The following is a 60,948-nucleotide window of genomic DNA, read 5'->3' on the forward strand; positions in this document are numbered from 1 at the left end:
GCATGTCCTTCATGCTTTTCATGCCTCATGACACCTAAGCACACTTAGTGGAGAATCTTAGAATTGATCTTGGATTAGTGGGCTGAACCATAACTAAAATTCACTAATCATAATTAGTGAAATTTTGGCTCCAAAGTTTGGCTCCTCAAATTCAATTTCAAATTCAAGTGAAATTTGAATTTCCCTCCAATTTTGTGTGACACTTAGGCTATAAATAGAGGTCATGTGTGTGCATTTTTTTCAACTTTGATCATTTGAATATTAACTTCAGATTTCAGATCTCTTTTAGAGCACAAAATTTCGTGCTCTTCTCTCCCTCTCCCTTCATTCATCTCCTTCTTCCTCCAAGCTCTTATCCATGGCCTCCTATGGTGGTGAGCTTCTTCTAGACTCATCTTCTCCTTGAAGTGGCGTCTCCTCTCTCTCTTCCTTCTCCATTCCACTGCCATTCATCTTCCAAGGAGCAAAGGAATCCATTGATGAAGAAGATCCTAGGCCTACAAGCTCCAATGGAGCTTACATCAATTTGGATTCACATTTGTTGATCAAAGGCTCCCACACCAATCTGCTTGAGGGTTTAGCCCCAACAGGAATACCCAAATAGCAGAAGGGGGTTTCCAGTTGCCTACAATTCAGGGTTTGGGCAGCCTGACTTACCCAATGGACCCTACCTCCTATAATCCCAAATTGGCTTTTTGCATAATTAATCTTCAGACCTGAGGCCAATTCAAATCCTCTGAGCATAGCCTTCAAAACAAGAACATTCTCCCAAGCAGCCTCTCCCACAAATATTGTGTCATCTGCATACTGCAAAATATTAGTGGGTTCCTTTTTCTTTCCAACCATGTAACTTCTATATAAATTCTTCTGAACTGCTTCCCTCATCAATCCTGTGATGCCTTCTCCAACTATATTGAAGAGTAAGGGAGCTAAAGGGTCTCCTTGCCTCAAGCCTCTAGTAGGAGCAAATTCCTTTGTAGGACTGCCATTCACAAGAATTGAAATTGTTGCTGAATTGAGACAGGCAGAAATCCATTGTCTCCATTTGGGACAAAAGCTCATTCTTTGCAGCATATAATCCAGAAAAGCCCATGAGATTGAGTCATAGGCCTTTTCAAAATCCACCTTGAAGACCATAGCTGGCATTTTGCTTCTACAAGCTTCCTCAATCACCTCATTGAGAATTAGTATGCCATGAAGGATGTGTCTGTCTTTGATGAAGGCTGTCTGTCTCTCATCAATAAGGCCATATATCACATGTCTCAATCTATTTTGAATAGTTATGAAACCAGTAATTTGAGAACAAGATGCTAAACTGGTTTAGGCTACAAGAAGCAAGTTTTAACCACTATGCAACATTTGCTTTTAACCAATGTAGTGTATGAAATAACATGTTTTCTCTTTTTTGCTTGATCATTATTAATTCTGATGGCAATATCAATAGATACAAAGCCACAACTGATATAGAAGTGGCCCCTGCAGCAAAATCTAGGTAGTGTATGAAATAACATTAATAATTCTCTTTTTTGAGTTCTGCCCTTAATTCTTTTTTTATTCTTCTGTATTTTATACTTTTTTTTTCTATAGTTCATTTCATCATCATTGTAACTATAGCTGCCCATTATAAAATAGCTTAGAAAATCTAGGTCTGCTGCTTCTGAACCTTTTATTTATCCTTGAAGTAGTTTAATTATTTTTTTTATTTGTGTTCAACTAGTGAAGAGTGAAGACTGAAGTTGTTCTGTCAAACTCATTGATTTTCCTTTCATTTCGACGGAAGCCTAAGCAATACACTGCCACTGAATTGCCAGTAAGAAAAATTGGTCATGAAACACACACACACACACACACACACACATACACACTTATGATAGAAAGACACAGACACACACTGATGACACACACACACACACACACACACACACACACATACACTCATCATACAAACACACACACACACACACAAGTTTGATAATAAATTTGTTCAATTATACATGCAGAAATTTGTTCAGTTGTGACTTGTTATTTGTGACAAGGTAGTTGGCCTCTTCATAAGGTACTTATCTAAGTTTAACTTAAATTCTACTGCAGTGGTGATGACCTACTAATATTAGTGAAAACAAATTTGCCTACTATACCTTAGTTAATTTGTTCACAGTTGTAAAAAATGAATTGGTTTTAACTTGAGTTATTTGTATTTTAAGTTTTCAAATATGCTTGCATGATTGTATTTGTATGAGGATTATATTCTTTTTTATATAAATTTTGGCAAGCCAAAGATCCTAAATTGGCTGCAGAATTGGTCTTTCACCCACATACTGCAGATGCTGCAAAATTTCTGCCTTTTTTTTGCTCAGCAAAAATAAATATATATTAATGTGAAATAGTACCAGAGGTACTAGAGATACAACTATTGATAGTAAGTATTCAGCTGGATCCTGTGAATACACAGACCCAAGCTATTACCCCTATAGCTGTTACATGGTTATAAACCACCCCTCCCCACCTAGCTAGTAAAAGCTTCCTTTAGGTTTGAGGACCATTGATTGAGATGTACAGCAAAATCCTTCTCCATAGTTTTAAACCACGACCAGAGTACAAAAACTGCATCATCCATTAATCTACTCCCATTAAACGTGTGGTTTTGGAAGACTATTTTATTTCTGTGGTTCCAAATTGACCAGGTCAAAGCCACCCACCAGCATTTCCATCTTGTATGGTTCCTTACTCCAGCTGCTCCAAGTGTGTGCTGCAGGAAATGGTCTCTTGGATTAATTGGCAGTGTTGTTGTTAAATTAGCCCAAGATATAGACTCCCACCACAGGGGTAAGGTACAGGTGCAGTTAAAAAATAAGTGCTCTGCCTCCTCATCTTTAAGTCCACGGAATGGACATAACCTGTCATTTACCACCACCTGGCGCCTTATAAGATTCATTTTTGTTGGTAACCTGTCTTTGATCAATCTCCAAGCAAAGATAGCTGATTTGGCTGGGATTTTTAATTTCCATAGGTCCACAAAATCAGAATTCTGGATTGACCCCCTTAGCTCTCTCCATATAAGGTCATACCCGCTTTATGATGAGTAATGTCCACTGTGGTCATGCTTCCATATCCATTTATCTTCCCTATGAGGCTGAACTTGTTGCTGAGCTAAATCCCCAATAAAAGTATCTGCCAACAGTAACTCTGATTCAAAAAGATCCCTTCTCCAAATGAGATTCCATTCCCATCCAGTGCTGTTGTTGGTTCCCATGCACGAAATGGTTGTCTGTTTTTGAGAGGATATGTTGTATAACCTTGGGTATTTCTCCCTTAAAGGCATGGCAGTATCTAACCGCGGGTCCTCCCAAAATCTGAACTTGTCTCCGCCTCTAACTATCCAACCAGTTTCTTTTCTTATTGCAGAATTCTGCTGCTGGTGCAGAATTGAAATAAGGTCCTTCCACCATTGAAATGTTGTGCCCTCCTCCAAAGCCCTCCAACCACCATACTTGGAATCTAGCAATTTTGCCCAAGGCTCCTCGTGCTTGTGAAAAATACCCCATCTCCATTTTCCCAACAGGGATGCGTTAAATGTCCTAAGATCTTTGATTCGAAGATCACATAGAGACAAACACACGCACACACAAACACAAACACAAACACACACACACACACACATAAAGATACACACACACATAGTCACACACACACGTAAAGAGACAGACAAACACACAAACACACTGAGCCACAGACAGACACAGAGACCCACACACAAAGACAAATACACTGAGTCATAGACACACACATACACAAACACACTCACACACATAGACAGACACACACACACACACACACATAGACAGGCACACACACACATAAAGAGACAAACAGACACACACACAGATAAAGAGACAAACACAAACACACACACACACACACAGTCACACACACATAAAGAGACAGACAAACACATAAACACACTGACCCACAGACACACACACAAAGACACACACACTGAGTCACAGACACACACATACACAAACACACTCACACACATAGATAGACACACACACACAAATAAAGGGAGAAACACACACACACACACACAGATAAAGAGACAAACACAAAACACACACACACACACACACACACAATTGTTGATGTCCTTGTATGTTCTTGTACGTCATGAATGTTCTTGTATGTCATGAATGTTGTTATACGTGCTGAATGTAATTTGCTATATAAATAAATGTTGTTCATGCTGAGTGAACCGTAGATTCCCGTTTGAGACTGAATGCAATGATTCTTGCGGATAGTTTGCATTAGTCATTGTATTTAGTCTTGAATTGCCCATTTGGACAGTTTGGGGAGATTGGTATTTTTATGTTAGACTCATTCGGTCAGGTTATTATTATTTTGATTAATTTGATGAAATTTTGGTTGAATGCATGTCAAGTTGTTCTCTGAGTGCATACTTGATTATCGTGAAATTCGTTTCACCGATGTCATGTCGTGTACTTGGAGACCAATGCAAAATGCTGCCGAAATTTACTCAAATTGTTCAAAATAATGCTAACCATGACGTTTGAGGCTAACATAAAAGACAGTCTTCCTAAATGGGATAGGGCCACACCTATAAATAAAAAAGTGAGATTTGCATGCATGGATTTGCTTAGATGGATCGAAGTTGGATCAATCAAAGTTGCATGAGCCCAGAATATGAGGATGGCGTCGAGCAGTTTTTGCAATTTGCTTTAGAAAGATGTCGACCGAATGAAGAAGGAAAATATTATTGTCCTTGCATCAACTATTTGAATGGAAGACAACAACTACTTGATGACATACGGGACCATCTATTGTGTGATGGGATGAAGAAGAATTACACGACACGGATATGGCATGGTGAAGTGACTGACATGCAGAGTGGGTCCCAATCTGAACCGTTAGATGTAGAAATGGGAGATCGCTTGGAGGACATGATTCTTGACCTTGGACAAGAGTGTTTTCAAGAAGCACACACCCCTGTGCATGAAGGATTGCAAAGTGATTCAAAGAAGCCTTTGTATACGGGGTGCAAGAATTCCTTAACCCTGTTGTCTGCGGTGTTAAGTCTGGTTAATGTGAAGGCCAGATATGGGTGGAGTGACAAAAGTTTCACCTCACTGCTTGAGGTAGTGCACAATCTACTTCCAGAGGACAACACGCTGCCTAAAAGTTACTATAAGGCGAAGAAAATACTATGTCCCATGGGTATGGAGTATCAGAAGATTCATGCTTGCCCCAATGATTGCATACTCTACAGGCATGAATTCCAAGAAATGTCCAAATGTCATGTGTGTGGGACTTCACGGTACAAAGTGAAGGATGACGAGGAAAGCAATTATGATGAAAAGTCACAGAAGGGCCCGCCAGCAAAGGTTTTGTGGTATCTGCCTATCATTCCAAGGTTTAAGCGTCTTTTTGCTAACGAGGACGACGCAAAAGACCTTACATGGCATGCAAATGGAAGGATTTCTGATGGAATGGTCCGTCATTCGGCTGATTGCTTCCAGTGGAAGAAGATTGATGGTTTGTATCCGGATTTCGAGAATGAGCCAAGAAATCTTAGACTTGGACTAGCCAGTGATGGAATGAATCCATATGGCACCTTAAGCACTCAACACAGTTCATGGCCAGTTCTGCTAGTAATTTACAATTTGCCTCCTTGGTTGTGCATGAAGCGAAAATACATGATGTTGTCTATGATGATATCGGGCCCAAGACAGCCAGGAAATGACATTGATGCTTATCTAAGTCCGTTGGTTGAAGATCTGAGAAAGTTGTGGGACGAGGGGGTTGTAGTGTTTGATGCATTTCGCAAGGAGACCTTTGAAATGCGTGCAATGCTTTTTTGTACCATTAATGACTTTCCAACATATGGGAATCTCAACGGTTACAATGTTAAGGGTCATCATGCATGCCTCATCTGTGAAGAAAATACAAGTTACATACAACTTAAACATGGGAGAAAAATAGTCTACAATAGGCATCGCCGCTTTCTAACACCCAATCATCCTTACAGACGACTGAGAAAAGCTTTTAATGGAAGTCAAGAGCATGATATTGCGCCGATACCGTTGACTGGTGAGCAGGTATATCAGCGGGTTCAACACTTGAATACTGTATTTGGGAAGACCCAAAAGAAGGATAAAAGTCAGAGTTGCATATGGAAGAAGAGGTCCATTTTCTTTGATCTTCCGTACTGGTGTGATCTTGACGTTAGACATTGTAGTGATGTTATGCATGTGGAGAAAAATGTTTGTGACAGTGTGATTAGGACGCTCCTTAACATTCAAGGCAAGACGAAGGATGGCTTGAATACCCGTAAAGATCTAGCTGATATGGGTATACGATCACAGTTGCATCCAAGGTCTGATGGGAAAAAAATTTACTTGCCCCCAGCCTGCCATACTTTGTCCAAGAAGGAGAAGATAAGTTTTTGTCAGTGTCTTCGTCGGGTGAAGGTTCCACAAGGATACTCTTCAAATATTAAGAGCCTTGTGCAGTTGAAGGAGCTTAAGCTTGTAGGGTTAAAGTCTCACGATTTTCACGTGCTCATGCAACAATTGTTAGCCGTGGCTATATGAGACATCTTGCCAAACAAAGTCAGGTTAACGATAACTCGCCTGTGCTTTTTCTTCCATGCTATATGTAGCAAAGTCATTGATCTAGTCATGTTTGATGAGTTGGAAAATGAGGCCGCAATTATACTGTGCCAGTTGGAGATGTATTTTCCCCCTGCTTTCTATGACATCATGATTCACTTGATTGTGCATCTGGTCAGAGAAATCAAATGTTGTGGTCCTGTTTATCTACGGTGGATGTACCCGGTTGAGTGATACATGAAGATCTTAAAAGGGTATACAAAGAATCTATATCGTCCAGAAGCATCTATTGTTGAGAGGTACATTGCAAAAGAAGCCATTGAATTTTGTTTAGAATACTTAGAGAAGGCTAAACCTGTTGGGCTTCCTGAGTCTCAGCATGATGACAGAGTGGGTGGTAAGGGTTCAAGAGGACTGCATGTGATCACTCCAAGTGTAGAAGATTTGTTACAAGCTCACTTGTATGTCTTGAACAACAGTAATGAAGTTTTTCCATACATAGTTAAGCATGAAGCTTTAGTCAAACAGAATAATCTGAAAATGTCAAAGAATTGGGTGTTGAAAAAGCATAACAAGACTTTCTGTGATTGGTTTAAAGATACAATCTTTGCAGATGAGAATGCTTCAGAAACATTAAGAAAGCTAGCAGATGGGCCTAAAAGAAATGTTATAACCTGGCAAGGATACAACATAAACAGGTATTCATTTTACACAAAAGCACAAGATGACAAAAGTACAATGCAGAACAGGGGGGTCACCCTAAGGGCTGAATCTCAACACTTTGCAAGTGTCAATGACGCCAATCCCTGTGTAGCTTCCATCCCTTAATTTGGGTTCATTGATGAAATTTGGGAGCTTAATTATGTGAAATTTACAGTATGTGTTTTCAAATGTAAATGGGTTGACAGCAACACCGGTGTGCACACCGATGATATAGGATTTACGCTGGTAGATCTAAAGAAACTTGGTTACCACAATGACCCTTTCATCATGGCAGAACAAGCTAGAAAAGTATTTTACGTGCAAGACCCTTGTGATGAAAGGTGGTGCGTGGTTCTGAAGGGCAAAACAGTTGGTGTTAATGTAGAAGATGATGATTCATACATGGACACCTATGTTAGTCCTTTGACCGCTCAAATCACTCGTAACGTTGTTGGAGAAGAAGAAGCTGACGATGTTCATGCTAATCGAAATGATCATGATGAAGGAGAATTGATTAACATCATCTAATGTAATTTTCTGCAGAGACAGAGGTCACCAAAGCAAGTAAGTGACAACTACATTTTTCTCTGATTGAGGCATCGGTTTTTTGTTTTAGATGGTATCCTTAGGACTTCATCCAGCTGATGTTTGTCGCTAGTTTCATCATCCACCACCCTTTTCTTCTCTGTCTTCTCACGTTTATTATTGTTAAACCCATATTTATGCTTTCTTCCCTTCATGTCTTGTTTTATCACAACTTTAGCTGAATCTCCTATCTTCAGCATAGTTGAATCTCCTGTCTTATTCTCCAATGACACACTTTGATGGCATGTATCTCTTTTCTTCGTATGTTCTAGTGCTTCAACTTCAGAATGCATAAAGCAATCTGAATTTTCCAGTGATCACCAAAGGCTTCTGCATCAGCATTGACACTCTCCACCCTCTTTGGTTTATGCTTCTGTGTTTTCTTCTGTGCTTCCTCATTATAAATCTCAGCTTTATTCGAGGTTGCACTAGAACGATCAGCACCAATCTGTGCTTCTTCCTCGTCTACTAGCTCAATATCTTTCCTTTCAACTTTTGTTTTGTAAATTAGAGTGTAGTTTACAAAAGCAAAGGTGAAACGAAAGATATTGAGATGGTAGAGGAGGAACAGGCACGGATTGGTGCTGATTCTTCTAGTGAGACCTCCAATAAATCTGAGAATTATAAGGAGGAAGCACGGAAGAAAACACAGAAGCATAAACCAAAGAGGGTGAAGAGTGTCAACGCTGATGCAGAAGCCTTTGGTGATCATTGGAAAATTCTGATTGCTCTATGCATTCTGAAGTTGAAGCACTAGAACATACGAAGAAAAGAGATACAAGCCATCAAAGTGTGTCATTGGAGAATAAGACAGGAGATTCAACTATGCTGAAGATAGGAGATTCAGCTAAAGTTGTGATAAAACAAGACATGAAGGGAAGAAGGCATAAATATGGGTTTAACAACAACAAACGTGAGAAGGCACAGAAGAAAAGGGTGGTGGATGATGAAACTGGCGACAAACATCAGCTGGATGAAGTCCTATGAAGATCCTCCTCATTCTCAAAGAGGGGAACGAGCAACAATTTGAAGGTTGTACATTCAGGAACTAAAGAATTCAAAATAACTAGTAATAAGAGGGATTTGTTTTGGGGATTTTCCGAGCAGGAAGAGCGGCTACGCAAGAAGCTTGCACTTGAGGAGGGAAGGATATTTGCAGCTAATGAACAACTTTCTTAACTATTTGTCCTTAAGTTTTTACTATTTCTTTTTGCTAATATGTAAATATAAATGGTATAAGGGTATCGCGAAAAACATGGTCTATATTTACTTCTAAGATTGTTAGGGGTAAAAAAGACCATGTCCATAAGCCATAGCCTTATATTATTTATATTTACATATTAGCAAAAAAAACAGTAAATCTGAAGGACAAATAGTTAAGAAAATAGTTCATTAGCTGCAAATATCCTTCCATCCTCAAGTGCAAGCTTTTTGGTAGCCGCTCTTGGTGCTCAGAAAATCCCAAAAACAAATCCCTCTTATTACTAGCTATTTTGAATTCTTTAGTTCCTGAATGTACAACCTTCAAATTGTTGCTCGTTCCCCTCTTTCTTTTTTGCAAAAAAGAAAATCAATATCAAAGAAAACATGGATGAAGTCATAAGGATGCCATGTACATGTGTATTTCTGAAGATATAGTATTTATATTCCATCAAGCATACATTGACTGTTGATTACATGTAATAGACTTTTTATAACATGGTTGCCCCAAGTCACAATTAAAAAGCACAACTACCAATCTTTCGGAGTCCTTTGGTTAATTTGTCTTGTCTCCTTATGTGGTGGGGTTTTGTTTAATAATATTATACTTTTGCCTTCCAAAAAAAACTTATGACTGATCCTCTTTTCATTAATCTTATTTTGTATGTTATTGTATAAAAGATCATGGGTTCTCCACCTGCTTCCACTCCTCCTCCTCCTCCTCCTCCTACTTCGGACGCATCGGCTTCGCCGTCTGCCGTGAAGCGGACACGCAAAGCCTCACATCTACGATCGTTGTCCACTAGACCACCTGGTGCTAAGAGACCAGTGGTGCATGTTGATCCTGCTACCGGGAAGGCCGACGGTCCCCACAAGAAGAAATTAAGAACATATTTGGGGATTGTGGCACGTGATAAGGTGGACATCACCTACGAGAACTGGAAAGAGGTCCCTACTGCTAAGAAGGACCTGATTTGGGAGGATATTTAGGTATTTCTCTTTTCTTATTTGATTTTGTTTAATTAATAGCCAAAAAAATACATTATTGTAACAAATAAACTTTGTTTGATGTTGTCAGGCGGAATTTGATATCCCAGAGGCTTCTGACAGTAGGACGAAAAGGAAGTTACTACAGACCATGGACGAGAGATGGAGGCAGTTTAAATCAGACCTCACGAGGAAATGGGCCCTTGCAGCCGATCAGGACAGTGTCGAGGACACTGTCTGTGACAAATACGGCATCAGCAAGGAAAAGTGGGCCCAGTTTTGCCAGACTCGTAGAGACCCTTCTTGGGAGGTATGTTCCTTGCCATTTAAGTTGTTTTTCATATTAAACATGATGTTGTTATACTTAATTCTACCCATTTCAAACATTATTGTTTAATTTTTTCAAGATGTGCGCATGAAGGCACATGCCATCCAAAAGCAGAATACTGCCCCCCATGTTTTGTCTCGTAGGGGTTATGATTATTTGGAGCAGAAGCTACTGGCTGAGAAGACGAAGAGGAAGCTGCAGGAAGCTGCACAGTCAGGAAGCGTTGATGGCGTCATCAACCCTCCATCCCCGGTCAGATGCCACGTGAAGTGGAAGATGGCCCGCACGAAGAAGACAGGGGAGATAACGACTGAGGCCGCAAAGGAAATCGCCGAGAAGATTGTAAGTCATTTTCAACTAACCATTACAATTATGTTTGAATATTTTGAGAATGCCATGTACCACTGTGTGTTTTCTGTGCAGGATTCGTTTGAGGAGCAGGCCACACAGGGATCGTTCGTCCCCCATGGACGTCCGGATGTTCTGGCAGCTGCTATTGGACATCCAGAGCACCCTGGACGTGTCCGTGCAGCTGGAGCCGGTGTCACCATCAAGCAATACTTTGGATCGGCTCCACGGACGTCCCACAGCGCTTCCTCCATGCCTCCTTACGAATTACAGCAGCTGACCCAGCAGATTAGGGACCAGCTAGAGGAGTCCATCACAGAGAAAGTGACGAGGCAGGTCATGGCATCCTTCAGCCAGCTTCAGTCGCATATGCAATCTCAGGGACTTGCAGTGCCTCCTTAGCCTCTGGTTGGACCTGGCCCTCCGGTCCTCGAGTGAGCACAAAGGGGAGTTGTGTTGATCCCTCAGGAAATGATCCTGAGACGGGTGACTCTGACAGGTGCGGCTTGTACATAGAAGCAGATCCTGCCCACCTGGTTGCCATCGGAAGAGTTTATGAGGGATCCACTGTTGTTCATAACACTCCTTTGTTGCCTGGCCACGTAAAGGTGAGTGTGGAGGAGGTTACAGATACAGATGCTCCAGTTCCTGTACCCACTGATGAGGTTTCCTTAGTGGGGCAGGCACTTCACACCTTCCTTGCTTGGCCGACACATCTGGTCAAGTCTTTATCACAGCAGGTACTTATTGTCCTTACTATATGTTTCTTCTTTTTAAATTAATTCATTAAGCGTGCCTCAAATTAGGCTATTTAACTTTGTTTCATGAACAAGTAGTTGTGTCTCCACCCAAACCACCTCCGAAGCCCGATCCGGAGGTCGATGATCTGCTTTATCTGATGACATTGACCATCCCAGAGCTTTTCTTGAGGCCTTATCAGGTTAGATGGGATGCCACCGTGTTCGGGGTCATTAATCCAGATTTCCCCCTGTACATAAAGCACGAAGACCTCTCTGAAATCGCACACGGTGGTCAATGTCTCAGCATATCAGTGTTACAGTTGTGGATTCTGTAAGTCTTTATATAAAAGGCTTTTAATTACCTAAGTTATGGCTTTCAATTCATAAATATTTAACTTTGACTTAACATAAACAGGCATCTCACTGAAACATGTATGCGAGTGGGGAATTCTGATATCTATGGATTCCTCGAGTCACAGTCCATTCAGAGGTCTGGGCAATCGCAGTTTGAATCTGAAAGTTACATAAAGAGTTGGATGCAGAGTTCACAACGCGATGTCTATCTTGGAGCCTACCTAAATGGGTAAGTCACAAAATAACTAAATTTAATTAATGTTTACTAATGTACTAACCCATTTTAGGTTCCACTGCAGCGAACACTGGCAGATGGTGGTCATCCTGCCCAAGGAACACCTAGTTGTCTGGTTTTGTTCATTGCATAACAGGCCAGACAACTACCTTAAGGGGATTATTAATAGGTTAGTGTTCTTTTCAATACATTTGCATTGTAATACCTCAACGTACAACACCAGTTTTTAATTGTTACTCATATGGAACAGTGCTATTAAGGGTCTTGATGATGCTCCATAGCCTAAATCAAAGGCTTCTGCTAGGTGGATTGTCGTCAAGGTACGTCATTTACATAAAACTTCCACTTATATATATATTTCTTTATGTGTCTGTACACTAGTTGTTTAATTAATATCCAAATTTCATTATGTATTTAGTGTAATAGACAAAAAGGAAGTACTGAGTGCGGCTACTATGTGATGCACTGGATGTCCACCATCATTTTAGGAACTTTTACAAATAATTGGGAAGCGGTAAGTTTATTTCAAACAAAATTGATTATTTATAATTTGTATCACATTATTAACTTATTATGATTTATTTCATCATGCATTATTTTAACGATCCTAGACCATTGGAGCCAGAGAGATTTAAAGCATTGCGGATCCAGTGGGCACAGTTTTATCTCCGAGTTAGAGATCAGGCCTAGGATTTAGGGACATTATCTTTAGCTTTAGTTTTTACTTTGGTTTAACATTTTTTACATTTTCTATGTAACATGAACATTGAATTCATTTGATGATTGTTCTTTATAATAAATCAATTATTTGATGTTTATTATCATTAAAACTGCTTGAAAGCAGAATAAAATGTTTATTTGCTGTGAATTGGGCCTCCTGAAATTGCATTTGACAGGTACAATTTTGGGTTTACTGTAAAAACATAAAGTATATATAAAAAAATTACTTGAAAACAACATCGGTTATTAACAAAAACCGATGTTAATATCATAACCAACATCGGTTATTTACAAAAACTGATGTCGATATGAACCTTAACATCGGTTGTAATAGAAAATCGATGTTAACGTTTGTATATTAACATCGGTTATTTGTGTATAACAGATGTCAGCGTTTGTATTTTAACATCGGTTATCTGTAGATAACCAATGTCAACTCTTGTACATTAACATCGGTTAATTATAAATAACCGATGTGAACATTGGAATATTAACATCGGTTATGTACACATAACCGATGTTATACACAAAGAACTACACCAAATAAGTGTTTGTATCATCAACGTTGACATCGATTTTCTAGCAAAACCGATGTTAAGGGCATATATTAACATCGGTTTTTCTAAAAAACCGATGTTAAACTAACATATTAACATCGGTTTTACTGGAAAACCGATGTCAACGTTCATCATGCGTACACTTTTTTTGTTGTTGTTCATTGTGTTTAACATCGGGTATTTAGAGAACCGATGTTGTCATATACATGTTAACATCTGTTCTCCAAAACCGATGTTAACATTCATACATTCAACATCGGCACTTTCAACATCGGTTTTAGAACCGATGTAGAGTGTTCTAAATAACCGATGTTGAAAGTGTATTTTCTAATAGTGATACAATACAATTCTCATTATTTGTATTTAATTTTCTTTGCCATTATGTGAACCGAGGATTGATTATTTTTTATGTTGATCTTCCAACTTCATTAACATTGGATGTCGAGAGGAAGAGGCTCGACATTGGTTTAATACTATTATGGTTTAATTAGGAAATTTATGTTGCCTATCAACAAATATTAGCATTTTGTACAAAGACCAAACTTTTATATTTCATAGTAACCAATTACTGACAAATATTTATTTCAATATAATTTTTTTTCACATGAAGAGAGAACCTAAAAATATTTTTCGGGCTTCAAACTGCAAATGATTCCAAGTTACCCAAATAATAATAATAATAATAATAATAATAATAACAATACACATATTACCAATTATCATATTCATAGGTATACACGCTCCTATGCAGCAAACCTTTCAAAATAATGTCAAACACTTAATTTAGGATAATGATGTAAATAAATTTATAATTTTAAATTAGTTTGTTTTCTTATTTTTGTAGATGTATTTTGTGCCTATGTAATTTTGTCTCTTTCTCTAATGATATGGTTCTTCTATACCCATTTTTTAAGTTGCAAATTTTTATTCATTTAATCCATGTTTTCCTCATATACTATCAAACATGCTGATTAAGTTAGATAAAGTTATTTTAATTTAACTACATGTCTTTAAATTTTAAAAATTGACTAAACAACGTACCTGCAAGACCATTGACAACCACTTCATTTGCTACGAAAGAGATAAACCAAAAAATATTTTCTCGGCTTCAAACCGCAAATGATTCCAAGTTACCCAAAAAATAAAAATAAAATAATGATGATAATAATAATAATAATAATAATAATAATAATAATAATAATAATAATAATAATAATAATAATAATAATAATAATAAAATAATAATAATAATAATTATTATTATTATTATTATTATAATAAAAATAACAAAACACACATTACCAATTATCATATTCATAGGTATAAACACACCTATGCAGCAAACCTTTCAAAATAATTATAATTTCAAACCCTTTTAGATTAAGCTAGAGAAAGAAGTTTTCAACCTCAAAAATCAAATGCATAGATCAAAATAAATTTAAAAAAGTGACTAAATCACGTACCTCTTGGCAAGACCATTGACAACCACTTCATTCACTACGAAAGACAGAACCCAAAAAATATTTTCTTTTAGAAACACAACTCATCATTATGATTAATTCACAATGTCAAACACTTAATTTAGGATAATGTTGTAGATAAATTTATAATTTTAAATTAGTCTGTTTACTTCTTTTTGTAGATGTATTTTGTGTTTATGTAATTTTGTCTCTTTCTGTAATGATAAGGTCCTTTTAACCCATTTTTTAAGTTGTAATTTTTTTTAATTTAATACACGCTTTCCTCATATACTATCAAACATATTGATTAAGTTAGATAAAGTAATTTTAATTTAACTACATGTCTTTTAAATTTAAATCTTAAATATATAATCATATTAAATATTTAGAGAAAGAATTTTACCGTATATAATAATTTTATCGTTTGTAAATATAATTCACTAAATATTTTAATCCTAAGAGGAGCTTAACAGGAATACACTGTACTACCTAAATATATTCACGGTGGTACGTGGCTCGACAAATATTTATGAAAGAATAATGATACGTGTCGCGTGATATTATTCTTGATGAAGGAAAATATTTTTCTTTTCAGGAGATGTTTTTTTAACCAATTCCTACATGTCAGTGTTATGCAAATTCACAAACCTAACAAGGTAAATATAATGATGCATACTACATGTTATAATAGCTGCCTTCATCCCTATATTTCTTTTTTTTCCATCATTCAATAAAAACATTCTGAATTTGCTAAATAAAAAAATCGTGGGTATGCATAGCTTGCGAGGTTTAAGCGCAATATTATTATAAATATTTAGTTTTTTTTTTTGCTATAATACAATATTCATTTTATTCCTATCATGCAATCAAAATACCAATGTTTGTTGAATAAAAAACCAAACCACATGTGTGTATGCATGGGTTATATACTAGTTTCTTAAGAAAGCAATATATAGACAAAGACTTGGATATGACTCTAAACTTTAAACCTCCTTATTTGCAGGGATATTCTGAAAACTGTCATATATCGATTCCATGATGTATTGTATGTACGTGTAACTAACTCTCTAACTGGAGATAACTATTAACTAACTTTTTTTAATTTGAATATTGTACAAGATGTGACAGCGACCTATACATAAAACAAAGTTGCGCCAAAGTCTAACATCCATCATCCACACCAAACGAGTTACACCAAGAAGCTGCCATCAAACTTCTGAGTGAGTGATGTTAGCAATACAGAAGCGTACCAAAAGCAGTACCTGTAGCCCAAGAAGGCAGGCCCAAGAGGATCAGCACACAGCCTAATCACATGAAGGATTTTGTTTAATCATCACATGAAGGATTTTGTTTAATCATACAGTAGTGCTCTGCCATAGGAATTCAAATAATAGTTATAACAATATTTAGGGTTGTTAGAAACAATTATCCTTCTTCCCCCTTTCTCTCCTTTGTTTTTGGATGCAACAAAATTATGAATATATTTTGTTGGGAACACACATGATCGTGATTCCGTTGCATTTTTTTAAGTTGAAAAAAATACTCAATGAAATCATGATTCTGCATGCAAAGTACTCAACGAAATTTTCGTTGAGTATTTTGTACATATTTTATATAAAACTGAAAATATGTTTCCGTTGAAGTATGAGAGTTTCATACAAAATCTACCGTTGTAGTACAGAGGGTGCATACAATAGCAATGGCGTTGGGAAGGGCATTTTCATAAGAAGAAAAAAATCAGCCACTTGGTAGGGGCCATTAGCAATAGTGTTTGGGCCAATAGCAACTCCATATGTATAGTCCATATTGTAACACAAAGTCTAAGTTTAAAAAAGGGGTGTTTCTAGGTGCACCCAACATTGCTGGTGCACCCAACAATTTTTAAATATTCCCATTTTTCCCCTATGGTTATTTTCTTTAAAAGGAAAGTTGTGGTCCTCCTCGCTTACGTTTTCCACTTTGTTTTTTCGCGTTTTTTTCCTGTGGTCCCTAGTAGCTTACCGTTTAAGTGTCGTTTTTCCGGTGTGGTCTCGTTGCTGTGTTAAAGTGTGGTTTTTTTAAGCTGTTAGAGGGTTAGTGTTGTTGCGTACTTGGAACGTGCTATTTTCATTTCGACTCGACCGATGTATGGGGTGTTTCGTATATTTTTTTTTGTGGCCGATGAAGTGTTCTTCCTTTAGCTTGTTATGGAAGAAGATTTTCGTGAGAATTTTGAACATACGAAAGAAGTAGGATTCATATGGAAGAACTTCTTCCATAATGCAAAATGTATACTTACAGAAGAACTCATTTCGTATGTATAATTTTGGCATTACGGAAGAAGTTCTTCCGTAGGAATCCTACGGAGGAACTTCTTCCGTGGAGTCCATACGGAAGAACTTCTTTCGAAGTTGTTGATGAATAACTACGGAAGAACTTCTTCCGTTCTTCCATATGAAGTATTTTTTTTAAAAGATTAAATGTTAATATTTTAAATTAAGATAACAAAATGTTTAATTAGTTGGTATTTTTTGTATCATGTATATATTTGACAATTTATTTAGGTAGGTAGTTACGATGTCGAAATTTGGTAGTAAAATGTTGAATTAATTGATAAAAATTAGGTCGTAAAATGTTTAATCAATGGATTGTTAAAATGTTGAATGAGTGGATAGTTTGGATGAAGTTATGGATGATGCACAATTTTTTTAAAGTTTTCATTAAGATGGACGAAGATCAATGGATGTATGATAGTTCAATGTACGGAGAATTTGATATGGATTTTGATGATGAACAACAATGTGGCATGAATGAAGGCCATGTTGATTGTTCAGACGCTTTTAATACTTCTCAGGTAACGATTGTTTAGACGTTTTTTCGTTAAGAAGGCCATGTGTGTTTTGTTTAAAAATTAATATGTCAGGGTTGTGGTGTAGGTCTTTGGTACCCGAGACGATGTTTTGGTGTGGGTTAGATCGGTTGCCCATGAAAAGGGGTTTGTTGCAATTATTATTAGGTCTGACACATATACTGGTCGTAGAGGAAGAAGTTCGTTTATGTTAATTGGCTGTGAAAGGAGCGGTCAGTACAAGTGTAGGAATAAAGAATTTGTTAGAAGAGACACTGGGACTAGGAAATGTGGTTGTCCCTTCAGGCTGCATGGGAAACCAGTGCTTGGAGGTGAAGGTTGGATGGTGAAGCTGATTTGTGGGATGAACAACCATGAATTGGCCAAGACCTTAGTTGGGCATCTATACGCCGGACGGTTAACAAAGGATGAGAAGAATATTATTGAAGATATGACAAAGTCGATGGTGAAACCAAGAAACATACTCCTAACATTGAAGGAACACAATGCCAACAGTTGCACCATGATCAAGCAAATTTACAATGCAAGAAGTGTATATCGTTCTTCAATAAGAGGAGTTGATACCGAAATGCAACATCTGATGAAGCTTCTCGAACGCGATCAATATATCCATTGGCATAGATTGAAGGATGAAGTTGTGGTGCAGGATCTATTTTGGTGTCACCCAGATGCAGTGAAATTATGCAATGCATGTCATTTGGTGTTTTTGATAGACAGTAACTACAAAACAAATAGGTACAGACTCCCACTGCTTGACATTGTTGGTGTGACACCAACGGGGATGACCTTCTCTGCTGCTTTTGCGTATCTGGAGGGTGAGCGTGTGAATAATACTGTATGGGCTTTGGAACAGTTCCGAGGTCTATTTTTACGAAAAGATTTCCTCCCTGGAGTTATTATCACTGACAGAGACCTAGCACTGATGAAAGCAGTGAATATTGTCTTTCCCGAGTGTACCAACTTGTTGTGCAGGTTTCACATTTACAAGAATGTAAAGGCCAAGTGCAAATCTTTAATAGGGCAAAAAAATGCCTGGGATTATATGATGGACAGTTGGGGTACTCTAGCAGATTGTCCTTCGGAACAGCAGTTCCCTGAGTGCCTTCAGAAGTTTCAAATGGCTTGTTCACCATGGTCGATGTTTGTCGACTATGTCTGTGAAACGTGGATTATCCCACACAAGGAAAAATTTGTTACAACATGGACGAACAAGGTGATGCACCTAGGCCACACAACAACAAACATGTATTAAAATGTTCATTGGTTGTAGTATGGGTTAGTAGTAAATGCATGTAATTTTTTTAACCGTTTGTTGTGTGTTTCAAATGTAGGGTTGAATCTGCACATTGGTCTCTGAAACGAATATTACAGAGTAGCCTTGGAGACCTGTGTAGTGTTTGGGATGCCATGAACAATATGATGACGCTGCAACACACTCAAATTAAAGCATCCTTCGAAACAAGCACACATTTTGTTGGACATGTATATAAAAAAACCTTATTCAAGAGGCTTCTTGGAATGGTTTCAAGGTGCGCTTTAAATGAGATTGCTGCTGAGTTGGATTGCGTACAATATTGTAGCAATGATCCTTCTTCTTGCGGTTGTTCTATGAGATCGATGCACGGTCTTCCTTATGCATGTGAGTTGTCTAGCTATGTTGTTTCCAGCATCCCTCTGGAATCGGTTCATATGTTTTGGAGGAAACTTCATTTTTCCGACCAAGGGTTATGTGCGGCAGAAGTCAGCATCAACGATGAGATAGAGACCATACGTAAAAGATTTAAGGACGTTGATGTTGGCGGCAAAGTTACTCTGAAGAGTAAACTTCGAGAAATTGCATACCTTGAGGAAAACTCTATGTTTCCTCCTCCATCCAAGGTGAAGACTAAAGGTGCACCAAAGAAAGGTCTGAAAAGAAGCGAAAGATCCACAAAGCGTGATCCATCCTATTCGGAGTACGTTGATGCATTTCATTCTTCTCAAAGCAACAACACCTCAGTGAAACCTAGTACATCGTGTTATGAACCGCCGAAACCAACAAGGATCATCCCCATGTTGGATCTGTTTGCACCTTTTATTCAGGGTTTCATTCAGGATGTTGTGGATGTCAAAGCGGACGATAATTGTGGATATCGCTCCATTCCTGCTTTGTTAAGTATGGGAGAAGAATCTTGGCCGATGGTCCGCAACGAATTGATCAAAGAACTTAGGAAATGGTTGCATGACTTTATCAAACTCTTCGGTGGCACAGAAAGATTCGAACATGTAAGGATGTCGCTACATGTTGATGGGTTCTCCCAGGTATGTTTTGTATGCTAATTTTTTTTAAAGAAAAACAAAGTTTTAAATTATTTAGATGTGTATGTTTATTTGATTCAGGTTGGTGTGGACAAGTGGATGGATATAACGGACATGGGATATGTCATTACATCTAGGTATAACATAATCGTTGTATTGTTATCCCGACAACAAAGTATGACATTTTTTCCTCTGAGAAGTCAACCACCACCAAATTCTTTTGTGCACCGCATGATATGTGTCGGTCACGTCTTTGGAAATCATTTTGTTCAGGTACATTGAAGATATTTATTGTAATTTTTATAATTATGCAATGGCTTGGGTCATTCATTTGAGTTGATAATGTTTGTTCATGTACAAAATAGGTTTATCTAAAATAGCCTTGTCCTTTACCGCCTGTAGCGTTGTTGTGGTCAAGCAATTGTCTTCCTCAGGCAAAGCAGTGACCAACTGCATATATTGGTAGGATACAAGAATACATGAGCCTAATGACAATTAGAAGAGAATATGTGGACCTAAATGAAGACTGAGCATTCAGTATTATGGCTGCTTGATTGTGAAATGTAATTTGTTGTATAATAATGAATCGTTAGACTGTAATTAATTGTTGCGTTATGGACTAAATTTGTTCGTGCGTCTAAAATGATCTACGCATGTATGATACGTCATTATTATAATTGACAACAAATAATTTAAAGTCTGAGTGTGACACGACAAATTACTTGACAACACTGAAAACCAAAATACACATGACCCTAAATCTAACCCACGAACAATTTTTGAAAGAAATTCACTATCGGCAGCCAGTCACAGAGACAGGTAACTATTTTCGCTTTCAATGTATGCAATTGAAAAATGATGACAAAGTCAACACCATGTTAATGTGTAATGACCAATTTTCATGTGTTGGTCTGATTGAATTGTTATGCATTGTTGGTAGAACAGCGGATGAAATATTAAACTTACTTCAACAAACGATGACCCCTATTCATGACACGCTCCTGTATTACAATGAGAGGTGGAACATGTCATGGCAGAACAACTTTGTAGGTTGCGCGTTCACTGGAAAAAATCCAATGAAATTTGAAATTCCTTCAGGATGTACCATCGACGAACTGAAGGATTTGATAAAGCAAGTTGCACCTAAAGGGATTCCCCCTCACGGAATTCACAAATCACAAATGGTAAGGCAATTATTTTTTCGGCAACTAGGTCATTTTGAGTATTCAGATAAAGTTATAAAATATGAAATTATTGAGCTGAAAACCAACGATGAAGTGCTGAAGGTGTTAGTACAGTCTAACTACTGAAAAAAATATGGGCCAATAGAAATTTTAGTTGTTTTTACTAAACATGTTATGGAAATGGAAGACGATGTGGCTACCATGTCGCTAAACGATTGAATGCAAGGTTTATTTTTTTTGTTTTTCATGTAACTTTTATCTATTTACAGCGTGTTTGAATTCCATAATAAAATTTAATGTATTGTCTGATCATGTATTTTTTTTAAAATTTGACTTTCAGACCTTAGGCATACTTTGAATGATCGGAATCCAAATTTTTTTTATTTTGTGGTTTTTTTTAGGGCCTATTCGATGGAACTGTTTCACGATAAAATTTATTTTGTGTTCTTTGACGTCAAGACATGAGAAATAGCACCCCTCGAATGTCATAAGCGACCGAACAGGGGTACTTAGGCATACTTTGAAGGGTGAAAATCCTATTTTTTTAATTTTTGGTGTTTTTTTTTTGTCTGGTTCGATGGAACCGGTTCACGATATTATTTTTTTTGTGTTCTTTGACATGCATACAATAGAAATAGCGCCCCTTGAATGTCTTAGGTGACTCACACAGAATTTGTAAAAATGTTGAACAGGGCTACTTAGGCATACTTTGAAGGGTGAAAATCCTATTTTTTTTTAATATTTTGTGCTTTTTTTTTGTCCGATTCGATGGAACCGGTTCATGATATTTTTTTTTCATTCTCTGACATGCATACAATAGAAATAGTGCCCCTCGAATGTCTTCGACGACTCGCACATAATTTTTTAAAAATGCCGAAAAGGGATACTTAGGCATACTTTAAAGGGTCAAAATCCTTTTTTTTTTGAGATTTTTTTTGTTTGATTCGATGGAACCGGTTCACGATATTATTTTTTTCTTTTCTTTGACATTCAAACAATAGAAATAGCACCCCTTGAATGTCTTACGCTTTTCCCACATAATTTTTAACGGTCCAATTCCTATTTTTTTTTATTTTTTGTGCTTTTTAGTTCTAGGCGCAATTAGATTTTATTTTCAGCAATTGATTATGTCGGTCATAAACAGTACACGCAAAATTAAATCATGAAACAAATAATTAACAAAATATGTATTACCAAAATAATGTAACACTAACAATAATATTATCAAATACAAAAATAATACACATCATATCAAAAGCTAATCTATGTGTTGTCGACGTCATGCCCTAAGACTTCCATCAGAGGCCTCTCCCTTAGTGATCTGAAGGAAATTTTTCATGATCTCATGTAACTATGTTCCTGCAGTCACCATCCTAAGGTTGAGCACACGCTCTAACCTTTCTGTGATGGCTTCACAACCTTCACAAGAAACCTATCACAGTCATAAAAACATAGTGATTAGAAAATATTAAATAAAAAACAAATTACAAACCACTTAACCAAATTAAAATACCATTGAATGTCTGGGGAGATCATCTGCGTCTGAAACCTCTGGCACATGTGGCTCGACGTATGCATCCACATATGGGGTAGCTGACTGTCTCGGCGCATCGCCTTCCTGGGTCGGCGTGACGAACGAGTGAGAGATCTGAAAAAACCAATCCATGTAGTCCGTTGATACCTGCCCGGGGACAACACAAATCTTACCCGCGAGTGCTAAATGGTCCCTGAAATGCATCCAACTCTCGTCTATCTCGCCATAAAGAAGCAGTAACCGGCGGCAAAGGGATGGCTTGCTTGTACCCAAACTGCTGTAGCACCCGCTCTGGTCGGACGTAGACAACAACATGACCCCATCTAAGCTGCCCCTGGTAGCATGAAATAAGCTCAAAGCCCCTAACTGCCTGGTGCTCACTGTAGGGCAACTAGGAAACGTCCGTGATCGCCAGAGCATCTAAACGTGCCCTGTACGGCGCTCCCTTGATCCCCTTCATGTGCGCCTTCATCGTAAGCCACCTCGAGGCACGTGGGGTAGTCTCAGCGTATGGTACTCATATATCCAGCACTACACAAATAAAGTGAACATAACATAAAAAAACCTTTAGAAATTCATTTTCCAACTTAAACCTGTTTACGAAATTTAAAATTTACCTGTAAGAGCATCAGGTACCCACCCATCTGTCATGTGGGGGTCTGCGAAGCTTCATTTAACTGGTCATACATGTGAACCAGTGCGGCAACTCCCCAGGCATAGCCCCTAGACTGACCAAGGTCTCGAAACACCTCTAGATGCACCACATGAACATGGATTGCACTCTTATTAGCAAAAAGAGTACAACCCACCAGATGGAGGAGGTAAGCACGCGTTGCTACAATCCAATGGCAGGCTTGGCATCTACTATCATACACCTCACGGAGCCATGACAGTCGCACGTAAGCCCCATGAGCACGTACGGTCTCAGCTCGAGCCTCCTCGGCGGATACCTCTAGAAGCTCAATCAACAGCAAGACAGCCTTGTCCACGCCCAGAGGCTCAAACCTATGTAATGCCCCTGTGATAGGAAGATGGAGGAGACATGCCACATTGTCCAATATGATCGTCAACTCCCCCACTAGAATGTAGAAGGTGTTGGTCTCCCTATGCCACCTCTTCGCAAATACGGATATCAGTCCAGGATCGCCAGTGACCACGGAACACCCGATCAATGGACTTAATCCGATGCCGACAACAAGGCCCTCAATCTCAGGCACTGGACTCCCAAATTTATCAACTTTCCTACCATGGGAGACCAGCTTCAACTCAGGTCGTTCTTGAGTTGAATAACACAACATAAAAGTTAATTAGACATTCATTATCACAGACAACACAACAAAAAATAAATAATTATCAACTACCAACACGTCCAGATTAAAATACCTCACCACGCCAGATACTGTATGCCACATGGTCAGCAAATGATGTCAGCAATGATGTGTCATGTGGCCTACCAGGGAATCCCTCGCCATGCTCAGTAGGTGATCCCCCGGCACCATCAACAGCAACGTCTACAGCATCTACGTCCGCAGTCGGAATGTCCTTGTCCACATGAGGAATATCCTCTGTCACATCAAGAATATCCTCAATCACCTGAGGAGGAACATCAACCTGAACCCGTTGCCTACGGGCAGAAGCGGTAGGCCTGCGATGCCGGGGAACATCAGTATCATCCTCATCCCGACCCATGCCTCTGCTTGTACCACTACCTTAGGCACGAGGTCCACCTCTTGTTCTAACCATTATCTGAAAATCATGAAGAACAATGTAGTTTTTTGGTCAAATTAACTATTCATATAATTGGTAAATAAGGTTGCTCAGTACTCATTTTGTTGAAAATTTTCTACCTAATGCAACACAAATAGGTATGTCATGCAATTTTCTACCTAAGGCACGAGGTCCACCTCTTACAAAATGGGTCGTGTAAGACTAACAAGGGCCCAAACCATGTGCAGATGAGGAAATGTGAAAATGACAAACAAGAGGCAACATGTAACCATACAAAGGGGAGTGTAAATAATAATGACACTATGGGTACTCATAATAGGGTTGGCCCAATCACTACATTAGAGAAGCTAAGGGAGATAGTTATAATTAAGGAAGTGGTGCTATGAGTAAATTGGATAAGGCTTTGGTATCACTAGGCTTGATGTTTGTCAATGGCTCTGCAGAATGAACTTTACTTCATGTTTGGATGATTCTGTTTCATGTTTTGTCTACCAGTTAATGAATAGAATATAAAATATTTCAAATTAGGACAGAAGATACCCTTGGATGATTTCATTATTGTAATCTTCATAGTTTATGTAAATTGGGTTTTCTGGTATAATCATATGACTATCAGTATGTTGTGCATCTTGTAAAAACATTTATAAATATTATGTGTGTGTGTGTGTGTGTGTGTGTGTGTGTGTGTGTGTGTGTGTGTGTGTGTGTGTGTGTGTGTGTGTGTGTGTGTCTGTGTGTAATATGTATTTTGGGCTACTGTTGAATTTTGTCCCAATCATGCTTTTCATGGTCTTTGCGAGGTTCAAAGGGAAGATTGTTGTGAACAATTAAAGAGTGGATATGATTGTTAATGGAAGAAGGATTCTTGGGTGCCAGCTTATTATGCTTTGGTTGTTCTCACCATGTTTATGTAGCATCACACAAGAACTAAAACTTCTCAATCTAGTTAAAAATTATAGACATGTCAGATCCATATATTTTCATGAGGTTCAAAAGCCATAGACAAGATTTCATAAATCATGAGCACCTACAAAAGGTTAAGAGGCAAATTAATGGCAATTACCATGAAGGAATTAAAGTTAAATTTTGATTTTTTTTTTCATACTTCTACTATTTCTTTAAAACATTTTAAAGAAGTAACTAGCCATATGTCAAATAAGACATAACAAAGCTGTCTCATTTGCCCTTTGCTGATGATTTGCTTCTATTTGCTGAGGCAAGCCTTGATCGGGTTCAGGTTATTAATCACATTCTTGACTTGTTTTGTTGTAGTTCAGGTGAACAAATTAATAGAGATATACTCAAGTTTTCTTTTCTATGAATGTGACCAGACAAAATAGGAGCATCTTAAGTGATAAGTTTGGCTTTCATTGCAACAATGACATACGAATATATCTTTGGTGAAAGTTGTGTTACAAGCCCTCTCATCCTATGCTATGCAAACTGCATGCTTGCCTAGATCAATGTGATGAGGTTGATCAAAAGTGTAAAGCTTTCATTTAGGGAGATAATGAGAATCTAACACAAGTTGTCTCATCCTATTCTAATTATTGGAATTAACAAGTGACAATGTATTTGATACATTCAAACATAGCATGTGAAAAATCTATTTGATACAAGACTTTTACAATCATAGCATGTGAAAAATCAAATTCCAAACAACAAAAAATTAAAATATCTAATTTTTAAGCACATACGGAAGAAGTTCTTCCGTGAGAACATACGAAAGAACATTCTTCCGTAGGAACGATTTTCACACTGAGAGGCGTACGAAAGAACCTTCTTCAGTGTTCCACACAACTCTTTATCTCCTACCTCTCTCTCCAATGGATTCTCAGACCAAAAAGCTTTTCGTCTCCTACCCTAAAACCACCCTAAACTACATTATACTAGCAGATAAAAGGGGAGGGCTGGGAGATACGAAATACTAACCTTGACGGCAGACGCAGCAAATGCACCAAAAAACTTGAGCAACAAGCAACAATGGCGGAAGGTGGAAGGAAGAGAGCGTGGAAGAAGAAACGTTCACACGGAAGAGAAGAAGTTTTCGAAATGCAAAGGAAGGCGGAAGAAGAAAAATATTAAGCTTTTTTAAAAAAATTTATTATAAAGGCAATATGGCCCATTCATATAATTGTTGGGTGCACCAGCATTATTGCTGGGCAACACCCTAAAAAAAACATGGTATAACCCCTCCTTTTTTCCAAGTACACTCCTCTTTTTTATTTAAATTTTTACAATCATACTCTTTATACCCAAATACTCTTATATCATTATTCCAAACATTAGTTTCCTAAACGATTTTTTCATTTTATGTTTCAGAAAACTAATTTCCAAAATGCAAAATCTAAATACAGAATTTTGGAAACTACTTTCTAGAATATAAAAATAAACTTCGAGAAACTAAGTTTTGGAATATGGTTTAGATTTTGAATTTTGGAAAATACTTTCCGAAATTCATAATGCAAAACAGTATACTCGAAACTAGTTTTTGGAATTTAATTTTTTTTCCTTTACAATTTTATTTCTCTTAATTATGCATAAATCACAAAAAGGAGTGCAAACATGCTGTTTTAGAGAGCTTAATAATGAAAAAACACTAATGTTAGACAAAGAGGGCAAACAAGAAAGATCAAAGCAACATAGTAAATCAAATGTCATAAAGAGAGTGGAAGAAAGAAACAATTCTAATGAAAAAGAGGGAGAGTATTTATTGCCTTGGAAGAAGTGTATTTTCGTGGAAGAGGGAGTGTGCAACTTGAGAGAAAAAAAATAAAGTTTGAAAAAAGGTCATTTAAATCATAATTAAATTAAAATAGAAAGGGGGTGTACTTAGAAAAAAGCACTAGATATAGCATTTGCCTAAACAAATTCCTTCGGCAACTTTACTATAGGCTAAAGTCTAAACCCTTGTTAATTTAATGACATTACCAAAAGTCGAGTGCTCGATAATTTTATGATTAATTACAAGTAGGGATGAGAAGAGGTCAGGCCGGCCTACACGAGCCTACAACCTTGTCTACATAAAACCTGACTTGGATTGACCTATTTAATTAAAAGGTTATGTTCAGGCTTTTTTAAAAGCCTATTAAATTAAATAGACCAGGCTTAGGCTTATTAAAAAGCCTTATAAGCCTGATAGGCTGGCCTATATATATGTATATATATTTATATAATTTTTTGGGTACCAATATATACTTATATTATTTTTTGGGTACCAATATATATTTATATTATTTTTTGGGTACAATTAATTTTTTTAAAAAACTAGCATACTTTGTTTACACATTACTGCTCCGTAACTTTCATTCCTATAATCAAGTAAGACTTTAATTACAACTTAGGTGTGAGTCATGTCACTCATGTGCCTCTTTATATTTCTCATTGTTTTTATTGGCTTTCCTATTTTAACGTTTCCTTTTCATTATTTTTATATTCCTCATTATTTTTATTGGCTTTAACTTTTTTTATTAAGTTCCTACACCAGAGCATATTGAAGATTTAATGTGAATAAGGCTTTTAAAAAGGCTATCAGGCCAGACTTTTAAAAAGGTCAGGCTCAAGCCAAAATAAAAATCTTTGATAGACTATAGGCCAGACTTAGGCCTCAAAAATTCATCGTAGGCTAGGCTCAGGCCTTTTAAAGCCTGACCTGACCTATTCCCACCTCTAATTATAGAGATTAATCCCTTAATAAAAAAAATACATTGTAGGTGTGAATTCTCATTTCCTCAATAAATAAAAAATATATATAATATTGTAGTGAATTTCTTATTTCCGGCTTGATCAACTCTTTTTCTTGTACTAAAGAATATCAATTTTGAGTTTTTGACCGCTTTTCTTATTTGGTCCAAAACAATGTTATTTTCGGTTTTAATTTTCTTGTACTAAACCCTCATCAATTTAACTCAGAAACAAAAAATAGTCACATACTGCGGGTTTTATCGTCTTACGTGAGGAGAGAAATTATGGCAGATCATCATGTGTTCATGATTCACACTAATCTCTACATCATATATATACTCTAGTTTTCAATTTATTTTTTAAAAAATAAATAATAACACTCAAATATATTTTAGGTGAATATTAATTGAAACCACGGTAAACTTCGCAGCTTCTCTTTGTTGAGCGGCGCCAGAAGCAGAGCCCATAGAGACAGTTACCATTCTGTTAGAAACAGTTATCATTCTGTTAGGAACAGTTGAGATCGATTCTGTTGCATATGCGTGTATAAAAGCAAGTAGGTTAGCCTGTAAAGAGGCACAGAAGAATTTAGGCACGTAGTCTTGGTCCTCCAAGCCAAGTAGCTTAGCCTTTTTTCCTTACCTCCGTCTACTTCGGTGTAACTTTCTTGTACGGGTTATCCGCATGACTGATCTACTCATCTGCACCAGAAGTTCGCAAAGACTAAGGTACGTAAGAGCGCTGAACCATTTGACATACTTATAATAAAATGTCATTTGCATGTTTCTGCTTTTATAAAATTATATTATATTAATTTGAAATCCTTAATTGGATCAACGGGTTATTTGGACATTTTTTTATCGTACTAACACATTCTTTCTCTAAGAATAATGCATAGCATGTTTTAACTTGATCTTCTCAACTCTTTTATTATTAAATTTTATGTTTTATATTAATTGGTTATGTATTATGATTCTATTGGAACTTATTTTACTGTTATTCTTATTATTTATGGCTTCTTAATATTTATCTAGCAGAACCAAGTAGCTTAGCCTTTCTCCCTTACCTCCGTTTGCTTTGGTGTAACTTTCTTGTACGGGTTATCCGCATCACTGATCTACTCATCTGCACCAAAAGTTCTCAAAGACTAAGGTACGTAAGAGCGCTGAACCATTTGACATACTTATAATAAAATGTCATTTGCATGTTTCTGCTTTTATAAAATTATATTATATTAATTTGAAATCCTTTATTGGATCAACGGGTTATTTGGACATTTTCTTTCTCATACTAACACATTCTTTCTCAAAGAATAATGCATGGCATGTTTTAACTTAAACTCTTCTCAACTCTTTTATTATTAAATTTTATGTTTTATATTAATTAATGGTTATAAATTTTAATTTGTATGTATTATGATTTTATTGGAACTTATTTTACTGTTATACTTATTACTTATGGCTTCCTAATATTTATCTAGCAGAGTTTAGTTTTTTCCTGTAAAGGAAATAAATATAATGACTTATATAAGAGTAATTCCATTCTACTTTGAAATGGGACCATTTATATCTATCTATATATACAGAAGTTGAAGAGTTTGGACTTGGGACAATAATTTACAAGGTTTACATATAATTAACTTCGTTCACCAAATGGAGTCCATATTAAATGGTTGCTCCTGCTGCGGCACACAAGAATATTCTAAAGCTTTGGAAGAAGAAGAAGTAACACTGAGATTTGGGGTCATGAGGTGATGTTCAGTTCCAATAATATTATTGTGAGAAAATCCTTGAGGAACATATGTTGCAAATTAAGTGATGAACCATTTGACATACTTATAATAAAATATCATTTGCATGTTTCTGCTTTTTATAAAATTATATTATATTAATTTGAAATCCTTAATTGGATCAATGGGTTATTTGGACGAAGTTTATCCAAGCTTATTTCTCAGTTGGTTTCAAATTTTGAAGGTATTCAATGGCTGGAACAATTCGTAAGGAGATCTTGAAGGTCGTGCTTAGGGAGACGAATGAGAAAGAGGAAAAGAAAAAGGAGGCCGAGGCACCCTCCAAGCTGGACACTTCCAATAGTACGGGTGGTTTCGTGGCTGTGTCTACCGACATAATGAAGTACACCAGTGTGTATCCGGACAAGCCCGAACTCAATGTGATTTTGGCGGACGAGCCTGCTCCTTGGAAGAACTTGTTATACTATTTTGAGATTTACGTCAAAGACGCTGACTTTAAGGGCAAGATCGCCATTGGCTTCACTCTCGCATTATTTTTAATGAATATAGAGCCATGGTCAGTGTTACACGTACTAGCTTGAGTCTTAATTCATATTTAATTGTTTTTTATTAAAATATGCATTAATAAGTAAAAAACCTGAAGTAATTGAATCTTAATAATTTTGGAGAATAATTTTAAAAACTATATTCATTATTGATCAGTTTAATATCCTTAAATAAATCAACAATTATGAGTTAGAAATTACATGAACCAAATGTATATACTTACAAAAATATAAACTCTACTACATGCATACATGGCTGACGAAATTAAAATAAAAACATGGTGAGTGTTATATAGTCCCTAAACATATTCGATTTCAACAAGCTTTTAATTCCTATTTTTTTCTGTTAGTTAGGTGGGAGGACCTTATCGCGGGTCATGAAAGTTCTCATGGTGTGCTTTACAGTGGCGATGAGGATACTGGCTCAACCTTTTTATCTGGTGATGTAATCGGCGCCGGAATTAACTACTCCACGAATGAATTCTTTTTCTGGTAACTAAAACGATTCTCGTCATTTTTTTTTAATGTTATTTAGTTATTAATTTATATAAATGTTTTTTATATAAAAATAATATTTTCAGTGAATTCAATAAATAAAATAAATAGATATAAAGTAAATAGTTCTTTACTTTCTTCCTTCAAAACTATTTACACACCATTTCGCTGCTTCCTTCTATGACAGCAAAAATGGTGAACTTGTCCACTCAGTTCCCAATAACTTGAGTAACCGCGGCCTTTATCCAACGATTGCCGTCCTTAGCCAGCACGAAGAGTATGTCTGTTGTACTTATTTTTATTTTATTGCCAACATTACTTACCAACTCTTTACTTTCAAATAGCAGCTTCTTTGAGGTGTTTAATTTTGTAACATCGTGTTTCATTTATCTCAGGATGCATGTTAACTTTGGGCAGAAACCATTTGCTTTTAACCTAAAAGTAACATTTTTTTTCATATTTTCTTTATTTTATTTGGTTATATTATTCAGACTTAGATGCTTATAATGTTTCATTACGTGAAAAACTATGTTTTATGCTATTTTTAATAATTGATTATGAATATCATGGTTCATGATTTTTTTCGATTCAAAAATTGAAAACAAGCCTTTGTGATTTGATTAACAATTTGGTAACCATAGTAGGATGAATTAGAATAGATGTTGTCTCAGCTGGCGTTCTTGGGCTGTTGTTTTGAAGTTGGTTTTCCCTTTTCCTATTAAAAATATGATATCCTTAGAAGGCGATGAAAAACTGTGTGCGTGCTAGGTTAAATATAGGAGGTTCTCCCACAGGAGGTTAAATAAAAGCACTTTGAGTAGGGATTGGAATGACTTCATTTTTTTCCCACTAATAATATGCTAAATAACTTATTTTACACTTTAATAAAACATAAAAAAATTACATGTATATTTTTAATTGATGTGACATAATATTATTGGTGAGACGAAAAAATATGACATGATTTTGAGTAGGATTTCAATCCAAGAGGATTAAAATCACTTGTTTCCAAAAATCACCTAAACATTGAAATTTAACTTACTCCAAAATCATGTCATTTTTTTCTCACAAATAATATTGTGTCACATCAATTAAAAATAACATGTAATTTTTGTTTATTTTATTAATGTATAACCCATGTGACATAATATTATTGATAAGACAAAAAAAGATAAAATTTTGGAGAGAGAGGTGATTTCGATCCATTTAGGGTGTGTATCTAAACATCATTACTCTTTAAACAAAGAGATCACATAAACATTGATATTTGTGAATGATTACATTGATCTCATTTAATTTATCATTTCATTCCAGTGCTATCTTAAACGCATAGTATTATCAATCTTTCCTAACTATCAAACACTCCATCAAGATTCCTTATTTCTCTCTATCGTTTTTTTTTATCAAATCATATCACTTATCATATTTATATTTTTCTCTTTTCTTTCTACTTCTCTCTAGGTGTCATTGGATGTGTAAATATGATTACTCTGGTTTAAAAAGTAACCAAGTTCATAAAACACAAATGCTACATACTTTTATCTATCATTATTTTTCTTAAATATTTAATATTATTCGATCAGGATTTCGAAGCACGAGAAAGAAGGAAGCAACAACAGAAAATAGAGGAAATTTCCCTGTCACCACAGGTCACTTACAGGTTAGAAAAAATCACCTTTAAAATTTAAATAACTTTGCAACTAAACTCTGATTTCATTATATTTTATTTAAATTGGTCATATTCTTTATTTTCAATCATTTTTAATCTTAGGTTGGGTCTGTAAGGTCCATATCACAACTTTGATATATTTTTTTTGTTAACAGCCTTATTCGCTCCTACCTGCTACACTCTGGCTATGAAGATACATTTAATTCATTTGATGTTGTTCCTTCTTCACCCATAACTGATGAGCAGACAAACACGTTAAATCACAGATCCACACTACGGCAGGTAAATTATTCAGAGAGCTAAGAAATAACTTATATTATATATTCAATTCTTTGCTTAGAACCTTTTCACCACTAATGACAAAAATCAAATTCAATATTTGTTATTGATGTCTTTTGTTTTGTTTATTGTTGGTATGATATCCTGTTTGTATATACTTGCTGATTTACAAACTTAATTTGCCTTCTTTTTTTTTCAATGAAGCTAATCATGAATGGGAACGTTGATGGTGCATTTGCTAAAGTGCATGAATGGTATCCACAGATTGTTGAGGTGGGCTCTCAGTTGTGCATATACCTGTTGCACTACTATGGTTGTTACAAGTTTGAACTGATATTTAAATTGTCTTTGGATTGTTTTTATTTTGTAGGACTGCATTGCTTTGAGGGCATATGAAATGCCTCTCGAAGTTTTAGCCAATGCAGTAAATGCGTTCGTGTTGTCTACAGATCCTCACATGGAAGAAGCAAAGGATTGCTTGCACTCACCTCTTGAGAGGTTACTTAAGCAGCTCACTGCCTGCAAACGATATGAGGGAGAAGATTTCCTAGTCGAGAAAGAGTTTAGCAAGAGAGATTAGTGTGTGTATTTTTGTGTTACTAGTTTTTTTTTTCTGTGTACAAGAGAGACTAGTTTTGATTTAGCTGTCTTGAACATTGTAAACCTCCCTTCATTGTTTGATTCCATTGGGATCACTATTAAAAATTTTTACGACACACCTTCTAAGATGGTTCCCAAAAAATCATCGTCCTATATAAGGTGATGACAATTTTGTAAATATGTGGTGTTTCAACGAGACGGTTTTACAAAATGCGAGGGGCTTCATTGGTCAATTTCGATCGTCCTTATATACTATGTGCTTCAATCAAACATCTGAGTAAAAAAGTTATGGTTGTTCGAATTTGCAAGAGGCCTCGTTATTCAGTTTTGAGTGTCTCGATACATTATGGGTCTCAATCAAACATCTGAGTCAAAAGTTATGGTTGTTTGAATTTGCGAGGGGATTGCTCTTTTGATTTTGAGTGTCTCAATACATTGTGGACCTCAACCGGATAACCGAGTCAAAAGTTATGATCGTTGGAATTTGCAATGGCCTTCCTTTTTCAATTTTTAGTGTGACAATATATTTTGGACTTCTATCACACATTCAAGTCAAAAGTTGTGGCCATTCCAATTTGCAAGGGGTTTCGTCATTCAAATTTGAGTGTCCCGATATATTAAAGGCCTCACTAGGATATTCGAGTCAAAAACTATGGTCGTTTGAATTAGTGAGGGGGCTTCCTTTTTCAATTTAAAAGTTTCTCTATACATTATGGATCTCAATCGGACATCCAAGTCAACATTTATGGCCGTTAAATTTTTTTGAGGGGCTTCCTTTTTTAATTTCGAGCATCTCTATATATTATTGGCGTCAATCGGATACTCGAGTTAAAAGTTATGACCGTTGGAATTTGCAATGGGCTTCTGTTTTCAATTTTTAGCGTGTCAATATATTTTTGGCCTCTATCGAACATCTGAATAAAAAGTTATGGTTGTTCGAATTTGTGAGGGGCCTCGTTATTCAGTTTTGAGTGTCTCGATACATTATGGGTCTCAATCAAACATCTGAGTCAAAAGTTATGGTTGTTTGAATTTGCGAGGGGGTTGCTCTTTTGATTTTGAGTGTCTCGATACATTGTGGACCTCAACCAGATAACCGAGTCAAAAGTTATGATCGTTGGAATTTGCAATGGCCTTCCTTTTTCAATTTTTAGCGTGACAATATATTTTGGACCTCTATTGAACAATCGAGTCAAAAGTTATGATCATTCAAATTTGCGAGGGGCTTCATTAGTCAGTTTTGAATATCTTGATATATTATGTCTCAATTGAACATACAAGTCAAAAGTTGTGATCATCTAAAATTGCGAGGGGTTTTGTTATTTAATTTCGAGCATCTCAATATATTAAAGGCTCCAATAGGATATTCGAGTCAAAAGCTATGGTAGTTTGATTTGGCGAGGGGCTTCCTTTTTCAATTTAAAGTTTCTCGATATGTTATAGACCTCAATCAGACATCCAAGTCAAATGTTATGGCCGTTAAAATTTGCGAGGGGCTTCCTTTTTCAATTTAAATCTTCTTGATACATTATGGACCTCAATCGGTCATCCAAGTCAACAGTTATGGCTGTTAAAAGTTTTCGAGGGGCTTCATTTTTCAAGTTTGAGCGTTTCGATATATGTAGTGTCTCTTCCTCCTCTCCCATGGCATCCACCCCATCGTCATCTCCAATTCCCTCCACAAGGCTGCCATCAAGGCTGTCGATCTTTACCCCGCCACAGGCGTCCCGGTTGAGCTCTCCGACTACGACTTCCTCGTGAAGTCCGCCAGCACTTCCCTCAACATTGAGGTTTAGGGTCTAGGGTTAAGTGTTTGGGGTTGGGGGTTTAGGATTAAGGATTTAGGATTGGATTTTACATTCGATCTGAAGGAGAAGCTCGACAAACTAAGGAGCCAAGTTGAGAATCAGGAATATGTCATTTATTATAAATTGATTTGATAGGATCTTATTTAGGGGAAACTTAATCTCCTTTAATTATGTGTAATTATCACCATCCATCTACATAAATAAACATCCCAATGGGTACTCTAGCACACGGTTTTCACTCGACTTCCCTTTGTTTCTCTTATTTTACATGGTATCTAGAACCAGATTGAGTGAATAACGAAAATTGTCCCCCACCAGAATTTACTAAACTGGTCTTAATGTCACCAGATAAGATTTTCTCCTGAATGAAATGACAATCTATTTCAATATGTTTAGTCCTCTCACGAAACACCGAATTGGAGGCAATGTGAAAAGCAACCTGGTTATCACAAATAAGGGTCATAGATAAGATATCTACAAACCTGAGATCTTTAAGTAGTTGTTTTAGCCACACAAGTTCACAAAATCTTGCAACAACAGTTTGCTTCTTATTCTTCCAAGAAACTAAATTGCCACCCACGAAGATACAATACCCAGAAGTGGACCTTCTATCAGTAGGAGAGCCAGCCTATTCTGCATTTGAATATCCCACAACAGTTCGCATTTCTTGGAGTTCAATTAACAGATGGAATAAATGTCTTCAACTAGTTAAAAATATTAACTTTAGAGTTTCTCACATTCTCAGAGAAGGCAATGTTTGTGCAGATAAAATTGCCTCTTTGTGTCTTATTGTACAGAACTTTTTTTGGTGGGGATACAATACGAAATAAATAAATAAACATACGTAATGTTTGCTGCTATTTCTCATTAAATTTACAACAAAATTTCACTCTTCCTCTAAAAGCCTTGGGACACATTTGTTTTGTATCCATATAATAAAGAATTAGATGAAATAAAAATATTCCCATATTCACTCCTTTAGCAGATACAAGTCAATCTCTCATTGTTCGGTGTCAGAAGATTACTCTACTACTACAAGTTAGCATTATAAAAAGAAACTTACAACACAAGTCAATCAAAGTTCAAAATTTTGTTTTTGTTCTCTCTATCTCTCTCTCTCTTCCTATGATAATTTCCAAAATTGTGAATGGTAAATCTGGAGCCATGAATTCCTCTTTTCAAAAGCACATGATAGATGTAAATACCCAAATATTATCCTTAATATTTTCTTGTCTAATAAATAAGATAGAAAAAGAAAATAACACATCTCGGAAAGGTACTCCCCAAGAAAGTAATGCTTTGAGCAAATTGAAACAGTATCATAGGTCGTGTGTTGACTCCATCCCATACAAAGCATAGGATTAGCCAATAATGAGTGATTAAAATTGTTACGAGTAAGTCCTAAGTTTAAATAGAGTAGGAGATAGGTAAAAGAGGGTGATGCAAATTGGTTATTTTGAGAAAGAGAGCAGTGGCTCAGTTGTAAAAGGGAAACCCTTTGTTGAAAGGGATTAAAGGAAACCTTTTTTCTGTTGAGATTCAACAAACCTTTATAGATTTCTTCCTCTGTATTTCTCATATTTCTTGCTTGTGCAACATGCTAGGTCTTGTGAAATCAAAACAATAGTAGAGGAGCTAGAGAGCTTGGTGGAGTTTCTAGAGAAGACAACCAGTGATCATGGCCTAAGGACAAAGGTTACATTTTCCAGAAATATAGCAGATGTACCAAATAACATGGATGAAATCAAGAATATTCAGCTACTACTACACAATTGGATGACAAGTCTGAGATCACTCTTGAGAGTTGAGACAGGAAGAAAGATAATGAACAACCAGTTCAAGAAAAGCGGACATACTGTCTGATATCCAAGAGTACAAAAATGCAGCCAGATGGTGATTTGGAGGCCATTGTGGAGGAAAGCTGGACATGGGCAAGAAAGCATGAATTGATAAGCTTCAATTGCAGTTACCCATTAGAGTGTATTACTTGGGCAGAGCAATTCTTTGACCTGCAGCAGACAAAATGATTGGCAAAGGTGCAACTTACGTTGGTGAACATGGAATAGATTCAGGTTCATCAAAGAGAATAAATAGAAGTTGACACATGAAGGTCTGCCAAAAAGGCAACTAGTAATAAGTGTGGGCTTTGAAGAGTGGGCCTTAAAGAAAATGCTTAATTTGACTCTGGCTAGTAATAAGCCTAGTTCAACTATTAGAGTGACAAAAACAAGTTCTAAAGCACCCATTCCCTTTGTCAAGAGTTTTTATTACAGAAAATAGGGTATTGGAGAGGGAGGGGGGAGGAATATTGTTTAAGTAGTGGTTAGTTGTGATAGATTAGTTACCCATAGTTAGCTAGGAGTTGCCTATTAATAGGGGTTGAGAGGGAGAGGAATTGTCTTTGGGAGAGAACCAGGTCTCTCGAATACCTAGAGTGTAACACTGTTTTCCATCAATAAAGACAATTGCTATCTACAATCTGATCCAGTTTCTATCATCCTTCCCTTTTGGACCCTATTGCAGTTAATTTGAGTTTTGATCTCTCAATTTCCCTTTGGAAAAGTAAGTCTACTCATATGTATGTTATTTTTGTGTTTTGTCTCTTAGGATGGTTTATCTTGTTGTACTAATTCCTTTATAACTTCTTTGATTCTTTTACTATTCCTACCATAATCTTTTGAGGTCCTGTCTAATGTCCATGCCCTTGAACACAATCAGACTTAGGATTTGGTTTCTCTTCTTAAAGGTAAACAGTAAATAGTTTTAAACTATGAAGTTCAACTTTGATAATTTAAAATGTATTTGAATTATAGTTACATCCAACTGAACCCAAGTTAATCTCAGTCCATCACTCACATTATTTTTTCGTTTGTGCATTGGAAAGTGTTAACCTTCCATTCAAACACCATTCTAATGGATTTCCAAACACACACTTAGTGGTCCACTTAAGCCTGTTGGGCTGCTATGTATGACATTATCAGCCTTTCTCAATGGTGACTTGCAAGAAGTGTATAGAGTGGGCGCCTTAGTTTGTTGCTCAAAAGGAGAGTAGTAATGTGAGCAGAGTGGAGAAATGCTAGCATGATATTAAACAAGTCCCAAGATCTTGTTTATATCAATGTTTTTAAAAGCAGACCAGTCATTGAACTGGTAATGGCACTAGTTCATGATTCAATGGTTTAACTATGATTGAACTGTAACTGAGTTGGTAATGATTAAATATTATTATTTTATTTTTAATTAATATATTAAACAATTTAATTTTTATTTTAATTTTTAATATAATAATATCCTAATTATTAAACAATATTAAGAGAAAAAATAGCTAATATTAGTAATTTTATAATATTAAAAAATAAACTTCACTTATAAATGTCATTACTCGTAAGTTGTAACATATAATATTCATAATTAAAATGAAACCAAATCAAATATGTCAAAACATTCAAGTTGAACAATGCAATATAATATTCATTAACAGCTAACCTTAGAAACTAAATAAATATAATTGAGATTCTAGTTATCAATCTTAGATAGCAGCACATAGCAACTAACTTTGAAAATGCTATAGCAGGATAGTGAGATGACCACTATTTTAAATATTATAATACAAACTAACTAATCTACTCTTATATTATAAATTAGAATATACATTATATTATAAATTAGAATATACAACTTGGAGAGTGAAGCTCTTAGGACATGATTGATTTCTTTCTCACTTTTGGTTTTAATTTTTTTTCCTAAATAAATTCACAATACTCAACAATCAACATTTCATCCCAGTAAAAAAACAAATCAATATTTCATCCAAAATCTATTAAGTTTTGAAAATTGTTTCCAAAACAAGTGTTTTAAAATCCAAAAAACAGAAATAGCTAGAAGATTTACTCTCATTCTCTTCTTTTGATTTGTGGGCCTAATGAGTGTGGGTCATCTAGAGTGATGATGCATGTGATGAGCTATACAGGCTTGTTGGTTTTGCAGAGATTTATGATTTATTTCAAAAACTAAACAGTTATTGAAAATAGAAAGCAAACACTTTCTCTCTCAGTTAGACATTCTCTCTTTTCTCTCATTTAGATGTGCATTTCACGCACTACTCTCACAACGAAACTTGGAATTTGAATTTTTGTGTGAAAATCACACTTTCACCACACTTTATTGCTTTCTATTAAACATATATATAGAGTGCAAAGAGAGAGAGAGGGACAGCTGTTCACAATGACACAATACAGTTGTCCTCTGAATAAAGCTGAGATACAATAGCAACCATACACAAAACTACACACACATTTAACACTCCCCCTCAAGCTGAGCATACAAATCATATGCATCAAGCTTGAAACATATAGACTGAATCCTAGTTCCGCTTAAGGACTTAATCAAAATATCTGCTGGCTGATCATTAGAATTAATGAACTCAGTGATAATCTTCTTGGACAATAGTTTCTCTCAAATGAAATGACAATCAATCTCTATGTGCTTAGTCCTCTCATGAAAGACTGGATTTGAGGCAATCTGAAGAGCTTCCTGATTATCACAGTATAACTTCATTTGCACCACTTCACAAAATCTCAACTCTTGGAGAAATTGTTTAATCCACATATGTTCGCATGTAACCATAGTCATAGATCGGTATTCAATCTCTGCACTGGATCGAGCAACAACAGTTTATTTCTTACTTTTCCAAGAGATAATATTTCCCCCAATAAGAACACAATATCCTGAGGTAGACCTCCTATCCATGGGACAACCAGTCCAATCTGCATCACAATATCCAGAAACTTGAGTGTTACCTTTGTCTTCATACAACAATCCTTGTCCTGGAGCTTTCTTTACATATCTGAGAATACGCATGATGGCATTCCAATGATCAACATGGGGATTTTACATAAATTGGCTAATCACCCTAACAACAAAGGAAATATCAGGTCTTGTAATGGTGAAATAAATGAATTTTCCCACAAGTCTCCTATATCTCTCAGGATCTGGGTAAACTTCACTCTGGTCTGCCATGAGCTTCAAGTTTGGATCCATAGAACTATCAACAGGTCTACAATTTTGCATACCTGTTTCCTCCAGTATATCAAGAGCATACTTCCCCTGCGAGATCACAACATCATCTCCTGATTGAGCCACCTCAATACCAAGGAAGTACTTCAAATATCCTAGGTCTTTGGTCTAGAAATGGCTGAATAAGTGCTATTTTAACTGGACAATCTCAGTAACATCATTTCTTGTAATCACTATATCGTCAACATAAACCATTACATAAACACACTTTCCAAGAGATGTATGACAATAAAAAAGTTGATCTGCTTCACTTCGTTTCAGTCCCAAAAATTGAACAATATGACTAAATTTACCAAACCAAGCTCAAGGAGATTGTTTCAACCTATAGAGAGGTCGGTGTAGCTTGCACACAAGACCATACTCCCCTGAGCAACAAATTTAGGGGGCTGCTCCATATAAATTTCCTCCTCAAGATCACCATGAAGAAAGGCATTTTTAACGTCAAGTTGATGAAGGGGCCAATGATGCATGGCCGCCATAGCAAGAAACAGTCGAACGGTGGTGATTTTAGCTACAGGAGAAAAAGTATCACAATAATCAAGACCATAGATCTGGGTGTATCCTTTAGCTACTAACCGAGTCTTAAGCTGATCAACCTCACCATTGGGCCGGACCTTAATAGTATAGACCCATCTACATCCAACAATTTTCTTACCAGGAGGAAGGAGAACAAGTTCCCAAGTACCATTATTTTCAAGAGTATGCATTTCATCAATCATGGCTTGTCGTCATCCAGGATGATCAAGTGCCTCATGAATATTGGTAGGAATAGAAAGAGAAGACAATGAGAAAACAAAAAAAAATATGAAAGCGACAAACGATGATAACTCAAGAAATTATAAATAGGAAGAGGATTATGAGTAGATCGAGTACTTTTCCTGATGGCAATGGGCCAATCTGAATCAGAGTGATGAGAAGAAGTGGAAGAGGAAGGATCCATGGTTTGAGGATCTTTGTTGGAGGAGAATGGGAATCACGAGGAGAAGATTCGGGCACTGTAAAACCAACTTGTTGTGTCCTGCATTGATATGTAATGAGAGGTGGAGAGACAACTTCAGTTGGACTTGGAGGAGGAGATGGGATTCCACGAAAATTTTGGTTGGAATTACCTAGTGGACAAGGAGATGGAACTGGAAGAACTTGTTGGAGGGAAGTAGGGTAATCCATCGAGGGCGAGAAGAAAGGTGTGTCCTAAAAAAAAAGTTACATCAGCAGACATATAATATCGTCTTGTAGTTGGTGAATAACACTTGTAAACCTTTTGAAGACGAGAATAACCCAAGAAGACACATTTAATGGCCCTAGCAGAGAATTTGTCTAAACCAGGAGAGAGATCATGGACAAAACAAGTACAACCAAACACTCTAGGAGAGACATGAAACAATGGATCACGAGGAAAAATAATTGAGTGAGGGATTTGGTTTTCAAGAGAGGAAGAAGTCATCATGTTTATCAAGAAACAAGTAGTAACAACTGCATCTCCCCAATGGTGTGTAGGAACATTGGAATTTAACATTAGGGAGCGTGCAATTTCAAGGAGATGACGATTCTTCCTCTCTGCTATGCCATTTTGTTGTGGTGTATGAGGACATGTGGACTGATGTAAAATATCTTTTGAGGATAGAAAGGAGGACAGATCATGAGAGAAATACTCTTTAGCATTATCACTTCTGAAGATCTTAATACTTTTCCCAAATTGATTCTCAATCTCATTAAAGAAAGACATGAATATAGGCAAAAGTTTAGATCTATCTTTCATTAAATAAACCCAAGTACATCTGAAGAATTCATCAATAAAGGTTACAAAATATCTAAAATCAAAAGATGTGACACGACTTGGTCCCCAAATATCAAAATGAATGGTAAAGAAAGTCGAGTTACATCTTTGTGTAGTTTGAGGAAATGATGTGTTAAGATGTGACTGTTGGAACTGTCTAACAAACTATAGTAGATAAGATTTTTATGCTATTTTTTAGGAAAAATAAAAGTCATGTTGACTGATAGGATAAAGCAGTTTTGATCCTATTCTCTAGGCATGATCTGTTAGTGGTGTTATCTTTCTGTTAGTGATGTTATTTTTTTGTTAGCAATTACTTTCTTTTCCATGTTTTTAAATACGTTGCTTCATATCAGAATAAAACAAGTCTTTGTAGTCTCAATTTCTTTCTTTACGCTCCCTTTCATTGTTTAATATTTCTGCCTGTTGTTATTAACAAAAAACAACAAATTGGTATCTAGAGCTCTTATCTTTAAGGGATCTGTGAGTTGAGAGAAATCGTAATGGAGGGAGAAACATCATACACAACAGGTTCACCACCAATTTTTTATGGTGAGGAGTACGAATTATGGGCTGCAAGGATGACCACTCATCTTGAAGCTTTGGATCTTTGGGAGGCAGTAGAAGAAAGCTATGATGTTCCTGAACTACCTTTAGATCCAACGGTGGCTCAAATGAAGAATCACAGAGAAAGGAAGACCAAAAAGGCTAAGGCTAAAAATTGCCTTTTCTCTGCTGTGTCAAAAATTATTTTTACAAGAATTATGAACTTCAAGTCTGCCAAACAGATTTGGGATTATCTCATATCAGAATATCAAGGCTGTGAAAGAACCAAAGGCATGCAAGTACTCAACTTGGGCAGAGAATTCGAGATGCAGAGCATGAAAGAGACTGAAATAATTAAAGGCTACACTGATCAGCTGTTAGGCATAGCAAATAGAGTGAGGCTTCTTGGGAAGGACTTTCCTGATGAAAGAATAGTGCAAAAAATCCTGGTCACTATACCCGAGAAGTATGAATCGAAGATATCAGCATTGGAGGAGTCTAAAGACCTGTCAACCATCACCTTGGGAGAACTCATAAATGCTCTACAAGCCCAGGAGCAGAGAAGAATGATGAGACAAGAAGGGGTGGTACAAGGTGCGTTTCATACGAAAGCACAAAATTCAAGAGGTGGAAAAGACAAGAAGAACAACAAATGGAGGAATAAAAAACCAGAAGGCTCCAACAAGCAGCAAGGTGAGACCTTTCCTCCTTGTCTGCATTGCAAAAAGACAAATCATCCTGAAAGAAAATGTTGGTGGAGGCCAGATGTCAAGTGCAGAAATTGTGGCAATATGGGACATGTAGAGCGAATATGCAAGTCCAAATCAGAGGAAGCAAAGGTGGTTGCGGAGGAACGAAAAGATGAGCAACTCTTTGTCGCAACATGCTTTGCCACAAGCAATAGTTCCAGTGATTCATGGTTAATAGACAGCGGCTGCACAAACCATATGACCAATGACCTGTAGGCCTGACACTTAACCCTAGACCATCTCAAAGTATTCGGTCTCCTTCACCATCTCAAAGCTCAGTTGATTGATCTTCCAAGGAGAAAAACCCTAGAATTATTACATTTTCGCTAAACTGTGAGGACAGGAAGAGGGGAAAACGGGAAAGCGATAAAATATAAGTACTCCAGTCGATGAAATATTCCAAGCCATAACCAAATGACGTTATCCTTGATCCTTCTCACTAAGGCTTAAACTCTCTCTCTGCCTCTTGTAGGGAATCCCGGCCCCGGGCGTTGACTGTTGCAACCGCGCAATTCTCTCTGTGAAGCCCTCCTCTTCGGCGGTTCCGACTTTTTGCCCTCAGGCTTCTAATCAAAATAGTAATTCTTGAAAAATAAAAAAGGCTTGATGGTAATTTTGTTAACCATATTTTTTAAGATGGAATCCTTCATTTAAAGTAGAGATGTTTAGGGTGTGTTTGTTTGGTTTGTATTTTTATTTTTTATTTTCTTTTATGAGAATTGTTTTTAATGGTCAATGAATTCTGAAAACATATTTGCTGGTTTGACTTATTGTTTTCTGTTCTCATGATATAAAAACACTAAAAATTTAAAATATATTGATTTTTTGTATTTTTTATTTTTAGATTTATTTTAAATTACATTTATTGTCACCTCGTTTTCATTTCACCCATGAGTTCCTGTTTTCAACTGAAAATACTGAAAATGAGATTTCATTGTTTTTATTTTCTGATTGTTTTCTGTTTTCATTTTCACTGAAAAATCAAACACATTTTCATCACCATTTTATATTTTTGGTAAAAATAAAAACAGAAAACAATCAAATCAAACACCCCCTTAACTTCTTCTTTTTTTTAAATCCTAAATCCTAAATCTATACTTTAGTCTCATTACTTTAAAATAGAGACATTTAATTTTTAATATTTATAAATTTGATAGATTTGATCCATCTAAAAGCTTTTAATGGTTAAGAGATAACAAGTATTGACTATGATATAAATTAAATAATAAATTAAGATCATATAAGTTAAATAAAAATAAAATTAAAACTAGATTCATATAGTTAAATAATGATTTTCAAAATTGAATCAGATCAACCAGTTAAATTGGATGACCCTCCAAAAGAACCAATAAAAAATGAGTGGAACTAGTAAAACAATTAAAATCAATGTTTTCACTAGATGGATTAATTCAACAAAATTCAAGTTTTTTTTACCTTTTAGTAAAGAATGATAATTATTTTTGTCTCAATATTTTCAAACTTGAATCAATCGTCAATTTGGTCGGAGTACTAAGTCACTGAGTTAAGATCAATGACTATGACTTAGTAATTGATATGCATGATTCGATTTATATTAAAAAATATTTAAATTTATAACTTATGAGCTTTTATACTTTCAAAATCATTAAAAAAAATAATCAAATCATAGTGTATTTAATAAATTATAATTATAATAAAATCTAGGGATATTTATTAGTTTTTGTCGATTTTTACCATTTTTTATTGTTTTTTTTTGCTGAATTTAAGTGTTTTTTCTTACTAATTTTGGCTTTTTTCTAGTGATTTTTAGCAAATTTTTATGTTTTTCAGTGTTTTTATGGTTTCGAGAGATATTTAACAAGTTTTTGTGATTTTCAATTTTTTTGTATTTTATTGTTGATTTCCAATGTTTTTCAGTGATATTTTGATGGTTTTGATTGATTTTTAATTGTTTTTGCTTTTTTTTATCATGCGTTATATTTAACATTTTTGTTTATTTACTATTATTTTGAACCTTTTGGCTAATTTTGAGTATCTTTTAACTATTTTTATGTGTTTAGTGATTTATAAGTGTTTTTGCTGTTTTTTTGTGATGATATTCAGTGTGTTTTAGAAGGTTTTTGATGATTTTCAGTGATTTTTTGTTGTAGTTTTTGGATAATTTTGAGTGTGTTTTAGTAATTTTTAATTTTTTTTAGTGATTTAGCTATTTTTTATGTTTCAACTATTTTTAGAAAGTTTTTGTTGATGTTTAGTGATTTTTTGTAGTTTATTGTTGATTTTGATTGTTTTAAGCATTTCATTTGTATATTTGTTAGTGATTTCACTATTTTTAATGGTATTTAGTAGTTTTTATTGATTTTTGTAATTTTTTTATATTTTTTGAGCAATTTTTTTATCGATGTTTGAGTATTTCCATTGTTTTTTATTTTTAGAGTTTTTTTAGTGTTTGGTTGATTTCAAGTGTTTTTTTGCAAAAAATTCAACATTTCTTTTAGTGATTATTAATTATTTTTGTTGTTTTTTTTATGGTTTTAATCCATATTTTATTTTTTTATTTTAAGAATTTTTTATATTTTTTGGGGGTTTTAGGGTATGAGTTGGGGTTTGGAGGTTAAATTTTGGTGTTTGGGGTTGGGTCTAGGAGGTTAAAGGTTTAGGATCTAGGGTCAAGGATTGAGGATCTGGGATCCCGAGTTTAAGATTTAGGGTGCAAGATGTAGTAGCATGTAGAGTTTAGGATTTAGGATTTAGAATCCAATATATAAATATAAAGCTTACATAGATTTTCTCAGAGATTACTTTGTAGTTTCTTGTAATTTTTCACATTTTTATTTTATTGCTCACATCGATATTCTTTTACTTCTGTAAAAAGAACATGTGCATTATTAACTACAATTCAAAGTAAAATATGAAACTCCCCTTTATTGCCTATTAGAGTAGAAGAGTATAATTACTCATTTTATGTTTTTTAATTATGATAGTTAACTTTGTTAGTTCACTCAACTAGCGTAAGTAAGTTCATAGTTACTAATGCTAGTTGCAAAAATTGTCTAACTCTAGTATAAATACTAGAGATGTAACTGCTTAGAATTTTTGGTGTAAGGATTCGAGGTTTATCAATTTAGGAGTTTTGGTCTTGGGGTGTAGTGTGTAGGGTTGGGGTTGTAGGGCTTAGGATATATGAATTAGGATTTATGGTTTAGGGTTTAATGGTTTGAGGTTTATCAATTTAGGGGTTTTAGGGTTCGGGTGTATTGTGTAGGGTTGGGGTTGTAGGGCTTAGTATATATGGATTAGGGTTTTGAGTTTAAGGATTTGGGGTTTATCAATTTAGGGGTTTTGGGGTTGGGGTGTAGTGTGTAGGGTTGGTGTTATATGGTTTTTGGTTTTGTAGTTTAGGATTTAGGGTTTGAAGTTTGGGGTTTAGGAAAATGTAACCGTGTATTTAGGTTGTTATACGTGTGTGTGTGGTTTTGTAAGAAATTAAATCCTCACTTGCTTTTATATAAATTAAAAAAAATAAGTTTTTAGTTATTATATTTAACTGCCTTTTCTATTTTGATTTTGATGTTTTTTTAGTCTATTTTAGTGTTAGATTTTTCTCACTAAACATATTAGATTGGTATTTAAGCCTATATGAGTGTTATATGTTAATACATGTTAAAAAAAATTGAGATGCCAAAATATGAAACAAAGATACATATATGAATAAGAACTTAATTAATCCATGAAAAATATTTAAAATTAAAAAATGTTGATGAAATAAGGCTTTTGTTACAAATCTTTATCATTTGAAGAATATTTTAAAGATACGAAATTAAAATAATGTTGATGAAAAAAGGCTTTTGTTACAAATCTTTGTCATTTAAAGAATATTTTAGAGATATAAAATTAAAAATTTATATCATTTTTTACCTATATTAAAGTTTTAAGATATTGCCATCTACGATGGAGTTTTGGCAATAACTATAATGGATCGATTAGGAGATTCCTAATTTAATGCAAAATATTATATTTTAGAAAAACATCTAATGGGATTTTATATTTTAGAAGAACATATCGATAAGGAGATTCCCATTTGATATTATTCTAAAACCTAAACGTTAAAAAACTAAATATACACGCATAACAACTGAATACACCGATACATTTCCGTCAGCAGAACCACGCATTCAGTTCCCTTATTATTCTTCGTCTTCAACGTAATTGCCCTTTTCTTATCAGCTAAGCATATTCAATTAGCGTGCTTAATCTGCGATCAGGTGAGTTTCCAAATGGCGGAGAATGTGAAAGGATCGAAGCTTCCCATGGAAGGAAAGCGTAACATCCTTATCACAAGTGCCTTGCCTTACGTTAATAATGTTCCTCACCTCGGCAATATCATCGGATGTATGTCCCTCTCTCTCAACATTATTGAATTTTATGGTGTTTGTCTCTTATTGAAATTCACCACTCATCATCATATAGAGAGTAATGCATGTATTGGATTGATTATGATTAGGTGTGTTAAGTGCTGATGTGTTTGCTCGGTACTGTCGACTTCGGGGTTACAATGCTATTTACATTTGTGGCACTGATGAGTATGGAACAGCCACAGAAACTAAAGCCATGGAAGAAAATTGCTCCCCCAAAGAAATTTGTGACAAGTATGTGTGTTCTAAATTTTAATATTTTAATATTCTTTTTTGTAAAACTTGTGACAAGTATGTTATCGGAGGAGTCTGACACAGTGATAAAACTGTGTTTTGGTTTGGCCACGAGAAAATAGATGTTTAAATATTCATCTTTTGTAAAATTTACGATGGCAAAGATTTTTTTATTATGATATGCATTTTGTATTTTGCAAGTCTATATTTCATGATGTGGTGGACTAAACTTGCGAGTCTATGGCTTTATATTTTCCTTACACTCACTCGTTCCTTGAGTAGAATAATATAATACTCTTAATTCTCTGTGTATTTGTAGATACCATGCTATTCACAAGGAGGTCTACAATTGGTTCAATATAAGTTTTGATGAATTTGGGCGGACGTCATGCCCTCAGCAAACTGAAGTTTGTCATGCAATTTTTAAAAGTATATATGACAAGTGGCTCTCCGAGAACACAATACAGCAGGTAGTGTCTGTATTTAATTGTTTTTTGTTGACATCATTGTTCTTTCCTAGATGAGTGCTAGCCCTGGCATAACCGTAAAGTTGTGCATTGGTGATCGTTTGATCATAAGTTCAAATTTGGAACTATCTATTTATACATGCAAGGAGAAGACTGCAGACAATAACCTCTTCCTTACCTCCGCAAAAGTGAAGAGCCTTAAGCAATGGAGTATAGATGTTTTTGTTGTTCTTTCCTATGTGGTTGAAAGTTGAAGGGGAGTCTCCCGATTTAATTTCAAGGATGCGATTATTATACTTTGCTTTAATTAAATTCCTATCGTATTTCAGCTTTACTGCGACAGTTGTGAAAGATTCTTAGCTGATAGGCTTGTGGAGGGTACCTGCCCGACTCAGGGGTGCAAATATGATTCTGCTCGAGGAGACCAATGTGAGAAATGTGGAAAGCTTCTAAATCCGACAGAATTGAAAAATCCCAGATGCAAGGTATTAACCTCCCCTCCCCCCTTTCTTGTAAATTTTAACTCTAGGTTTTGCTAATTGATTAATTAATGTACTAGTACAGTTTTATAGTTGTTGAAGTACATGAAAGTTGAGAAATTCTTAAGTAATATTTTTTTACTTCTGTAATAGGTTTGTGAGAAACCTCCTCGTATTCGCGATACAGACCACTTGTTTCTTGAACTCCCCTTATTGAAAGATAGATTGGAAAAATACATCAGTGAGATGTCCGTGGTCGGTGGATGGAGTCAGAATGCTATCCAAACAACAAATTCGTGGCTTAGAGAAGGATTAAGGTCCCGTTGTATTACAAGGGATCTAAAGTGGGGGGTTTCTGTTCCACATGAAAAATACAGCGACAAGGTCAGTTTTTCTATTGAATTTTTCAAAATTTTAGTTATTTTTATTTATTAATTTTATAATTTGTGTTAAACATTGGAAGGTTTTCTATGTTTGGTTTGATGCTCCTATTGGATATGTCTCAATTACTTCGTGCTACACACGTGATTGGGAGAAATGGTGGAAAAATCCAGAGAATGTGGAGTTGTATCAATTTATGGGCAAGGACAATGTGCCATTCCATACAGTAAGTTGTTGTTTTTATACAATTTGTGGATGTATATGCTATTATATGCTTTTATGTTCATTGAGATAATGTAAGTCAGTATTTTGTTTTCTATCATTTTCCCTCACTGATTTGTGATTCTTCGGTCATGCTAAAAGTTTCATCTGTTAAAATTTCTTTGTAACCCAATGGAATTTATCCTTCAGGTGATGTTTCCATCTACTCTACTTGCAACCGGTGAAAATTGGACTTTAATGAAGACTATTAGCGTTACTGAATACTTGAATTATGAAGCAGGTTACTTATCTATTTTGCATTAGATTGTCAATGAGAGCTAGTTTTATTATGCTTCTAAAAAAACACGTATATAGATATGGGAATGAAATGAATCAAAGAGGTAAAATAAACAAATTTTATTTGCATTAGTTAAAATTAACTTATGTATTGAACTTGTTAGGAATCAAATATTTATCTCAATTGAAAAGATCCCATAGTTAGAAGTTATCCAAAATGGGTCCAATGATGCATATTGCCAGATAGCTTACTTTCTATAGATAATGATTCACATTTGAACATTATGAAGTAACTCAATTTTACTGAAAATTTACTTTTAGGGAAGTTTTCTAAGAGCAAAGGTATCGGGGTATTTGGTAATGATGTGAAAGATACTAGCATTCCAGTTGAAGTATGGAGATATTACTTACTCACAAATAGGCCCGAGGTAATTCTATTTTAAACATACTTTATCAATTTTGTTTTACCTTTCTTGTCTCTTGTGAAACATTAATGGATGTTCTATTCTCTCCCCATTTATTAAATCTTTGAATGTGATTATGCGTTGTAGGTATCAGATACATTATTTACATGGCCTGACTTGCAAGCTAAATTAAACTGTGAGTTGCTGAATAATTTGGGCAACTTCATTCACCGGGTTTTGAGCTTTATTGCCAAGCCTGCAGGTTGGTTGAACTCTTGTCATTTTTTCTTCAAGTGTTGACTGATTAGCTGTTACAAATTTTTAGAGATTACATTAATTACCGCTATGACTATATCTTGGGACTATATTGATTAATAGTTGTTTTTGAAACTTTTGGAAAGTCTAAAGATCTATTATGTTGGAGAATAAACCTTTGTGCACTCACGCACAGATATGAACAGAGAATATGTTTCAATGAAGCTTGTGTGCATTTTCTTATCAAGCACTTACACATATGCACCTTTTATATAGTGCTTTTATCAAAAACTGCTACAGCAGAAAACAGAAACCAGTATAAAACTAACACTCTAACCAACTACTACTAATAATACCCTTACTTATATTTGAATTAAACTCAAAGTTATTTCTTCGTTATTCTGTTATTATTAAAGTTATTTCATTTGTTGCTTCTTCTTGTTTAATGCACACATTACTTTGTCTTGTAAAGGTCGAGGATATGATTCTGTTATTCCCTCTATTCCTGATGATGTAAGTGGCGAATCCCATATTCAGACCAAAATATTTGCTGATAAAGTTGTGGCATATATAGACCAATACATAGAAGCAATGGAGAAGGTAGCCTATCCCCCTTTTGAAACAATATGGCATTGTAATTACTAGACAGTTTGATGACATTTCTTTTTGCAATTTGTTAAGGTTAAACTTAAGCAAGGATTGAAAACTGCAATGAGCATATCCAGCGAAGGAAATGCATATCTGCAGGTAACTTTGGAGTTGTTATATTGCATCCCCCCACCCCCCACAACACAATTCATTATTTTATACTATATACATGTTAAATGGCTGCCTAAGTTCTGAATTTTTTCCCAACTAAATTTATAGGAAGCTGAATTCTGGCGCCTTTACAAGGAAAATAGACCTCTTTGCTCCCTTGTCATGAAAACTGCAGTTGGGATTGTGTATCTTCTTGCTTGTTTGTTAGAACCTTTTATCCCATCTTTCACTCGTGAAGTAAGATAACTTCCCTGGGTATCTATATTGCACTTATGACAATATGTTTTAATATTGGTTACTTATTTCAAGACATATATTCTCAGTACTTGTCTGTTTTCTGGCATTGAAGGTATTTAAGCAGCTAAATTTGCCTGCGGTGACACATGTCTCACTTTGTCAAGACAAAGGAGATATTGATAGGGTAAAAAGACCCTGGGATATCATAAGTGCTGGTCATAAAATTGGAACACCCGAGCCATTGTTCAGGGAACTTGTAAGTGGTTTGCTTTCTGAAAATTAGTAAAGAGATTCAAGTTGTGCTTTTACTTTATTGTCATTGATGTGTTTAAAATTGTTAACCAGAAAGATGAAGAAGTGGAGTTCTATAGGAAGAAGTTTGCAGGAAGTCAAGCTGATAGGACTGTGCGGGCAGAGGCCGAAGCTGAAAATGTTGCTGGGCAGTTGAAGAAAACGAAACTTTCAATAATTGGAAAAGAGGAAATTAGTCTTAACCCCTAGAGAAAAACAGATATATTCTTGCTTCTTTAGTTCCGTGATGGACATATATCCAGCTAGTTAAACTTATACTTTGAGGAATAAATCAATAACCGTTCTTATAAGACATAAGTGGAAGCAGTTTGTAATTTTTAATGAAGTGATTTGGAAGTTGAATTTTAATTAATTTTTAGGTTTAAATAAATCGTATCAGGAGAATAATATTTATTTTATATGCACTTACCATTTCCTACAAAGATTAATTATTACTCTTAATATAAACTAGTTTGTACTAATGTTATATTAAAAAATACGCTAAAAAAATAGCTGACTTATCTATGATGTCTAATACATTGTGTGCACGGCATACTATATAAAAAAAGTATTAACTTAATCAAGAATACAAATTAATTAATTTTAAAATAATTGCCAATGAAAACAAGTTTTGTTTGTGTATGTATTTCCAAGTGCAGAGCGGAAACAAGTATTAACTTGACATAATGGTAAATTTTATTACTTAATTTTTATTATTTTATAAATTTTATTTCTGAAATTGTATTTTTGTAAATTTATCATTCAAATTTTTATTTTTTGTGCATTTGATCACTTTTTGATATTAGTTGTAATTGATGTAATTATAAATGATGTAGAAAATCGACTTTTTACATCAATTATAATCACAACCAACATAGAAAATCAGTTTTTTACATCAATTATAACAACAATCATTATATAAAAATTTAGAAAGTAACTTTTTACATTATTTTGTTACCGAAGTGATGTTAAAATTAACAAAAATTGGAAATTTTAATGGTATAATTTATGTAATGTTAAAAGTTGGATGGTAAAATTTATGGGAAAAAAACTTAAGTGGTAAATTCCATTAAATTATGAAAGTTAGGTGGTAAAATGTGTAAAAATAAAACTTTGGTGGTAAAATTTACAAAATAACAGTTTGGTGGTAATATTTACAATTAAACCTATTAACTTAACTCAACAACGAAAACTTATCACATGTTTGGGATGATTTTCAGTTTTGAGTATCAAAATTTTTAAAAATAACAACTAATTAAAATGATTAATTTTAAATAAACTCATTTTGAAACTTTTATATTGTATGAAAATTATTTTAAGAGTGTTTTTGTGTGATAATGATGATCGTGGTGATGTTAGCAAGAGTGACGACGACAAAGATACCAATGGTGATCATAGTGACGGTGATGGTGGAAGTGACATTGGTTTTGGCGATGAACCTCACCATTGGGCCAGACCTTAATAGTATAGACCCATCTACATCCAACAGTTTTCTTACCAGGAGGAAGGGAAACAAGTTCCCAAGTACCATTATTTTTAATAGTATGCATTTCATCAATCATGGCCTATCGCCATCCAGGATGATCAAGTGTCTCATGAATATTGGTAGGAATAGTAAGAGAAGACAATGAGAAAAAAAAATATGAAAGAGACAAACGATGACAACTCAAAAAATTATAAATAGGATGAGGATTACGAGTAGATCGAGTTCTTTCCTGATGGCAATGGGCCAATCTGAATCAGAGTGATGAGAAGAAGTGGAAGAGGAAGGATCCATGGTTTAAGGATTTGTTGGAGGAGAATGGGAATCACGAGGAGAAGATTCGGGCACTGTAAAACCAACTTGTTGTGTCTTGCATTGATATGTAATGAGAGGTGGAGAGACAACTTCAGTTGGACTTGGAGGAGGAGATGGGATTCCACGAGAATTTTGGTTGGAATTACCTAGTGGACAAGGAGATGGAACTGGAAGAACTTGTTGGAGGGAAGTAGGGTAATCCATCGAGGGCGAGAAGAAAGGTGTGTCCTCAAAAAAAAAGTTACATCAGCAGACATATAATATCGTCTTGTAGTTGGTGAATAACACTTGTAAACCTTTTGAAGACGAGAATAACCCAAGAAGACACATTTAATGGCCCTAGCAGAGAATTTGTCTAAACCAGGAGAGAGATCATGGACAAAACAAGTACAACCAAACACTCTAGGAGAGACATGAAACAATGGATCACGAGGAAAAATAATTGAGTGAGGGATTTGGTTTTCAAGAGAGGAAGAAGTCATCATGTTTATCAAGAAACAAGTAGTAACAACTGCATCTCCCCAATGGTGTGTAGGAACATTGGAATTTAACATTAGGGAGCGTGCAATTTCAAGGAGATGACGATTCTTCCTCTCTGTTATGCCATTTTGTTGTGGTGTATGAGGACATGTGGACTGATGTAAAATATCTTTTGAGGATAGAAAGGAGGACAGATCATGAGAGAAATACTCTTTAGCATTATCACTTCTGAAGATCTGAATACTTTTCCCAAATTGATTCTCAATCTCATTAAAGAAAGACATGAATATAGGCAAAAGTTTAGATCTATCTTTCATTAAATAAACCCAAGTACATCTGAAGAATTCACCAATAAAGGTTACAAAATATCTAAAATCAAAAGATGTGACACGATTTGGTCCCCAAATATCAAAATGAATGGTAGAGAAAGTCGAGTTACATCTTTGTGTAGTTTGAGGAAATGATGTGTTAAGATGTGACTGTTGGAACTGTCTAACAAACTATAGTAGATAAGATTTTTATGCTATTTTTTAGGAAAAATAAAAGTCATGTTGACTGATAGGATAAAGCAGTTTTGATCCTATTCTCTAGGCATGATCTGTTAGTGGTGTTATCTTTCTGTTAGTGATGTTATTTTTTTGTTAGCAATTACTTTCTTTTCCATGTTTTTAAATACGTTGCTTCATATCAGAATAAAACAAGTCTTTGTAGTCTCAATTTCTTTCTTTACGCTCCCTTTCATTGTTTAATATTTCTGCCTACTGTTATTAACAAAAAACAACAAATTGGTATCTAGAGCTCTTATCTTTAAGGGATCTGTGAGTTGAGAGAAATCGTAATGGAGGGAGAAACATCATACACAACAGGTTCACCACCAATTTTTGATGGTGAGGAGTACGAATTATGGGCTGCAAGGATGACCACTCATCTTGAAGCTTTGGATCTTTGGGAGGCAGTAGAAGAAAACTATGATGTTCCTGAACTACCTTTAGATCCAATGGTGGCTCAAATGAAGAATCACAGAGAAAGGAAGACCAAAAAGGCTAAGGCTAATATGTCTCGGTTAAGTTCATGCCAGACCAATATATTAGTAATTGAAATCATCAAACCTTGCAAGAATGTCTCAACAAAAATCCAGGAAATAAAAATGCGAAGGTATACCTGTGTTACAAGAGCATATAATGGAAGGGTGATATAGCTGTAGCGGCATAGCATCAAAATCCTGCAAACCCCACGAGAATTAATCCAATTATTTTATCATTCTAATGTTGGATGTGTATATAAAACTCCTGATCGCGTCCCCGTACTACTTGTTATTATGGATGCCAAATCTAACTGGCAAGTGTACTGAGTCGTGCAAGTAATAATAAAACGGTAAGAAACTGAGTATCGAACTCAGGGAACTTGTTTCATTTGGTGAAGTGTCATTCAATAAACAGGCATTTGTATGAACAAACAATAATCATGAATCAAAGCAAGGGTGTTTCTTATTCTAATTAATAACTACAGAAAATATGAGCAAGTGGGTGTTAAAACAGACAATTAAAAGCATTGGGTCCTCCTACTGAGTTACTTGATGTAATTAAGGGTTTTTCTTTATTTAAAGATGTTCATGTGTTCTATGCTGAGGGAAAAAACTCCAAACCACAATTCCTCGCATGAATGGACTAATCCTATTTAAACCTCATTTTCGGATGTCTCGTCGAACTTAGCCTAAACGGACTGCATTATGATTGCAGCATAATAAAACTAAATTACCGCACTCTGTGTCCAGACATACGATAACCTAGCTTGTTCTATCCAGTTCTAAGGATGCAATACATTTTCCAATGCTAAAGCTCCTAACCTTACATACAAATGGGTGATCAAACCACAAGCATGCATAAATTAAGCATGGGTAGAAACATTAAGCACATAAAAATAACTTAAAATAGATAGGATAAGAATTTACATCAAGTTCTCAGTAGAATTCCCCAACAAAGGGGTTTAACCTTCCATCACAAGGAAACACCTTTCACAATCAAGAAGTGGACTTTCAGAGAAAATAACTGATTACACAGTGGTGAGGATGTCTCCTCCACCTCTAGCAACCTAGAAATCTCTCCTAAACCTAAAATCCTCCCAAAAGCTAAGGTTTTTGCTTCCTTGCTCTATTTTTCACCTATGTTCTCTGTTCTTCATACTCTATCCTCCAAGCTCTTTCTTTTCTTTCACTCCAGGCTTTTAAAAGGGCTTTTTGTCCTCAAAGGCGCGCTTAGCGCCATTTTCGTGCTTAGCGCGAGTAAGTGAACTTTGGCTTAACGAGTCAAGCGCGCTAAGTGCCAGAAGGGATAGATGACTCGTTGGGTGAGCTGATGACGTGCTGAGCGCGTACTTGCATGGCAGATTCCCTTCTAGATTCCTCTTCCTCGCTAAGCGAGTTGATGCCTTGCTTAGCGGATGATACTTGCTAAGCGCATGTCCCAGGCTTAGCGAGACACCAGCTACTGCACCTTCCAATTTTTCTCCTTTTTGCCTGAAAATGAAGTGAAATTTGCATTAATTTCATGTGGAGAGCATTTACTTAACAAAGATTAAACTAAACAAGAAAATATTTACAATCCTAAAAAAAGAACCATAAATTGGGGAAAATATATACATTTTGTAAAACTTTTCTATACAAAAGTTAGTAGTAGATTACGACTAACAACTCCCTATTTACTATTGTTTTCAAATACAAAGAGATAACCTCAACTAACAACATAAGACACCACTTAAAATACGAAATGTGTTGTTAGGTAAGCAAGAGAATTTCAGAAGAAAGGCTTACCCTAGAGCTACTTTTACTATTGCAAGCTTGTAGTCAGTACGAAAACAATTTCTCACCCCAAAAGAATACTACAAATAAAAAATTGTTCTTTTATTATTCAGGAATATAGACAAGTAAAACACCTTAGCTAAGAGTCAAGATAGTGTAATGAACTTCATTACCCATATCCACAAGATATATGTTATTTGGAACGCATTCTGCAAGTGTAAGAAAATCAATTAGTTGCTAACTTTTAATAATTGATAAAATAAAATAATTAGTGTTACACAAAGAATTATACATTTGCCTTAAAGGTTGCATTGAACTTCAAATCTCAGTAATTATATATTGTCTATTCCGAACCTAAAACATTTATCCTAGTGACATATGGCACACATAAAATTTCTAAATTTCTCCTTGAGAAGGGAAAATGCAAAATACCCTTTGAAATTGTGTAGCTTAATGATGGAATTTGTGGTAGACATTTGCAGATCATGGTTAAAACTAGAGGATTAGCTCGTGCCTTAGATAGGGTTATTGGCAGAGGTCTGGGGAAAGAGGATGGTGATGATTCTAATGGTGCTCCCCAGCTGATCGAGGCCATACTCGAATCAAATAAACATTAAAATGCAGTAACTAGGAAGTGATCCTATGTCGTTTCCCAACGAGCAATGATAAACCAAATGTTCATAATATACTTGCAGTAACAATAACAATTGGGGGGGGGGGGGTTGTTTGTTTTGTGATTTAAAGAACAAGTAAACTGGAATACAAAATTAATAGTATCAAAAATGAGTTGTTTCCTTTGATTCATAAGCCACTCTCTTGTCCTAGGTTATGGAGAACTTGTCCCTAACATTTAACCACTTAATCCAACCCTATTTTAATTTACTAAGTGAAAATCAACTTAGGGTTGTCAATACGTGATTAGGAAACACATACACCAATTAACCCTTCGTTCATTAAGCATGAACGCAAGTTAGGCTCAGAGACAATTAATCGAACAGCTGCAGCTCGTGCTTATTGTCTTCATCTTCTGGGTTGCACTCTTTTTGCTAATAAGAGTGAAACCGATGTTCATGTTGTGTTCTTAGACGCCCTGTGTGACCTCACTCAGGCTAGGAGGTATGCATGGGGAGCTATTGGCCTCGTCCATATGTATGATCACCTTAATGATGCCAGCATCAGCACCAGCCGACAGGTTGCTGGTTACATCACGTTGTTACAGGTAATTAACATGTTTTTCATAAGTTAATTACAAAAATGTTTTAATAAGGGTATTTTATTTTAGATGTCCATTTGAAATTTGTATGATTTTCATGTAACCTCTGTAGTGTTGGATATACGAGCACTTTCCGTCTATTGCAGAGTGCAATGTTGATCCTGACTACGACGAGGTGTCACCACGTGCGTGTCCGTGGATTGCCACAAAGAAGACTGTGAAGAAGATATTTACAACGATGTACAGGCAGCACCTGGATCATCTCAGGATTCCAGATGTCTGTTGGATGCCATATGCGGAGCACTGACTTGTCTAGGAGTTTCATTTGATTTCATGCTATTTCGGTCAGCTCCGCTGGGGGCATGTTGCTGTCAGATACCGACCAAAGAGGTTCATGCATCATTTTGGATACGTCCAAAGCATTCCTGCTCTACCTATCGATTCATGGGTGTCATTTGATGAGATAGACGACTGGTGGATGCATTACTCCGACCATCTTGCGCCAACAGGTGAGATGTGCATTGGGCCAGGTCAGTGTGCGCCTGACTACATCGACTGGTTCTTCCACATTTCTCATCCATTCATGACCGCGGCACAGCCATCAGATCCTCCGCCAGATGCACCTGCTACGCAGCCCAGACATGTCCCTTAGGTCCCAAAGCCAGATATCCCTCAGGTTCCGGATGAGCCTGCCAGGTCCCTCAGACATGCAGTGGTAAGGGTTACTATATGGTTAGATGTATGAAATTCCATTTACGTCAATTTTTTAATACTAATTTGTTTGTTTTCTATTTAACAGGAGGCTTGCGATGTGATCGCCGAGAGGGTGGAGCGTCATCTCAGCCTAGGGGTAGTCACGCTAGGCACATTGACACATGAGGTCATCGAAGAATGCCTTAGGATTGCCTGAATCATCTCAAAATTATTTTAAAATTTTTATTGTAAAACCAAAATTATCCTTTCTAACAATTGAAGAAGATGCAACTTTTGATTGAGATATTATATCGAACACCTAACCATAAAAAATAAATATTTTAAACAAAGGAGTTAAAAACAGGCATAACACTAAAATTTAAAATAAAAAATCATATTCAATCAATAGACATTGCTAGAAACCCGTCTAAGAAAAAATGCAACAACTAAATGACCTAACACGCACACAAAAAATTGAACTAAAAAAAAAAGAAGGAAGGGTGTTAACACATGCGTATCAACAAAGTGGGTTCACCTTCAACAAAAAGTTAGATTCAAGTCTACTTAGAGGAAAAAGAAAAAGAAAGAAGAGTGTTATAATATTTTAAGGTTGAAAATGATGACATCTTTTATGAAGTTAAGAGGAAGGAAGTGAAAATATTTTAGACATAAATTTTCATAAGAAGTCATGTGACTAACACATGCTTACTTTCTATTAAATTATTGAATAGTGTTTAGGAGAGAGGAGGTCTGAGTGTAATATAAGCTAGACAATTAATAGTTTTTTTGTAGGAAAGTAAAAGATATCATGTGCAATTTTTTTTTAAAAAAAACACGTGCGAGTGTAATTTAATCTTAAATTGCTACCTAAACTTTTAATTTGCGTTATTACCATAAATTTTTTATGTTTGATTTTAGTATTTGTTGTAAGTCAAGGTCCATTAAGTGATGTTGTGTCATGTTACTTAACCGATAATACGACGTTCTACTAATTTGTCGCGACAAAATAAAAGTACAATTTTCTTTAAAAAAAATACATGCGACAATCTTGTTCGACTCTTTGATGACATAACAAGTTATTGGACAACCAATGTAGCAATCATGTTATCAAATAACATTGTTACTTAATAACAAAGACTAAAATTATACATATTTAGAAAAATAAAAGACCAAAAACACATTATTTAGAGACAAAAAAATAAAATTTTTGAAAAAAAAATAGAACCAAAAACTGAATTAACTCTAAAAATACAAGAGACATAATAAATAAAAGTAGTTACTAACCAAAATATAAGGGAAATAACATGACATAGTAATGGGTTAAATAGATTTTTATATCCAAGTGTTGAATCTTTTAACAATATGAAATTCATTTTAATTTTGAGATGCAAGGCTTTCATATACTCCCAACAATGGTTCTGACTTTTATGATTCTGATACTTGTAATAAACCTTCTTTTTTATTTTAATCCTAATATTTTTTTTTTGTCAATTTTGATTTTTCTAAAATTTTCTTTTATTGTTTTAGTATGTGTTGGTATTTCCTAATGATATTACAATCCTATATTAAAGAAAAATTTAAATAATAGGGCTAAAATAAATATTTTCCAATATAAAAACTATATAAGAAAATTATAATATTTTTAGTCTTAGATAAAATATCATAGATCTAGGTCAAAATATATTGGATCAAACACTAGTCTCATTCACAAAATGTAATTGTCACTAGTTCAAGAAAATTTTATATATGAAAGAAATCAAATACAAATTCTTCAACTAAATAAATCATTCACCCACATCCACATCTAAAATAAACAAGAATTGATACTATTGTGTCAATTATATAATTTAAACAAATTTACAGTTTTATAATTATTATAACAATGACAAAATCTTATAAAAAAAATATTTTATTGGGGTTAGAAATATATTTGTTTTTTTTTTTCAAACTCTATGATTTCAATTAATATTACAAATCCTTTATTTTTTAAGAAAATCCTACAAATTTAATACCGAAGCGACAAAAGTATTTTCAACAATAGGAAGTATAAAAAATATAAACCAAGGTCAATTACACAAATAAGCTTCAGATCAAAATCCACACTAAACAAGAATAGCACATACCTAGGAATTTCATAATTTAAATAGGACCAAAAT

At 35.3% G+C, this 60,948-nt stretch overlaps 4 protein-coding genes across 4 annotated transcripts; 2 read left to right on the forward strand and 2 right to left on the reverse strand.

Moving 5' to 3' along the window:
* Positions 1–516: 516 nt before the first annotated feature.
* Positions 517–1,137, reverse strand: LOC106795561 (uncharacterized mitochondrial protein AtMg01250-like). The gene has a single exon (XM_014766153.1). The coding sequence runs from the start codon at positions 1,135–1,137 to the stop codon at positions 517–519; it is 621 nt and encodes a 206-aa protein (XP_014621639.1).
* A 22,216-nt stretch (positions 1,138–23,353) lies between these two features.
* Positions 23,354–24,395, reverse strand: LOC102670441 (protein MAIN-LIKE 1-like). The gene is made up of 2 exons (XM_006595222.1): positions 24,095–24,395; positions 23,354–23,982 (listed from the first exon to the last, which is right to left on the reverse strand). Exons 1-2 carry the CDS (start codon positions 24,393–24,395, stop codon positions 23,354–23,356), a joined length of 930 nt encoding a protein of 309 aa, XP_006595285.1.
* Positions 24,396–30,098: 5,703 nt separating this feature from the next.
* On the forward strand, positions 30,099–35,252 carry LOC100802096 (ran-binding protein M homolog). The gene is made up of 7 exons (XM_014766155.1): positions 30,099–30,424; positions 30,768–30,905; positions 31,096–31,185; positions 32,733–32,859; positions 33,061–33,129; positions 33,227–33,406; positions 35,082–35,252. Exons 1-7 carry the CDS (start codon positions 30,099–30,101, stop codon positions 35,250–35,252), a joined length of 1,101 nt encoding a protein of 366 aa, XP_014621641.1.
* A 12,211-nt stretch (positions 35,253–47,463) lies between these two features.
* LOC100803506 (methionine--tRNA ligase, cytoplasmic) lies at positions 47,464–52,122 on the forward strand. The gene is made up of 14 exons (XM_006593765.4): positions 47,464–47,783; positions 47,896–48,040; positions 48,360–48,510; positions 48,837–48,992; positions 49,140–49,370; positions 49,450–49,593; positions 49,779–49,869; positions 50,187–50,293; positions 50,417–50,531; positions 50,997–51,124; positions 51,206–51,271; positions 51,392–51,520; positions 51,633–51,776; positions 51,866–52,122. Exons 1-14 carry the CDS (start codon positions 47,669–47,671, stop codon positions 52,019–52,021), a joined length of 1,878 nt encoding a protein of 625 aa, XP_006593828.1. The 5' UTR covers positions 47,464–47,668; the 3' UTR covers positions 52,022–52,122.
* Positions 52,123–60,948: the final 8,826 nt, after the last annotated feature.

The sequence above is a fragment of the Glycine max genome, chromosome 13, assembly GCF_000004515.6.
Source record: "Glycine max cultivar Williams 82 chromosome 13, Glycine_max_v4.0, whole genome shotgun sequence".
Taxonomy (NCBI): Eukaryota; Viridiplantae; Streptophyta; class Magnoliopsida; order Fabales; family Fabaceae; genus Glycine; species Glycine max.

Bases quoted from the DNA above. Each gene is read 5' to 3' on its own strand.
- LOC106795561 (XM_014766153.1), bottom strand. From the start codon at position 1,137: ATGGTCTTCAAGGTGGATTTTGAAAAGGCCTATGACTCAATCTCATGG.
- LOC102670441 (XM_006595222.1), bottom strand. From the start codon at position 24,395: ATGGGTCGGGATGAGGATGATACTGATGTTCCCCGGCATCGCAGGCCT. The intron at 23,983-24,094 runs GTGAGGTATTTT...ATTCAACTCAAG, and splicing joins GGCATACAGTATCTGGCGTG to AACGACCTGAGTTGAAGCTG.
- LOC100802096 (XM_014766155.1), top strand. From the start codon at position 30,099: ATGGCTGGAACAATTCGTAAGGAGATCTTGAAGGTCGTGCTTAGGGAG. The intron at 30,425-30,767 runs GTCAGTGTTACA...TCTGTTAGTTAG, and splicing joins TTAATGAATATAGAGCCATG to GTGGGAGGACCTTATCGCGG. The intron at 32,860-33,060 runs GTAAATTATTCA...TTTTCAATGAAG, and splicing joins ACAGATCCACACTACGGCAG to CTAATCATGAATGGGAACGT.
- LOC100803506 (XM_006593765.4), top strand. From the start codon at position 47,669: ATGGCGGAGAATGTGAAAGGATCGAAGCTTCCCATGGAAGGAAAGCGT. The intron at 47,784-47,895 runs GTATGTCCCTCT...GATTATGATTAG, and splicing joins CCTCGGCAATATCATCGGAT to GTGTGTTAAGTGCTGATGTG. The intron at 51,272-51,391 runs GTAACTTTGGAG...CTAAATTTATAG, and splicing joins AAGGAAATGCATATCTGCAG to GAAGCTGAATTCTGGCGCCT.